Genomic DNA, 72,089 nt, shown 5'->3' with positions numbered 1-72,089 from the left:
CTGCACCGCTGATTCTGACTCTGACCAAGATGGCGAACTTCCTCCTTCTTCTTCATGGAAGAAGGGAAAGTCCACCCAAGATGGCGCACTTCCTCCTTCTTCCTCTCAAAAGAGGAAGAAGTCCCACTCCCCACCCCTTCCTGCTTCTTCACGGAAGGAACCTCCGCCTCTATACCCTCCCCTTCCTGCCTCGGCGCCATCTTGCCACTACCTGCCCAACCCGGAAATGGAAATGTTGCATCCGCCATCTTCCGATGATGACCTGGATTTTGAACATGAGTGGCCGCCATCTTATGCACCACCACAACCCTTCCTTCACCAAGGGTACCCTTCCCCGTGCACTGATGAATTTCTCTTAAAGCCTCCCACCGCTCCGCTCGCTGATATGTACCTGCTAAACCCCAACCGTTCTCCGGCGAACCCCCAAGTGTGGGTTCCCTTCTCCCCTAAGGATGTTCAAGCCCTCCGTAATGCCATCCAAGAGGATGGGCTCGCTAGTCCCCACGCCCAGGACCTGCTAGAGCGCATGTCCGTTGCCCGCTGCCTTCCATACGATTGGATCTCCCTTGCGAGGGGTGCTCTCCTGTCAGGGCAATTCATCGACTGGCGCACGCACTTTGCCACCAAGAATGAAAGACAAATCGCCCAGAATGCCCGCGATGGGACCCCATACCCTCCCAATGCATTCCTCGGGCTGGGGTGCTTCAGCGCACCTCAACGCTTTTTGGGCCTTCCTCAAGGCTTCTTTCTCCAGTTGAAGGAATGTGCCCTCCGAGCCTTCTGCAACTGCACCACCTCCGCTCCCGAGCCACTCACTAGGCTCTTTCAAAAACCTGAGGAACCATTCGCCGACTTCATGGCACGCGTTCAGGCTGCCGCTGAGCGCAAAGTCGTCGGCGCACAAGCTCAAACTTCCTTCATCAAGGACATCGTCCAAGAGGGTGCAAACCCAACTTGCAAAGCAATCATCAGACCGTTGAGAGACAAGCCCCTCCATGATTGGGTCCTGGCCTGCTCCGGTGTCAATGTCCAGGCCTCTGCCATGGCCCAGGCCATCCTCGCTGCTGTCTCAGCCTCCAATGAATGCTTCTGCTGTGGCGAACTCGGTCATTACGCTCGAGAATGTCCCAACAAACTGCGGCCACCGCCAAACTTGCCCGAGACAAGCCGTCTGCCACGGGCTCCCTCCACCCTGTGCCCGCGATGTGGAAAAGGGTACCATTGGGCCCGTGACTGCCGCATCCCTAACACCAGCCACAAGCCTTTAAATGGCTGTGGGGGCAGGCCTCAGCCCCTCAACAAAGAGGCCACGGCGACTCAGCCTCCCCGCCCATGAGAGTACTCTGGTCTGTTCCCATCGCGCCCTCCACCAAACCTCTTCTCTCCATCCAAGTGTCTGGCCGCTGGCTCACAGGGTTGCTTGATACAGGAGCAGAAATTTCCTGCATCCCATTCGATCAGGCTGGCCACCTCCCCCTCACCGATGGGCCCTTGGTTGTTGGGGCCACTGGCCAAGCGCCCTCCCAGCAAGTTGCCCAAGATGTCGTCTGGAGAGATGCTGAGGGCCGTCAAGGAACCTTCCACCCCCTCGTTCTAAAAGAAATCTCGCAAGTTCTCTGGGGCCGTGATATCCTGCACCAGTCGGGGGCCGTTCTCACTGCGTCACCACCACAGCTGCCCCCCCAATAGCTTCGGCCATTGTTCGCGTTCAACCTCCAGCGCCCGTTCCTCTGCATTGGGGTACAGAGGAACCCATTTGGGTGGAACAATGGCCTTTTCCAATCCCTAAACTGGACATTCTCAAGGGACTCGTGAGCGAGCAGCTTCGTGCGGGCCACATTGAGCCCTCCACCAGCCCTTACAACTCTCCAATATTCTTCATTCAGAAGAAGAACGGCAAGCCTCATCTACTCCAAGACTTGAGGGAAATCAACAAACAATCTATTATTGTTGCAGTAATAGACATCAAAGACTGTTTTTTTTTCCATTCCACTCCACCCAGCAGATCGGCCGAAATTCGCCTTCACGGTTCCCCAAACCAATCTTCGGGAACCAGCACAGCGATACCAATGGCGCGTTTTGCCCCAAGGCATGCAGAATAGTCCCGCCATTTGTCAAATGTACGTGCGGGAAGCCATCCAGCCGCTCGTGAGGTATGCCAACATCATTCACTACATGGACAATTTGCTTATCGCCCATCCCTCCGAGCCAGGTTTGCGCACAGTACTGGAGCGACTCTTAGGCCATCTTCAGGATTTGGGTCTCAAAGTCAATGCACAGAAGCTAACAGTCCATCCACCATACCAGTTCCTGGGGTTCTCCATCACTTCCACTGTTACACCTCAAACGCCAAAACTTAAAGTGCCCGATTCGCTCACGCTCCATGAACTGCAACAGCTTTGCGGGCAAATCAACTGGGTGCGCTCGGCGCTTTCCCTTACCACACAGCAGCTTCAGCCATTGTTTCAGCTCTTGCGCACTAATGCGCCGCCCTCGCCAGGACTTCGCAGAAGAATCACCCTCACTCCTGAGGCCAAGGAAGCCCTTCATCAGATCAACTCCACCCTCGAGCACTGTCAGCTCCAATGGTATGACCCCGAAAAACCGCTATTGGGACTAATCTTGCCCACCTGGGGCACGCCTACTGGCCTTCTTTGGCAGGACGGGCCACTCCTCTCGGTCCACATGGCCAAGAGCAAGCTCAGAAAAATTGGCCCTCAAGCTACCCTATTCATTCAGCTCGCCACAGCCCTGGTCACCCATGCCTCACATCATTATGGGTACCCGCCTGACACCATCGTGTGGCCACTAACTGCTGAACAGACCACTATTTTGCTGCGTAGTTCCATCGACATGCAGGCGCTCATGGAACTCTTTCGCGGGAGCTTCGACAACCACTTTCCACAGCACCGGCTGCTGCAAGGCCTCCCCCTGCTAGATATCGCAGCGCCTAACCATTTCCCCTTTCCGTCCCGCAAACCCCTCCCGGGTGCGGCCATCGTCTTCACAGACGCTTCAAAAACTAAGTTCGCCACAGTTGTCTACGCGCCTAATGAGCACCAGCCACGCACTCATGTGCGCCTCCATCAGTCCTCTGTCCAAGTAGCAGAACTGTGAGCTGTCCTTATGGCCCTCCAGCTGAATCCTGATTGCCCCTTGAACATCTTCACTGACAGCCTCTATTGTCTTCAAGTCTGTCAAGTCATCGCCTTTTTGGTGTTTTTTCCACCCAACTTCCCTCCCAATAAGGACATCAATGCCGCTCTTCTGCAGCTCCAGGAGCAGCTTGAAGAGCGCCGGCAGCCTTGGTTCATCACCCACATCCACAGTCACTCCGGCCTCCCAGGGCCTTTGGCTCATGGCAACCATCTGGCTGATCAAGCCATCCACCTACTACCAACAGACCCTGCGGGTGCCGCTGCTGCAGTCGGCGATCTTATCAATCAGGCCAAGTTGCTGCATGCCAGGTTTCATTTTTCAGCCAGAAGCATCCACAAGCTCTTTCCGGACCTGCCAATTCATACTTGCAAGCACCTTGTCCGGTTATGCCGGACCTGTGCCCCGCTGCTGCCTCTTGGACCACTTCAGCCCCAAGGAGTTAATCCTCGTGGGCTTCGGCCCAACTCTAGGTGGCAATTGGACATGACTCATGTTCCTCAATTTGGTCATTGGAGATACCTTCATGTAGCAATCGATACATTCTCTCATCTCTGTTATGCTACTGCGCTCACGGGAGAAACCGCCAAGCATGCCGTCCAAGCCCTTCGAGAGTCCATCCTCTTCATGGGTGTCCCCTGGGACATCAAAACAGATAACGGGCCTGCCTACTGAGGTGCTTCCTTCGCAGAGTTACTCAAGCTGTACAACATCACTCACCACTTTGGCATCCCATACAACCCCCAGGGCCAAGGCATGGTAGAGCGCACTCATCATTTTCTCAAGTTTCTTATCACTAAGGAGACCAGCAACCATCCACGCCGCACCCCCTGCGACATCGTCACCGAGATGGCCCCTCGTCCCCCACCGCCTGTCCCGAGCACCGGCGATCCAGCCCCGTTAACCCGTCGCCAGCGCCACCGTCTTCGGCTACTCAACCATCGCATGCAGCAGCTCAACATCTCCAACCCTGAGGATCCCCTCCACTCACAGATCCTGCACCTTCTCCACTGCGCGAAAGAGGCTGCGGCGCAAAGGCCGCTGCCGCCCCCCAGCACCCCTCCCCTCGTTCACATCCTCATCATCATCCTTCTACTTCTCCTCATAATAGCCCTTGGCAGCTTCCTCTGTGTGCGACACGCTCTCAGGACACATCGTGACCGCTAGGCCCTCCTTGCCACGGTCACGCTGGCCCTTATTAAAAAAGAAGGGGGAGATGAGGAGAGACGTCAGGCCGAGGTGTGGCTCACGGCAGTGGCAGGGCTCGGCACATGCCAGGCGCCAGCGTGAGCCAGCCCGGGCAGCAGGCACGGGTGTACGGCCCTCTGCCGAGAGGGGAAACCGGGTGCTTTCCCGCCCTCCCCTCGCTCCCCCACCACGATCCGGCCGCTGCCTGCGCCTCTCTCTCAACCCCCCCCTCCAGGGGCCTCCACGAGAGGCCGCCGCCATAGAGGAACCCCCGCGCCTCTTCCCCCCCTCCCACAACATGCAAGTGCAGACATAATCACCGCTTGCCACACCCCTCCTGGCAGGGCGCAGGCGCGCCTGGCAGTCACAGCCTGCCAGCCCCCCAGCCCGCCCCTTGCCGGCCCCCCCTCTGCCCCATCTCCGCCCACTGGCCTGGATAGCGACATCTCCCAGCCATATTAGGGCATAAGGTCCATTCCCACCAATCCACACTCACCCCAGGCCAGCCCCGCCTCTGCTCCCCCAGACTTAATATTTGCAAGCACTTCCTCAATAAACAGACCTGCGCATAGTCCTCATCTCCGTGGCGTTCTTCATCGCGTCGCGCGTCCCCACCAAACCTGAGCAGCGAGAAGGGGCCTTGAGGCTTCGTGCCCGCTCCTCCTCCTTCGCCCGCGCGGCGGCCCCATCCGGAGAGCCCGCCCGACCAGCCTCGCCGGCCCTCCCGGAGGCCCGAAACCACCCGCACAGTACTCCCACATATCCATTATACAACCTTTTCCCTTCCACAGCGATAATCTTTTAACTTATTCATATCATATTTACTGAAACTGATGTACAGATATTGAGACAATAGCTTTCAAACAAGTTAACATTTGTGTTTACATGGTGGTTTATAGTTTAGGCTATATAGTTTTCTAAATTTTTTGGTTATCCTATGTTTTACATTATGGTTTACATTATTAGTCTGTCATCCTCTATATGTTTTTGGTGTAATATTACATGTTTTATATCCATCCTTGAGTATTCTTGTGAAACACCTTTTTTTGCCCTCACATTTACTTTGGTTCCATCTATTCAATATCTATTTCCCCCTTCCCATTGGGACCCACAGGGACAGTCAATCTTCATTTCTTGAGGAGCCATGTTCAGAGATACTTGCAACAGTGTTGAGGGCTTGACTTGCTCAACTGCCCGAATGCCCTGGGAGCCACCATTTCTCTTGAGAGATACAGTTCCCTCTATTTGATGGCATTAGTCCTGCCCAGGTTGTGGGTCTACCTTCACTCTCATTATATGGTCTCTTCCCAATGTATAATCCACTCTGGCAAAATGAGCATTCAGATATTCCCTAGGAGTCTGTCCTGCATCTGATTATCCCCTTTGAGTATCTTAAACAGGTAACTTTCCTAATTATATTCTGAAAAGGTTTCTCAGCATTATACTCTCAACCAACACCCGACAATTTCCTATGTTCATGTGTTGCCTCACCCTCCCCCCAATTTCTTGGGCAATATTACCCATCCGCCCATCACTAGCCCCCCTCAAACCTCCAAAGCCCCACCCAAAGGTAACCCTATGCCCCCATTTTATCCCTTCCTTGTACACATACTTACCTCCAGCTTATCACAGATTTCACCAATGTAGATGTCAGCTTGCATCCTTCCTCTACCCCCCAATTTCCTGTAAGCCTATCTTCCAGTCTCTAGCTCTCTGAGACAGCTTGCTTATTTCATATCATTGAGGTCATGTAGTATTTGTCCTTCAATGCCTGGGTTGCTTCACTCAACATAAGGTTCTCAAGATTCATCCATGTTATTAAGTGTGTTTGTAGTGTATTTGTTCTTAAAGCCGAGTAGTATTCCATTGTATGTATATACCACATTTTATTGATCCACTCATCTGTTGATGGGCATTTGGGTCAATTCAAACTTTTGGTGATAGTGAACAACGCTGCTATGAACATTGGTGTGCATATATCTGTTTGCATCTCTGCCTTCAGTTCTGCTGGGTATATACCCAGCAATGGAATTGCTGGGTCATATGGCAAATCTATGGTTAGTTTTTTGAGAAACCGCAAAACTGTCCTCCAGAGTGGTTGGATCCTTCTGCATTCTCACCAGCAGTGGATGAGTGTTCCCATTTCTTCACATCCTCTCCAGCATTTGTATTCTTCTGTTTTTTCATAGCTGCCAATCTTACAGGAGTAAGATGGTATCTCATTGTAGTTTTGATTTGCATTTCCCTGATAGCTAAAGATTTGGAGCATTTTTTTCATGTGCTTTTTAGCCATTTGTATTTCTTCTTTGGAGAAGTGTCTGTTTAAATCTTTTTCCCATTATTTTAAATGGGTTGTTTATCTTTTTATTTTCAAGATATAGGAGTTCTTTATATATGCAAGTTATGAGTCTCTTGTCTGATATATGGTTGCCAAATATTTTCTCCCATTGTGTAGGTTCCCTTTTTACTTTCTTGACAAACTCCTTTGATGTGCAGAAGGCTTTAATTTTGAGGAAGTCCCATTTATCTATTTGTTCTTTTGCTGCTCATGCTTTTGGTGTGATGTTCATGAAGCCATTTCCTATTACAAGGTCTTGTAGATGTTTTCCTACACTGCTTTACAAGGTCTTTATGGTCTTGGTTCTTATATTTAGGTCTTTGATCTATCTTGAGTTGATCTTTGTATAATGTGTGAGATGGTAATCCTCTTTCATTCTTCTACATATGTATATTCAGTTCTCCAGGCACCATTTATTGAATAGGCCGTTCTCTCCCAGTTGAGAGGGTTTGGTGGCTTTATCGAATATTATATGACTATATATATGAGGTTTTATATCAGAACTTTCAATTTGATTCCATTGGTCTGTGTGTCTGTCCTTATGCCAATACCATGCTGTTTTCTCTACTGTAGCTTTGTAGTACGTTTTGAAGTCAGGTAGTGTGATTCCTCCAATTTCGTTTTTCTTTTTCAATATGTCTTTGGCTTTTTGGGGTCTCTTTTCTTTCCAAATAAATTTCATAGTTAGTTTTTCTAGTTCCTTAAAGAAGGCTGTGTTGATTTTTATTGGGATTGCATTGAATGTGTAGATCAGTTTTGGTAGGATAGACATCTTAATAATATTCAGTCTTCCTATCCATGAACATGGAATATTCTTCTGTTTATTTAGGTCTTCTTTGATTTCCTTGAACAGTCTTGTATAGTTCTCAGTGTATAAGTTTTTTACATCTTTAGTTAAATTTATTCCTAAGTATTTGGTTTTTTTATTTACTATTGTGAATGGTATTTGTTTCTTGATTTCCTCCTGATCTTGCTCATTATTGGTGCACAGAAATGCTACTGATTTTTACACATTGAGCTTATAACCTGCAACTTCACTAAACTCATTTATGAGTTCTAGAAGCTTTGTTGTAGATCTCTCAGGATTTTCTAGGTATAGGATCATGTCATCTGCAAATAATGAAATTTTTACTTCTTCCTTTCCAATTTGAATGCCTTTTATATCTGGTTCTTGCCTCAGTGCTCGAGCAAGTACTTCTAAGACAATGTTAAATAGAAGGGGAGAGAGTGGGCATCCTGTCTTGTTCCTGATCTTAGAGGGAAGGATTTTAGGATTTCACCATTGTAAATGAAATTGGCTGTTGGTTTTTCATATATACTGTTTATCATGTTCAAAAAATTTCTTTGTATTCCAATCTTTTGGAGTGTTTTTATCAAAAAAGTGTGCTGTATTTTGTCAAATGCTTTTTCTGCATCTAGAGGTATAATCATGTGACTTTTTCCCTTCAATCTGTTTATATGGTGTGTTACATTGATTGATTTTCTTATGTTGAAACATCCTTGCATACCTGGAATGAATCCCACTTGGTCGTGATGTATAATTCATTTAATGTGTTTTTGAATATGATTAGCAAGTATTTTGTTAAGTATTTTTGCGTCTAGGTTCATTAGAGACATTGGTCTGTAATTTTCCTTTCTTGTGGTGTCTTGTTCGGCTTTGGTAATAGGGTAATTTTGGCATCATAGAATGAGTTAGGCAATGTTCCTTCTATTTCGATTTTTTGGAAGAGTTTCAACAGGATTGGTGTTAGTTCTTTCCAGAATGTTTTGTAGAATTCACCTGTGAAGCCATCTGGCCCTGGGCTCTTCTTAGTTGGGAGGTGTATAATGACTGATTCTATCTCTTTAATTGTGATTGGTTTGTTGAGATCTTCAATTTCTTCTTTCATCAATATAGGCTGCGTATGTGTTTCTAGGAATATGTCCATTTCCTCTGAATTATCATTTTTGTTGGAATATAGTTTTTCAAAGTATCCTCTTATGATAGTCTTTATTTCTGTGGGGTCAGTGGCGATATTTCCTTTTTCATTTCTCATTTTGTGTATTTGCATCTTCTCTCTTTTTTCTGTGTTAGTCTCACTAAAGGTTTGTCAATTTTATTGATCTTCTCAAAAAACCAGCTCTTGGTCTTGTTTATCTTTTCAAGTGCTTTCTTATTTTCTATTTCATTTAGCTCTGCTCTTATATTTGTAATTTCCTTCCTTCTTCTTCCTATGGGATTACTTTGTTGTTTTTTTCTAATTCCTCCAAATGTGCAGTTAGTTCTTCAATTTTTGCTCTTTCCTCTTTTTTGATGTATGAATTTATGGCTATAAATTTCCCTCTCTGTATTGCTTTTGCTGCATCCCATAAATTTTGGTATGTTGTGTTATCATTATCATTTGTTTCAATGTAGTCATTGATCCCTCTGTCATTGTTGATCCTGTCATGTGACAGAAAGGAGACACTCAAACAGCTGAGGCCCTGTGGAGAGATGAGCTTTTTCCCTGCTAGCTCACAGCTGAACTTGGGGAGAGAGCAGAATGGCTGAGGCTGATACAGGAGGCCCTAAAAAAGCCCAGTGCCAGCTTGCAGCTGAAATTGGGAAGAAAGCTGAGCAGCTGAGCTGGAGAGAGAAAACCTGGAGGGGAAGGATGAAACCTTGCAGAGATGGTGGCCATCTTGCTCAACACATGGCAATACACCAGGACCACCAGTAATTGACTTTGGGGAGAAAGTACCTCTGATGGTGCCTTGGTTTGGACTTTTTATGGCCTTGGAACAGTAAGCTTTTACCCCAAATAAATCTCCTTTATAAAAGCCAACAGATTTCTGGTACTTTGCATTAGTAGTCCTTTGACAAACTAATACAGCAGGTCTTGTCTGTCCAGAGGTTCATTAGCTATGTCATGGATGTTTAATGAGTGAATTAACAAGTATCAAGACAAGGCTATTGCAGATGGCTCTAAATTCTGCACATTCTCGAAAGACCAAACTTCCTAGGGGTCATATGAATCCCATTGCCCATAAATAAGCTGACAATGACATCTCCTGTTCTGGAAAGGGCTTAGCACATTTTATTTTTCATCTTCCAATAGATACTACATCCCTTTCTCCCGATTCATATTACCTTCTTCTTCTTGGGTGCTCCCTCCATATTTCTCAGTAATAAAGGGGCTTCTAATAAGTCAGAGATTCCTCTTCAGAGTTCATTATCCTTTCAGCAACAATTTACTGTTATATCAGGAATTTGTAGATAGTGATTGTGTTTTAGGAATGTTGACATTTTTCTAACCTCAGTGTAAACTGACTAATGAAGTCCACACCTTGGTTTTCTACATTGCTTGTCAGAATTCAGACCCTCGAGCCACTCCCACCAGACCTGTGGGCATGTGGGTGCAGGTGTGAGCTGTGTGAAAAAAACACAGAGACTTGAAAGGATAAATTCATTTATTGTATTCACGTGTGAATTTCCTCTTGTCCTCAGGAGACATTATATGCTCATGTTCCCAGAGGACATTAAACGTATTTCTGGAAAACACTTTCTTTTATTTTGTAGGTGGTAGCAATTTCCACAGTTGACATCATTTTAATCAGGTTAAGTGCCCAGGTTTTCAAACATGTGAATGTAAGAAGTCTGTTGCTGTCTTGTCTACAAATGGCAATAAGAATGAAGGTGGTGATAATCACCCCTCTTCCTTCACCATAAAGCAAGGAAGCTGGGTCTCAGTGCCTTCTTTTCCTCTTAGAAGAGGAAAAGTAACTCTTTGTGGGAACAGCCTGTCTGGAGCCCCACACTTGACCTCCCATTTGTCTCACCAGAAGGAGCAAGACCCTGAAGTGGGCAGGTCCCAGCATCACCTGTTGTGCCCAGGTAAGTTAAAATTATTTCTTTATGTAAACGGCACTTTGAAAATCAAGTTCAGACAATATCCCATGTCACTTCCCATCCCAAAATCCTGTTAAAATTTCATCACATTCCTCAAAATGTTGATTTCCTTCTGCAATGTGCAATGACTTGAAGCACATCATCACATTTACAGACTTGCAAACACAGCAACATCGTGTAATTGATGTGGAATGACCAATACCAAGGCACTCTAGGGCTAAGTTATTTCCAAGTCCTGAATGAGATTAGGTTACTTTCTGAGGGAGGCTCGCAGCTGATTCTGCCAAATACCAGCAATGCCCACCCTCGGGCAGAGGGAGGGGCTAGAGCCCTGGGGCAGGGTCCCAACACATGGATTCAAAGGGCATGACTGGGGAGAAACCTTCAGCAGATTTGAGGCTGTAAAACGTGCTCCTCCAGTCTTTTTACTCAAAAGATGATGGTGTCTTCCTTTTGTTTTGGTTCCTTTCATTTTGCTCTTTCCAACAACGACTTTGATCCTTAAACATCAATGGAACTTGAGAATGCATCTGGCAGCCCCAGTCCAAGGAGCAACAGCTCGTCCTCCCCAACCTAACCTGTGACCTGACCTGATGGCTGGAGGGACGGTCAGGGGAGAAGGGCGGCCCTTGGCTCACTGCAGGGAATGCCAGCAGCCCAGCCCTGGAGCGGCTGCACCTGCGCTTCACACTGGATCAGAGGGGCTTTCCAGGGCCACGCCCCCAGGTGCCTGGCGCTCCTGTCCAACAGGGGGCAGGGAGCCCCGGGGCTGGAGCTCCTGCCCCTGCACGTCCTCTCTGGTGGAGAGGGCCTTGGTCAGTGAGATGTGGGCTGAGTCCCTGGGGCTCCTCGGGGTAGGCCAGGGGGCTGTGGTAGGTCCTGAAGGAGGAGGAGCTGAGGGCCTGGGTGCTAGCTCCCCTCCCTCACCCGGTCTAGGATGGCCTGGAAGGGAGGATGTGGGGACACAGGCCAGGGAGGCCCCATCCCCACCAGCCAGGCTCCAGCTGGTGGGCAGAAGGGGCAGCACCCCTGAACCTGGCTTTGGAGGCGACAGCCAGGGAGGAGCTGGGCAGGACCAGGGAGCTGCAGAAGCCCTGAAGGCCCAGCTGGTGCCCAGCAAGACTGGGCAGTGGACTCGGGAAGCGCTCACATCCACGGGCAGGTGGGCGGGCACTTACTGGACAGGCAGGAGGTCTGGGCAGTGTGGAGCCCAGGGCCTCTGTGACTTGAGCATGTCACGTCTCCTCAAGGGAAAGCCCACCTGCTCAAACCAGCAGTGGTGATGGCTGACATCTGTCAGAGCATCTGTCACTGGAAACGAGCACTTCAAATGTCAAAACAAGTTTCAAATACTTATCAACTGACTGTCAGAGCAAGATCCCTGTAAGAATGAGGCCAGCTCTGCTCAGTTCATGAACACACAGTGATGTGTGCACAAATGTGGTGTGTGCACATACACGTGTGCATGAGTGATGTGTGCCTGTGGATCTGAGTGGGGGCATGTCCACACATGTGTGTTTGCATATGTGTGTGTGTACATGACTACATGTGTGTGGATGCAAGTGCGGGTGTGCACACGTGCATGGGTCCATGTGGTGCGAGGGTGGGGTTGCTCATGTGTTTCGTGAAGTAGGAATCCTCACTGACCACCTGCCCTCAGGTGCGAGGCGTAGGTCTGTTTTCACCAGGTCCTCGGACCCTGACCAGAAGGGACCAGGACCCTGAGCTTGTTACAGGGGGGTGCAGAGGGAGCGTCCACTCACAGGGTCAGCAGGAGCACCACCACCCAAACCAGCACTGCGCAAAGTCGTGCTCCTTACCGGGGTGCTGGACCCCAAGTGCACTTCAGACATTTCCAGTATGAGCACCATCTTCCAGGTGAGCACCGTCTTTTTCCAGGTGAGCATTGTCTTCATTTTCCAGGTTAGGGCCGTCTTCCAGGTGAGCGTCGTCTTGCAGGTGAGCATCGTCTTCCAGGTGAGTGTGGTCTTCCAGGTGAGGGCCATCTTCCAGGTGAGCACCATCTACGTTTTCCAGGTTAGGGCCGTCTTCCAGGTGAGCCCCATCTTCCAGGTATGCGTGGTCTTCCAGGTGAGGGCCGTCTTCCAGGTGAGGGCCATCTTCCAGGTGAGGACCGTCTTTCAGGTGAGGGCCATCTTCCATGTGAGGGCCATCTTTGTCTTCCAGGTGAGCCCCGTCTTCCAGGTGAATGATGTCTTCCAGGTTAATGCCATCTTCCAGGTGAGTGCCATCTTCCAGGTGAGCTGTGCCTGAACCATTGCGCACTGGCATGCATAACATTTCTAATAATTATTTGTGTTTCATTTCATCTCTCATTTCACCTTGGCATACCACTTTGGGCTTGCATGATTTTTGTGGGCTGTGATTTCAGGTTTAGGATCAAATCTGTTCCCTAAGGAGGCAGTGGGTCCAGGGTCCCGGTCTTAGGAGTCCCTGTCTGCATGGGCCCCACTCTGGGGTAGGGGCACAGGTGCCCCTGGCTGTCCTTACGAGGCTGCAGGGAAATGATCCACCGGCTCCCATCCTCATGAAGATCGAATCCCCGTCTGGGAAAAACACGTGGTGGGACCGACAGCAGGTCCCTTTGGCACCCAGGCCACAGGCTCCGAATTTTTGTTACTTTAATTCTTAATACTAGTGACTTAGGATCAAGATATCATTCCTTAAATGTTATATTTTGTGCTTAATTTAGAACATACTAAAATTTGTCCAGAAAGTCACAGGAAAATCTGTATTTATGCAAACCAAGCAACAGTTTAAGTGCAGCATTTCCAGACTGCCCTGGAGCCCCTCTGCCTTGGGTTCTGGGTGCCCTGAGAGGAGCCTTCTTCTGGGACTTGTGCCTCCTAAGAACAAAGATTGCTCCATCCCACCCTGCCAGGGCTCTTTCATGGGGTAAGTCACTCCTGGAGGCATTAACTTGTCCGTGGTCACAAGATACGATAAATCCACATAGACACTGACAAGGAGTTCCAAGTTTTCCATCTTACAGCTCAGGCTGAAGGCTCGTCGGGATGTGCCCTGCCCCGGACCTGCTTTTATTGGAAACGGGGAGCTCTGGGCATGAGGGCAGGACACGGCGTCCATCCAGCCGGGCTGGACAGTCAGGACTCAGGGCCTCAGGGCCCGGAGACCAGCCCCCAGCGTGAGATTGCGGGCGCGAGTGCATGTGCACCAGCGGAATATCTGGGTGGTGTGCAAGCAACGTGCCGGCGTGCACACGTAGGTGGCCATGTGAGGGTGTGTCCTGAGAGGGGGCACGCTGGTGAATGGATGGGGCACGTGGGGGTGTAGGTGTGTGTGGCGACTGAAGCCTGTGTGCTTGAGTGTGAAAGGCTGTGGTCCTGAGCATCTCCCCGGCCACCAGCGAGGCTCCCACGAGGGCATCTGAAACTGTAGCAGGAAGGCAGAAGCTTCCAGAATGCCCACAAGCACCGTGCTGGGGGCTGGGCTGGGGACAACCCCCAGAAGGCAGTGGGTGCCACAGAGAGCCGAGATGCACCCAGGTCCACTCAGTAAAGCAACAGCAGGCACGGCCGACCTGTGCTGGAGCCGAGCGTCCAGAAGGCGCCATGCAGGGAGGGCACTGAGCCCGTCGGCCCCAGCCGAGCAGCTGCGGCAGATGAAGCTACACGGAGCGCAGCTTCCACGCAGGAGGCTCCTGGCTAGCGCCCCATTTGGGCCCCACAAGGACGCACGCCCTGAGCCTCTAGGAGCCCCTGGCTTCCTGGCCCAGCACCCCATGGGGTGTAGGCGTGAGGCTCCCCCAGGTTTCCTTGAGTCTGTTCCTGGTCGCTGCGAGGATGCAGGGCTCAGAGTTCAGAGCAGCCCCAGGGAGCACTGCCACCCGCTGCCCGCCCACTGCCCACCCGCTGCCCGCTTGCTGCCTATCTGCTGCCTGCCTTCTGCCCACCTGCTGCCCCTGCCCCACTTCCCCCACCCTTACTGCCCCTCCACTTCCCTCACCTTGCTGCCCCTGCCCCAATGCCCACCTGCTGCCTACCCACTGACCACCCTGCTGACCCTGCCCCATTGCCCCCTCCACTGCCCCCTCTTCCACTGACGCCACCCACACTGCCCCCTCTGCTGCCCCCTCCACTGTCCCCTCCTCTGACCCTGCCTTGCTGCCCCATCCCTGCTGCCTGCCCACTGCCCCCTCTTCTGCCCCCGCCCCACTGCCCCCTCCTCTGCCCCACCCCCACCATCCCTCCACTCTTCTCCCTGAGCGCTCAGTCTTCTTTTCCTGCCAAGCTGTGCTCTTTGCCTTGTCCTTGGCTACGGCACATCTGTTCGTGACTCCTTTTTGAATGACGCCTGCCCAGGACCCCGCTCTCCACACCCCCCCTACCCTGGAACCTGGAGTCATCACAGGTTCTTAGCGTGACTGTTAGAATGTGGAAACGCACCTTGCATTCCTCCCATGACTTCAGGCAGTGAGCAATGGAGGAGGCACAAGGAATGCGACTGCCTGGTAGTAAAATCGTATGTCCTCCCATGGCCCACTGGGTGGACTGTGGGAGAGTGTGGGCTATGATGTGGACCATTGACCATAAGGTGCAGTGGTGCTCAGAGATGTATTCACCAAGTGCAATGAAGGTCTCATGATGATGGAGGAGCTTGTTGTTATCGGGGGAGGAGTGGGGTGAGGGGGGTGGGGGGTATGTGGGGACCTCATGTTTTTTGAATGTAATATTAAAAAATAAAGACAAAAAATAATAAACAAAAAAACTAAAAAAAATCGACTTTGTGTTAATTTGTTGCTCAATCTGGTCAATGCAGAATTTGCATAATGAGGTCCTTGTGCATTTGCTCTCTTGAAGCCCTGAGGGGTGCACAGTGCGCTGAGTCCCTCAGCCAGCCGAGAAGACAAGGGCTTGTCAAGAAATGCCATGGTCAGAGATGTATTCACCAAATGCAATGAATGTCTCATGATGATGGAGGAGATTGTTATGGGGGGAGGAGTGGGGCAAGGGGCGGGGGATATATGGGGACTCATATTTTTTTAATGTAATATTAAAAAATGAAAGAGAAAAAGAAAAGAAAAGAAATGCCACGGAGCATTAGATTCCAAGGTCCTGTGGGTGGGGCACACACTTTTAACACCAAACCTTAAATGCTGCATTCACAGCTGAGCAACTTATTAACACACAGTTGGCACTACGGCCGATTTAGGAGACGGCTCAGTGGAGGGTAGGTTGAGGTGGAGAGGTTCACTGCAAATAAAGAATTAACTTGGTGCATTAGTGTCTCCCAACAGATAGGATAACTTTCATCCGCATCAAGTTCATTCTTCAGAACGCTTTGATGGTTCCAGTCGAGATGCTAAACCCACCCAGGGACAGGTAAAGCCTGCCAGTGCCCTGGCATTCAAATGCCATGTGAAGGCCTGCAGGCTCTTTGGGCTGCACCTGCTGGCTCTTTGGGCCTATGCTCCTTTGGGCTGCACCTGCTGGGTCTTTGGGGTGCACCTGCTGGCTCTCTGGGCATATGCTCCTTTGGGCTGCACCTGCCAGCTCTCTGGGCATATGCTCCTTTGGGCTGCACCTGCTGGGTCTGTGGGCTGCACCTGCCGGCTCTCTGGGCATATGCTCCTTTGGGGTGCACCTGCCGGCTCTCTGGGCATATGCTCCTTTGGGCTGCACATGCCGACTCTCTGGGTTTGTGCTCCTTTGGGCTGCATCTGCACAAGTTATAAGCATTCCTTACTCTGACTTTCCAGAGCCATAATAAATGTTGGACTATTTTGAAATACCAGACTTAAATTTCACAGTGGAGATATGGCTTACTTTTCTTGCTTCTGTTTGAAGCAAACCTTTATTCATTTAGCAAGTACATATTGAGGAGCTGTTTTACTGCTCACATCAGTCGAGGCTCTGAAGAGGTGCACAGAAGAGGAGGGAGTCACTGCCTTGAGGCGGGGCAGGGCTTGTTGTTGGAAACTACATTTGAATTATTAAATTTTCACTTAGGAAAACTGCTCAGACTTTTCTATAGTAAACAAAGCAGGGCTCTACTTCAGGAGAGCAGAGAGCACAGTAATTCACATTTAAGTCACCTCACCTACACTCTGCTAATATACTTAAATGGTGCAAACTGTGTGTGCTCCTTTTTACATAACCTATAGCTTGGCAGTATTCCTTATACACAAAGCATGCAAAAATATATTTCATGATTTAGAGAATTTTAAAGCCAAGTTGCACAGTATGCAGTTTCCCTTACTGCTGCTCTTAAAAGAACAAATCTCTAGTTAGATGTTACCAGAAGCCCCACATTTTCCCTTTTCAGTGAGTGAGCCCCAGCCTTAGAGCATGTTGTAGGCTCTGGGACGTGTATGTGCATGTAAGCGTGTGAGTGTGTGGTGAGCACAGGTGAGTGTCACTGCTGTGCGGCTGTGCTGTGCATGTGCACATGAGTTGCATGGATGTGTAGAGTGTGCGTGTGTGTGTGGTGCGTATGCACAGGATGCACACGTGGTGTGGGTGTGTGTCTGGTGTGTGGGTGAGCCTGGAACACGGGGTTCTTATCCACCATGGCACGTGCCCAGCTGGGTGAGGCGCCACCCCGGCATTCTGTCCATGGGCTTGGTGGGCTGTGCTTGGGCGGGAAAGGGGCTCCCGCATGCTCAGCGACAGCTGGACATGCTACGGCTGAAGCTGGGCAGGGTTTTCACACCACCCAGCTCAAGCTTCATCACCCCTCCTGAGGGTGAAAGGGCAAACAGCAGATGTGCATTTAAACCCACCCTCCAGTTTCTTCAGCAGAGCTTTTGGACGAAGGCACATGGGAAGCCATTTCAGCAGAGGCCTCTTTCCCAGGCTTTCCACTGCTAAGTCGAGAACGGCCTGGGGAACAGCCTCCCGAATCACTGTTAAATCGCAACCACCCCACAGGCCAGAGATCAGGTGCTGCCTGATTAGGGTGTCCCCGCATAGGGGAGGCCCACGCGCAAGGAGTGCGCCCCATAAGGAGAGCTGCCCAGCACGAAAGAAAGTGCAGCCTGGCCAGGAGTGGTGCCACACACACGGAGAGCTGATACAACAAGATGACACAGCAAAAAGAAACACAGATTCCTGTGCCACTGACAACAACAGAAGCAGACAAAGATGACACAACAAATGGACAGAGAACAGACAACGGGGGTGGGGGAGGGGGAGAGAGAAATAAATAAATAAAAGAAATCTTAAAAAAAAAAAGAAACAAACCCGGTGTCATGCTGGGACAGAGGATTCAGCATCAGCCTGGCAACAGCCCTCGTCGTTGTTCTGAGCCTTCACTAAGTGATTAAGTCACATGTGGGATTTCTTCCCTCTAATGCCTAAAAATAAATTTGACAAAATTGCTAACAGAACATTTTGGAAATTCTTATGGATGAAATTTATATAATAAGCCACCAGAGAGAACTATAATTTTTATAGCATATAGTCAACAAATTCCATGGATTTATTTATGATTAATAGTGTTTTCTTTTTAAAAACAAGTTTCTTGTGAAATTTTCAGCAGCATGCAGTGATGAGCCGTTATATTTCTCTGGGTGGTTTTTGAAACTTAATCCTTACTTTGAAGCCTAAGTAAGCTCCACCTGACAGGAATAGTCATGGCATAAATAAGACAATTTAAAAATTAATGTTGTAAAATGTAGTGTATCATCTTGAAACTAGATCCTAGTTATGAAGTTTGGACGCCGTCTGGGCCTGCTGGAGCCTCTCCCTACAGAGCTGTGCGATCACTGGCCATGGCCCCATAGCTTTACCTGCTTTGGATTTTGAATTCTTCACTGGCCTTTTCTGTGCCTTGGTTTCTGAGCCTGATGCCTCAAGTTGCTGTGAGAGTCATGTGAAGCAAAACCTTTGAAAGATGTACAAGTAGATACAATGAGATAATTTTTGCAAAAAAAAAAGATTATAAAAATATACATGCTAGTTTAAATATAACCTCTTATATTTGCTTACATCTAATAAAATATTGTTAAAGGTTAGATAAATTGTTTCTCTTCTCAACAAAATTAGCTGTGAATGTATCCCTTTACTTTCATAAGAAGGTTAAGAAGCTGTTGTTCTAGGGAGCTGCATCTGCTGAGATGGATGGAAGGACAGACAGCCTGAGGTGGGTCTGGAGGACACTCCTTCTGCACTGCAACCCACCCAGGAGCACAGCATAGGGTGTCCATGAGCAGCCACCCAGCAGCCCTAACCCTGCAGGGAGCCCTGCAGCCCCGATGCCACACGAGGCTCCACTGCAGCCCCGGTTCCAATGCAGACAGCAGCCCAGGACCCCCACATGAGGGGAAGCTCCCACATTAATGTGTCCCCCAAAATTCACAGGGAGTCAAAGTCAGAGGAAACAAGGCTGACCAAGCCATGGGAGAAAACCTCCCATGTCCACGGTATTGCCAGCAAGATAAGTGAGGACACTGCTCTGCTCAAACAAAAATTTACTTGAAATGGATCAGGGACCTCAAGGTCAAATACAAAACTCAAACTTTTAGAAGAAAACACTTTGGAAGATGTATTAGTCAGCCAAAGCGGTGCTGATGCAAAATACCAGAAATGGGTTGGTTTTTATAAAGGGTATTTATTTGGGGTAGGAGTTTACAGATACCAGGCCATAAAGCATAAGTTGCTTCCATCACCAAAGTATTTGGAGTAAGATGGCTGCTGACATCTGTGAGGGCTCAGGCTTCCTGGGTTCTGATCTTCCAGAGTCTTGCTTCTCTCTGGGTTTAGGGTTCCTCTCTTCCTGGGGCTTGCTTCTCTTTCCTCTGTGTGCTTACTTCCTGGGGCTCCAGCTTAAGGCTTCCACATCAAACTCCAGCATCAAAACTCCAACATCAAAAACCCTCAACTCTGTCCTTTGCCATGCCTGTTATCTGTGAGTCCCCATACACCAAGGAGTGGGGACTCAATGCCCTAATCATAACTCAGTCATGCCCAGGTACAGATCAGATTACAAATATAATCCAGTATCTATTTTTGGAACTCATCAATTATATCAAACTGCTATAGAAGGTATTAAATTTTAGGAGAAAATCTTCTCAGCCTTGGATTCAGCAAAGCATTCTTAGACATAACTTGACCTATAAAAAATGTTGAAATATTGAATTTCATCAACCTTTTTTTTGAAGAACACACGTTGCTCTGTAAAAATACATTTGCATGAAATGGGAAGAGAAATTGTAGAGCAGGAGAAAATACTTGCTAGTCACATACGTGATGAAGGACTTGTATCCAGACTATATAAGGAGTCCGTAGAACTTAACAATAAGGAAACACACACCTCTGAGAAAGGAGGGCTCAACAGTGGAACAGCCCCACATTCGAGGAGATGGGGGTGCCTGGAGCCCAGGGATGCTCCGTCTTGGCAGCAACAGAGACAGACTCTGTGATGCGTGGATCCCCCTTCCTGCCCCACATTGTGCTACAAGTCCTAGCCAGTGCAACTGGAACAGAGAAAGGCAACTCGAGTGCTGGGCCTGTTCACAGATAACATGATGTCCATGTAGAAAATCCCAAACCAAAAATAAAATCCTTCTGGAACCCTGTCACAAGATACAAGCCTGAGGTATAAATATTAGTTGTTTTCTTATATACCAGCAATGAAGCGTTGGAATTTGAAATTAAAAACACAACACCATTTACATTAGCCACCCTAAAATATGAATTTTTTAGGTAGAAATATATCAAAATAGGTACAAGATCTTATAAGGAAAACTGCAAAACTGGTGGAAGAAAGAAAAAGTCTAAATAAACAAGAGACATTTCAAGTTTGTGGATAGGAATACAACACTATTAAGATGCCAGTCCTTCTCATATTGATCTGTAGATGCAACGCAGTTCCAATCAAAACCCCAGCTAGAGGTCTGTGGATACTGACAAACTGGTTCTAAGGTTTATATGGAAAAGTCAAAGGATGCAGAGGAGCCAACACAGCACTGAGGGGCAATGTCAGAGGACTGCCACCACCAAAGCTCAAGTTTAACTCTAAGTTCAGTGATAAAGACAGTGTGGTATTGATGAGAGAATAGACAAACAGATCAATGGGAAAAAATACAGAAAGAGACCACAAAAATACAGTTGACTGATATTTGACAAGGAGCAAAGGCATTTCAGTGGAGGAAGTATAGCCTTTCTAAGAAATGGTGCCAGAAGAACTTGACATACACATGCAAAACATACAATCTACACCCAGAATAACACCTCTCACAAAAAGTAACTCAAAATGGAGCATAGACTTAAATGTAAAGTCCAAAACTATAAAACTTCTAAGAGATAAATAAGAAAAAAATGTGACAGTGGATTTGGTGATGATTTTTTAGATGCAACATCAAAAGCACAATCCATGAAAGCTGGATTTTATTAAAATCAAAACTTCTGCTCCATGAAAGATATTGCTAAGAGGATGAAAGACAAGTCAACAGGCTAGAAGAAAGTATCTTCAAAACATATACTGTATTGATAAAGGACTTCTACCCTAAATATACAAAGAACCCTTAAAACTCAACAATAAGAAAATAACCCAATTTTAAAATGCAGGGACAGTTGCTGGACATTGTATATCCTGCCATGGCCCACTGGGTGGACTGGGGAAAAGTGTAAACCATTATCCTTGTAGTGCAGCAATGCTCCAAAATGTATTCAACAACTGCAATGAATGTCCCATGATGATGAAAGAGATTGTTGATATGGGAGGAGTGGGGTGAGGGGGGTGCAGGGTATATGGGCACCTCAAATTTTTTTAATGTAACATTTTAAAAAAATAAAGAGAAAAAAAGAAAAAAAGAGGTGTATAGATGACCAATAGGCATATGGAAACATGCCTATTAAATGGACACCTATTAAAATGGCCCAAATCCAGCACACTGTCACCAAATGCTGACAAGAACATGGGAAAAACTGGAACTCTCACTCATTGCTGGTGGGAATACAAAACAGTGCAGCCACTTTGTAAGAAAGTTTGGCCATTTCTTTCAAAGCTATTCACAGGTTCCCCATTCAATCCAGCAATCATGCTCCTAGGTATTTTACCCAAAGGAGCTGAAAACTTATTCGACACAAAAACCTGCACATGGATGTTTATAGCAGCTTTCCTGTAAGTCACCAAAAACTGGAAGCAACCAAGAAGTTCTTAAAGAAGTGAATGAATAAATGAACTGTGGTCCAGCCACACGATGGCACGTTGTTCTGAGATAAAATGGAATGAGCTATGGGGCCATGAAGAGACATGGAGGAACCCTCAGTGCATGTGGCAAGTGGAAGCAGCCAGGCTGCAGAGGCCACATGCTGTGTGAGTCAGCACTATGACACTCTGGAAAAGGCAAAACTACAGCAACAGTAAGGTCAATGGGGGCCAGGGACTTGAGGAGAAGGGGGAGGGCTGCACAGGTGGCACCCAAGACATTTCTAGGGCAGGAAAACTATTCTGTATGAGACTGTAACAATAGCTTCATGACATTATGGGTGTGTCAAAATCCCTAGAATGGCACAACACAAAGAGTGAACTCCAAGGTAAACTATGGACTTCAGCTGATACAATGTACCAGTGTTGCTTCATGCCTGTCACACATGCAATGCAATAATGCAAAATATTAACAGTGGGGCCTGTGCAGGATGGGAAGGGGATCAGGGACATATGGGAACCCTCTGTGCTTCATTTTTCTGTAAACCTATGATGGCTCTAAACATAAAGTCTGGTTCCTCTTTGCCTCTCACTAAAAATAATGCCACATTAAGCTTAGCTGGAGCCCCAAAAGAGTAAGAATGAGGTCAAAGACATGTGCATCTTGTATTAAATATGCTTCCATTTCTCCAAAACAGTGACTTTCAGGGTGAGCTACAACACCGAGCAACAGCAAGCAGCACCAAGACCACCTTTCTAAATCTGAGACATTATGGCTGGTGAATTTTAACCTCTCATTGCTGCACTGATTTGTATTTATCTGGCTGCAAATAGGACAGCGTATCTTCCTCTGTACTTTCATGTGGTTACTTCATGAACTTTGCCAATCACATGCCCCATGGAAGGGCCCACAAATGCATTCCTCAGCATTTCCATCACCCCGGACACCCCAGCCAGCACACCCAGGGGCAGACACTGTCCTCATCTGTTGCCTTTTCTTAAGACGTCACATCAGTGGAGCCATGGACCCTGTACTGTACATGCATGTGTGTACGTGCATGCAAATGCACATCCAGCTTCTTCTGCTCCATCTACTGGTTTCTGAGTCCACCATGGTGTTACCTTTATTTATCGCTCAGAAATATTCCTTGGCATGGATAAACAGTGTTCCACTGTATCATTCTCAGAAAACTCCAAAGGAAGAATCAAAAGAGAAAAACCACAACCCTCAACCTACAATCATGGCACCTCAGAGACAACTTCCTGACAACAAAGGTGAAGAAAAAATCTAGCAAAATTCAAAGAGAATCACATGTTTCCATCTAAGAATAAACAAGGCCAACAATGGCTGACTTCTCTAGAAACATCAGAGGTCAAAAGACAATGAAATGACATCTGTAAGTTGCTGAAATAAGAAAAAAATTCAATCTATAATTCCATATTGTAATAATATATTTCAAATATAAACATAAAAGAAAGGAATTTTCAGGCAGACAACAGCTGAGAGAATCCCTTATTAGAAGGCCAAAGGGCCCCGCTCAAGCTCTGGGTGAAGATGCAGGTGGAACCCAGAGTGGTAGGAAGGGAGGACGCTGAAATGGTCAGTGCCCAGGAACCATGTAAGAGATCCTTAAAAGTGATGCTTTCTCTCCAAATCTTTAGAAGATGATGAACTACTTAAAACAAAGAACCAAACAACACGCTGCAGGATTTACAGCACAAGAGCAGAGGTGTGGGTGAGTGCGATAGGCAGGATGCGAGGCTGGCTGCGGTGGATGTGATCATCTGAAGATGCAGCCAGTACTCTCTGCAAGAGGAAAAACAGGACACAAAGAATGCCTGATTCTCCCCAAATGAGGCAGAAATGGGGTGCCCAGGGACAAAGAGCAAACGAGGCAAAGACCACGTACCTGGAGAGAAACTTAACTCCAACCACATCTGTGTTTCATTAAATGATTTGCACTAAACACAATTCAAAGGTCAAGATTGCCAGACTGAATATAAAAGCAAGACTCCATTACACACTGTTTATAACAAGCACTTTTAAAATTCAAAACCACAGGCACACTACAGTAAAAGAGCTGAAAAGATGCATCATTCAATCATTGGCACAAGAACGCTGGTGCGTCTGTATTAACAACAGAACAAGAGTAAGGTCACCGCACGATATAACCATCAATTCATCACAAGACAGTGAACCGCGTCAAGGATTAGTGGTCTGGACTCCTTTCTCCTGTGAATTATTCCATTTTCACTTGAGTTGTCTATTTATGTTAACATTTGTTGTGCTATGAACTTTCTTTGCTTATTTCTCATGTGTTTGGGCAGTCTTTTCTCATTCTGTTTTTTAATGTATTTTTTCCAAAGATAGACTTCTCTAAAACAGTATTTCCAAAAGAAATAGGAAATAATGTTTGTTAGAGATGAATGGACTCAAGTATTTAGCAGTCACACTCTGCTTCCAGATGCTCGGGTAAAGCTCCTTTCCTTCCCGTGTCTTTTAGCTCCCCCTGCTCAGGTCTTACAGCTGTGTCCTGCTCTTGCTAGAGCTGGGTATACATGCGATGCAGCCCCAAGCTCATCTGTGCTGTCACCTGAGGCAGACGTGGCCTCTGCTCACCTGTAGCCTCATCTCCCAAGCAGATGTGGTGCGAATTCCTACCGGTGGTTCCAGAGCTGATGACCTCCCGTTAGCCCTGGGGTTCCGGATGGTCCTGTAAGCCCCCTAGATAGGCAGGAGCACTGTCCAGGAGCCGCCGTGCCTGGGCTCCCCGGCAGTGGCCCATTTCTGAGTCTGCCAGGTCTACACTGGCAGACCTAAGGGGCGATCGAGCTGGCTTCTCTTTCCTGGGCAACCCCAGGAGAAGGAAGGGGGCAATGGCAATGGGGATGGCGAGCCTTCCACCTCTGCTGGGTGTCGGGGGCTCCACCAGGCGCCGGGAGGTGCCACACAAGGTGCGTGGTCAGCGTGGTCTCAGGCCTCACTGCGCTCAGCACCCCACGCCCTCCTGGTCTCCCTGGGGCAGCGGCTCCAGCCCGGCCTCCACCCAGCACGTCCTCGGTGGGTCCTCACCAACCCCAGCCCACACCTTCCCTTGCACCTGCGTGGCCTGCACAGCTGCTGTGCCTGATGGCAAGCCTGTGTGCTGCGGGCCCGGGGACCCCCGCAGCTGTGCCCGATGGCACGTTAGGGCTTGCCCCAGGATCCTAAACACACACCAGCATTACCTGCCGTCATTCTCACTCCCAAAACCCCCACATCATTTAACCGGAGCCTGCATTTCTTATTTATAATACGATGTGGACCTCAAGACCTCGGGTTTCCGAATGGTGCAAAACCTTGCCTCCCTAATTCCACATTTTATGGGGTGCCTCAGATAAGCCATCAGCAGGTGGCAGGAACTGCAAAGGCCAGACCGCCTGGTGGTGGTTGGAGGACCCAGCTAATGGCCCAGCCAGAGGAGATGCTCATCCCCATTACCTGGGAAGGTGTCCTGCTAATCAAAGCGAAACACCCTCTCCTCTCCTAACCGTCCTGCAAGTGCCTCTGCCCACCAGGCAGGGTTTATCCTTCTCACTCCAACTGCAGAGTGGCGATGGAAGATCTAGCACCAGATGCTGCAGCGTGGTGCATGGACAGCCAGCGTGCGGGCTGTGGGGTGTCCCGGCCAAGCAACCCCCAGACACGGCAAAGAGGAACACAGGCCATGGGCGCTGGGCAGGCAGGTGGGGAGGACAGCCGGACACTGGCTGGAGAAGAGGAAACACAGTGCAGCCACGGGTGAAGCACAGGGTGGCAGGGAGCCGAGGGCACAGGGGGGCCTGGGGTGGGTGCGGTGGGCAGGGCCATGGCCTGGGGACTCACTGGGTCACAGCACCAGAGGACCCTAGGGCTCAAACAAGGATGCTGAACCCTGGGGAGGAAGCAGCGACTGCCAGAGGCAGAGCTGGGGCAGCGTCGCCCACCCATGGTGCTGGCTGAGCATGTCCCTGCTCGTGCACAGGCTCATGAGTGCCTGAGCTCATGAACACGGGGTGTGCTAGGAGTACGCAGCTCCCTGCCTCCTGCTCTTTCCTTCTGGATCTAACTGACTAATTTACTCCTAATCACCCCATCGTTTCCCTTCATGGAACAAGCTCTATCGGGCCCATTTGGCAGCTTGAAAATGGACTGCACGGGATTAAACTGCCCGCGTTTGCAGGCCACGTGTGGGAGGGTCAGCACTGGAACCCAGGGGCGGCCACAAGCTCAGGATCCTCCCACCCTTCCCGAAACAAAGTTTTCATTCAGACGAAACTTCATTAGCCAAAAACAACACTCTCAAAAAGACAAAGACATGGCAGAGCCCACAAAATCATTAGGAAGGAACGCCCCCAGGGAAGTCTGGCTGGGGGCCATGATCTGGGCATGAGGCGCCCTTGCTTGGAAATCGGCCTGCGTCCTCAACCAAGCCTCTGACTTGAACACGCATTTTTGGAATACATCAGTTTTCTTTAAGGAAAAAAAAAAAAGGACATTCCTTTTTTGGCATTTTCCCACAATGCGGTTTTCTTTTGCTTGTATTCATAGATACAACCTTCTGTTCTTCAAAAAAAAATGATGGATCCTTTAATTGGGTCTATCTTTTAACTGAGGAATTTAAAAGGGTGTAAAACATTCAATTTAACATCTATTAATAAATAATTTAGTTTTGTAATTACTTGGAAATAGCACCTTCATTCATTTTACAAGATAATGGCTCTAACCAAAATCCATGCAAATGTATCTTTCCAGAATATGCTTTTAGGATAGGGACAATATATTAGTCAGCCAAAGGGGTGCTGATGCAAAGCACCATAAACTGTTTGGTGTTTATAAAGGGTATTTATTTGGGGTAGGAGTTTACAGATACCAGGCCATAAAGCATAAGTTACTTTCCTCACGAAGTCTATTTGGAGCAAGATGGCTGCCGATGTCTGCAAGGGTTCAGACTTCCTGGGTTCTTCCCTTCCAAGCTCTTGCTTCTTCCTGGGCTCAGGATTCCTCTCTTCCTGGGGCTGGCTTCTCTTTCCTCTGTGTGCTTAATTCCTGGGGGCTCTAACTTAAAACTTCAGCATCAAACTCCAACATCAAACACTCCCAACTCTATCCTTTGCTACCTCTTTACCTGTGAGTCCCCACCCACCAAGTGGTGGAGACTCAACACCCTACTGGCATGGCCCAAAGCCCTCATCATAACTTAAATCACTCCCAGGTACGGAGCAGATTCCAAAAATAATCCAACATCTATTTTTGGAATTCACAATCATGTCAAACTACTACAGAAAATAACTGGGAAAGGTGTGGAGATGGTCAAAAAGTAAAAAGGAGAGATTCTGCCCTCAGGTTTGACACCTAGGGTGGGGCTGGAAACAACAGACTCAGATGCATCAGTTAAGATGATTCTTGTCCTCTAATGATATGCAATAGACCATGGTCTGCAGGACATAAACTCCACTTCCTCAACTTCAAACCCAGAAGATGCTGAAAAGAATGCAGGGTGCTTAGAAACCGACTCAGAGTTCAACAAACTGTGGGCAGCTGAAACCTCTCCCAAAGAGGACCTGGCACCCAGTTTGGGCTGTGTGTTTAGCACCAATTAACTTTGATCACTTCATATTTTCAGAGAATCTTCCTGCTGCCTTTTTAGGAACAAAGAGAATTTATGTGAATTTACACACTGCCTTTAAAGAAAACCCTGAAGGTGTGTTCAGAGAAGTACCCTGTAATAAGAGTAACTTCAAAGATGAGCAAAGTGGTGCAGGGATCAGTCACACAGCCTCCAGGGAGGGTTTGCTTTTGTCTTCTCGGGGTCTTGCCAGACAGGCTTCAGAGCTCTGCCCGCTCTGCTCAGCCCTCACAAGGGACGTCCAAGAAGCAGAGAGCCCGCCCCCCGACAGTGGGGTGGGGGGGCAGGGTCACCAAGTCTAAGAGCTAGTGGAAGGGAGGGGCAGGTGCAGGGTCCTCCCAGATGGGCCCCTGGCAGGTCCCTGCAGAGCCCGTCCTGCCGGGGGCACAGACGGTGGCCCTGGGCTGCTCAGCTCGAGCTCCAGGAGCCGGGTAGCATTCTCAGTCCATCTCCATTTACGGCTCATGAATCCGTTTCTCTGTCTGCAAACATAGAACAAGCTCATTTCAAGGCAGCTGTCCGCTGCCTCAGCCAGCCGGCCCTGGTCCCCTCCTCCATTCTCATTTTTAAAATCTATGTTTCAGCTGTTTTCCAGTCACTATGATGAACCAGTTTGCCCATAGGTAGTCAAAAGAACATCCTCTCATTCCTGAAAAGTTACATATCATTCAGTCAGCAGGTTGCCCTTGTTTTACCAGAAGGCTGGGATCCTAATTGGGAGAAGGTAGGGCACTGACTGAGGAAAGGGTTCAGAGTGTGGGAATAAAAATTGACAGTAACTGAATTCACCTAATTACCTATGACAGGCTTTGGCTAGAAAGCGCCCCCCACGTGCTGGTGACATCCTGTTCAAGTGTCTGCTGCTCTGACTCAGCCTTGCCCAAGCGCCTGTGCCTTGCTGGACCCTCCCTGCTGGGCTCCCGCTGCCCTGCAGCCCCCGCTCACCCATCAGGCTTCCGCTCCCCTGTCACTGTTTGGGGACCTCGCCTGCCTGGGGTGGCCCAGCCCTTCCCCTTCCCCTCATCTCCGTGACAGCTCACACCTGGCACCACCCTTGGAAACGCCGACCCACCGTGTCCCCTCAGCTCTCCATCCCAGGCTCTCAGCAGAACTGACCCTCGGCCCAGCAGAGCCACCACCTCGCATCTCCTCCTAGGTCTCCTGCCTTCCCGCCCCCCTCACCTGAATCCTTTCCTGCAAACGTGCCCAGGTTCTTCCCTTGTTTTCCAGCGTGGAGGTGTGCACACGCAGGGTTGTACATGGGACTGTGTACACGTGTGCGTGCATGTGTACATCTGAGTGTGTGTACACACGTGTGCGCACATGTGTGCATGTGCACGTGTGTGAATGTGTATACGTGTGCATGTGTACACGTGCGTGTGCATGTGTGCGTGGGCGTGTGTGTGTGCACACGCGGGGAACGGCATCCGAAGCGGCAAGCGGGCGTGACGTCGGGCTGGAAAGGATCCCGAGGTCCCGGGGCCTCGGGACGGCGTGGCTGGGGCTGTGGAGGCTGGAGGGGTCCCTCCTGGGCTGTGGACACCACTCCCTCCAGGATCATTCCTAAACCGCCTCTTCCTGGTCACTAGGTAAAGCAGAAGTTATGGGTGTCTTCATTCATAGGTGACCCTGAAGCCTGCACCCAGGGGCCGGGGGCCAGCCTCCCAGGCCAAAGCTCACACACTCTCGGGTGCAGCAGATGTCAGGGTAGGCGAGGGCTGGCGCGGCCAGCAGCTACCCCTCCCTCAGGCAGGTGCTCGTCACCCTTGCCTTGCAGACAACAACCCCAGCCTGGCGTGTGCGGGCGTTCTGCCTCGTGCCGGGTCTGTGGACACGGGAGGCAGTGCTCCTTCTGCTCACCTCTGCCTGCCACTCTGGAGTCACTTAGCTGGCTGGCCACCTCGGCACCCCACACGTGAACCCCGTCCCAAGGCAGAAACCAAACTAAAGCTGACCACTGCAGCTCAGAGCCGCAGCGTAACCGATGAGTCCAGGGCTGCTGGTCTCCTCCGATTTGCCCTCTAGTGGCCTTACACCCTTACTCCTCTATCGAATCACCTCCCCTGAGATGCTGGCTGGCTCAGTTTCCATTTCCCACCCCACCCCGACAGCATCACCACCCCTGCGTCCACCTCACTCTGTCTGTTGAAGGATTTTGTTATAGCTACCCCCCCCACCCTGCTGCTTCCCCATTTCATGGTTGAGAAAATTGTGAGATTGCTATTTATCCTGTCAATCAAGGCTGGAAACTGCAGGTGTCTCTGTCAAAAGCCTTTAATTCTTCAGAAAGGGAAATAACGCACGCAGGGCCGGGTGGACTCCCAGCCGCTCCAGCTGCTGCTCGTCCTGGGCGTTTGGGGAGAGGAGTCATTCCCAGCCCTGCTAGAGCAGTTACCCTCATCACAGCTTTTCCTCATGAAATGCTTCTAATTTTATAGACTTAATCATCACAAGCAAGCACATCAGAAATGGAGAATCACTGATTTAATCATGAAAAACCCCCTTCATTTACTGTGGCGTCTATTCTGCATTTTCCTTCTTCTATGATAAACTTCCTTTATAGGCCCTGGTGGCAGGAGGCACCTATCAAGAATTCTCTTCAGCTAGGTCCAGCCACTCCCGAGTTCAACGTAGATGACCAAAGAACACATGCTTTTTCATATTTGGCTGACACATTTCCCAGTGGTTTTGGCCTACTCAAAGAAATTAATGTGGAGATATACAAAATTAACAGAAGACTTGTTTGGGGGAGACTAGCATCTCCTACATATTTTTTCAGTGATTATGATGTTAGATCAGATTTTCTGTATAAGATTTTTTTAATTGAAATACTCTACGCAAGTATCTTCCTAAATGCAAAATAACCATAAAACATTGGTAATCCAATAAATGAGGCAAACACTTAAAATCCTAGCATCTTTACACTGGGACATGTTCAACCTTTTAATTCGATAAATCTGATCACAGAAGTTCAGTGATTTCTCGGGTTCATAAAGGCTTTAGGTCCAGGCAGGAATCAGGAGCGGCATTTCCAGAACGTCTGCTGGGAGGCCCTCCACATGTGCCTGTGGCCGTGTAGGCATCTTCATTCGAGTACCAGCTACTGCAGTCATTCCAAAATGATTTTGAGCTCACCTTTTCCTTTGTTGAGTTGAGGAGCATGTAGAATGAATTTGACCTTGCCGGAGAGCGCTGGCTGCTGCCCTCAGCTCAGGGAGGGCAGCTCCAAGCCCTGCCATGGCTTGGACGGCCAGGGGGCCTTAGGGTGGGCCTCAGCCCGGCAGAGCTGCTTCCCAGGGCGGCCATGGCCTCAGTCTTGGAGCTGGGAAAGCCCTGGACGGCTCAGGGCCCCATGCAGTCAGGAGTCACACGCGTTGGGGAAGGTGACTGTCCTGCCTCCGGGAGGGCAGCAGACACCCCACGCCTGGACTCCCCTGGATGGCTCAGGGTCCCTGGGATTGGGTGTCACACATGCTGGGGAAGGGCAGTGGATGCCCCACACCTGGGCTCCCCTGGACACCCCCGGGCTCCCCTGGACTCCCCTGGACACCCCTGTGCAGGCTCAGGGCCCCTGGGGTCAGGCCACACACACGCTGGGGAGGGCAGTGGAGGCCCCGTGCCTGTACACCCCTCAACTCAGCCATGTAGCTTGTCCTTCGGACTTTAACATGCCGTGGGCAGAGCAGCATGCAGTGGGCCCTGTGGGTCCTCCTCGAAAATTGTCAAATGGGGTGACTTGGGAAACCCCCAAACTTGCAGTTGGTGCCAGGATTGAGGACTGCTCCCGCATCCCTGCAGGGGAAACGCCCTCTGAGATCACTGTGGAAGCACAAAGCCCACCACGAAAGAGCCCACGCAGCACCCACACACGCCATGTGCAGAAAGCAAGCCAGCGAAGGGGAAGTCCTGGGAGGTCAGAGCTGTGAGTGCCAGCCCACCCCAGTGCACGGGCTTCTCCAGATGTGCAGTCACATTCCAGGGAGGCTGCAGCCACTTCTGTGCAGGGCTTAAGGTGACCTTCACCTGGGACGGCCCAGGTGCGGGGGAGGGCCTTCAGGGAGGGGCTTCCCGGAGGGGAGGCAGGGGCAGGGGCCCCGTGCAGGAAGCCGACTTTCCCCCGGCTCTGCACAGGTGGCCCGGGAAGTGCCCAAATGGCTCATGGAGTGAAAACACGGGCGCCCCTGCATGGTGCTGGGTGGTCCCTTCCTGGGCCCCTGAAATTCTAACCTGTGACTCCTGTCACCTTACAGATGAGATGAGGGTCGTGAACGATGTGGCGAGAACCCCTGCAGTGGCCAGGTGGGAGGGGCTGGCACCAACTCCAGGAGGCCCCTGACCTTCACTGGGCCCTGCACTGGGCATGGACGGGGCTGCAAGTGCAGGAAAGCCAGGACTTCTGGAGGATGCAGGTGGGTGTGGCCCCTGCCCAGGCCTGCAGGTGACAGCAGGACCCACCAGCAAAGCCAAGTCCCTGCCCTAAATCCTCCCGGATCCCTAGCTCCACAGGAAGGCCGGAGTCTGAGGCCACTGGGCGAGAGCCCCTGCCCCCAGCCCCAGCCGGTCACCTCAGTGACAGCGGCTCCTGCAGGCTCCACGGAGCTCTGGACACCTGCCAGGGCTTAATCATTTCATGACTTACGGGGTCCAGCAGGCACTCGGGCTTCCTTGCCTTTTCCTCTGGGGGACAGGGGACCTGGGCAGGCAACTATGGGTCCAATCTTTCAGAGAACGGAAAGGCAGCCGAGCAGCTCATCCAAGCAACTGAGTGAGGAATGCGAAGGAGTAAGGGCCAGGGCCGCAAAGGCAGGCAGGAGGAAAGAGCTGAGTGCTCGAGTGACTGGAGGACATGGGATCCTGTTACTCTGAAAGTGGTGGGACAGTCGCACAGCTGTATGGAATATTAAAACCGTTCAGTTTCCGCCCATGGGAGGACTGAGGAGATGCTCTTTCCACTCAGGGAGAGACACCCTTGGCACCAGGAGGGGCCCAGAGATGTGCAGGTGGGTGATCCCAGCTTCCTGGGCACATGCGTCCTGGGGGGTGGCAGAGGGGGCCGGGGGCAGAAGGTCTGGGGCACAGAGGGGAGAGAAGGAGCAAGTCCCCTTCACCCACAGGGCCTGGCCCAGCACTGGCCCTTTGCAGCCTGCTGCTCCTCCAGGTGGAGGGGATGGGCACGGCTCAGACGAGCCCCCAGGCCAGGAGGCCATCAAGGTGCCCAGGGCCCAGGGCAGCCAGCCCTCAGCCCTGGGGCCTTTGCTGGGCAAAGGAGAATGGTTCAAGCAAGGGGTGAGTGCTGCAGCACGGCAGGGTGCCCTGATGGCAGGGCCCGGGAACCCACAGCAAGGCACCCACGGCAGGGCATTCACAGCAGGGCACCCTGACGGCAGGCCTTGGGCACCCATGGCAGGGCCGGCCTCGGGCACCACAAAGGCTCCTGATCCACATTCTCGCAACCCCCTCTCCCCCCGGCGCCAGCACGTGCTCATCGGTGTTGAGCAGTTCAACTGCCCGGCCCCCTGTGAGAGCCACGGGATTGCAGATGTGAAGAGTGGGCTGGGGGAGTCTAAAGGTCCCCCTCCCCATCATGAGCTGGGGGCCATGCATGGGGCCTCTGGCACTGCTGGGTCAGAGCCCAGCGGCCCCTCCAGACAGGTACAGGCAGGACGGTTTGGCCCAAGCTATGGGTGGACCACAGGGGCTATGCCCGAGGAAATCCCACCTGGCCCCTGGTAGAGAAGAGGCCCCGGGTGGTGGTCACAGAACTGGTGGCTGGTGGCCAGGACCCCTGGGTGGTGAGCGAGGAAGGACCAGTGTGGCAGCACTGAGAAGAGAAGACACGGACGCAGCAGCCCTGGCAAGCACTAGGACGAGCTCAGTGCAGAAGGCCAGTGAGCAGGACGGCCTCTAGACTCGTGTCAAAGGACACGCCATTGCCAGCGGAGAGGCCTCCCTGACACATGGGACCTCATGAGCAGAACGGAGTGAGGGAGGGAAATGCTGGAATAAACCAAGTGAGAGGGTTTTCACTGGCCAGAGGCGGGACCCCCGGGGGACCCTCTCCCTGGGATCGTCAAGAGAGGGGCTGCTCCAGGTTTGAAGCAGAGGAGGGTAAACACAGGGGGTTAGAGAGGCCCCAGGGAGAAGCCTTCCAGGCTGGGAAAGACCTGGGGAGTCGGTGCCCCGAGCCCCCACGCAGATGAGGTGGTTGCAGGGGATAGAATGATGGAGAGAAGCAGCACATCACATCCCGGGCTCAGAAAGAGCAAGGGCCAAGTCCCACCAGAAACCACAGGGGCAGGAAGGCCGGGAGGATGTATTCAAAGTGCTGGAAGCAACGTTGCCCACCAAGACTTCTCTCTTTGGCAAAGCTTTCAAAAAGAGGGAGAGAGTACAGCATGCCCAGATGAAGAAGCTGGGGGTGAAGCCACCATCAGACCTGCCCCAGGGTGCCAATGTGCACTCTGAGGGTGAAAGGAAGGGACACTGGACAACTGCCCGAAGCCCCAGGAGGAAACGGAGATGCCGGTAAAGACAGGCTGTGGGGGAAGATAAATGCCGGCTCGGTTGTATTATTTGTGTGACTTCACTCTTTACTTCCTACAGGACCTAAAATGTAGGTGCCTAACATGCGATGATAAATTAAGGATTTGGGACTCGTAATGTGTAAGTACGTAATTTACAACCAGCACCGCATACAGGTGGCGGGCTGGAGGATTATAAGAGCACAGGTTACATTTGCTATCCAAGTTAAGTTGGTGTCAAAGCAGATGAGGCTGTTACAGATTAAGGATGTTGAATTTAAGCTCCATGTTAACCACAAAGAAAATATCATAGAACCTGCAAATTCACAGAGAAAGAAAGCAGAGTACAGGTAAACAGTGCAGGCTGCAGAGACTTTGGGGAGTGAATGCAAAATGAGCGCAGGGCTTCTGGTTGGGGGGAAGGGAAAGTTCTAGGAATGGGTGGTGGGAGGGGCCTGAAACATTGAAATGTGATGAACCCCCCTGACAGGCATGCTTGGGAGTGGTAGGGATGGGAAAGCTTAAGCTCTGTAGGTTTCTATGATTTAAAAAAGAAAGAAACTGAGATAATGAAAATTAAATGCAATACAGGATCTAAGACTGGAGGACAAAAGTTTCAAAAAGACATAATTGGAACATAAAAAATTTAATATAGATGATAAGCTTTATATCACAGATAATTTCTTGACTTGGTAATTGTACTTAAGTGAATATCCTTGTCCTTACAAAATGTTCATGGAAGTATCATGTGTTCAAGGAGCATGATGTGGGCAACTTGCTCTCAAATATTCAGAAAATAGATGATTAATAGAGAAGGATGTGGCAAAAGTGGCAAAACACTAAAAGTGGTGGATCCGGGGTGGGGTGGCAGTATACTGGATTCTCGGTATGAGGTTGCATTATTTTTCAACTGTCCTGTAAGTTTGAAATTATTTCAAAATTAAAAGTTAAAAAATTACAACAGATTTAGAGGTAAACAACAGAAGCAAAGTGAGGAAGAATGAAAATAGAAAACCAGACAACAGTGAACAGCTATCCCATATTAACTAAATGCAACCCAAGTATCCAAGAATGTGGTAAAATATGACATTGCCCAGATTTCACACACTTGACATTTAGGAATATATCCTCTCAGTTACAATTTGATTTGCCTAATTGCATACACTTCATGGGCACTTGTGTAGACTTTTATGATGCTGGAGTAATGAGACATTTCTCAGCATAAATCGGCTGTTCTTTTCATGGAGCTTCTCCTCCAGCTACCTGAGGGGGCCACGTCTGCACCACCGCGCACCTCCTGAGAAAACCCATGGCCCTCAGTGTGGGGCTATCAGTCCCCTTTCCTGACTCCACATGGGCGGCCCCCTTTGAGCTTAGTACCCCAAAGAAGGAGGCACTGTGGCCCCCTCATTTTCAGCTGCTTTCTCTAACAGAGTCCCCTAAGGCCTTTTGCCTCCTTTTATCAAAAATATCAAAATACTCAGCTGGTCTCCTGAGGCAGAAAGCAATTTTATGCAAACCTGCTTACTCATCATGACTTTCAAGACCAACAGTCATCAATAAAGGAAACTGATTCTAAAAGGCACACACATCTCACATTAAACAAACCTACTATGCCCAAATCTGATTTTAAGGAAAACTTTGCTGTAAAGAAGTTTCTGTAGGCAGAAATTTAAGGTCCATCTATGCTGGATGGCAAAACAACAAGCTTCTTGGTGATGGCACAATTAGGGATGGCACATTTAGGCCCAAAGCTCCCACATTTTCTCTGGGCCCACACATTCCAAAGTGCATTTGAGCATGAGGCTGTAACAATTAGAGATGACATCTGCAAGAGAAGAGCTGATGAACATGCAAATTTGGAGAATCCAAAATTAATACCTGGAACAAAAATAAAGATTGTTTCAATGAGCATGCTGATCAGATGCATTCATTCAAGGTCTCCCGATTGGGTAAAATCTTTCCTATCCCAAGCAGGGTTTGCACACACAGCTGAGGGGCAGGGGCGCCCTGTGCCAGGTGGAGAAACCACGGAGTTGAGAGTCTTTGTGACTGGAGGTGGGCAGTGGGGAAGTGGCTGGAGGGGGCCAAACTTACAGTCCAGCCCGGCCCAAAGTGGGGGTTCTCCCAAGACCATCCAAATGGAAATTCCCACCTGCTCTTGAGTGGCTCCTCCAGAGAATGAGTGGTCATTTCTCCCCAGTGTGCCCCAGCAGCAGCTCCACTGAGTCTCGGGGTTCCGTTCAGTCCAGTTCACCTGCTCAGGGAACACAACCTGTCTGAGAAGTCACCAAGGCAGCCAGCCTCCTTCTCCGAGACGCTGTCCTCATCACCCAGCTACATCCTCCTTTCAAAGACAGCATTTTCTTGTTTTCATCACTGCATTTCTACACCCAGGCCAGCTCCCCAGTGGGTCTGGGGTCAGCCATGCTGATGCAGGAAGAGCCTGAGGGCGTGTCCTTTTTGGGCTGTGCTGGCACGCTTGCACAGACTTGGAAGCTGATGCTCAACATGGTCATCAGCAAAACCAGCTGTATTTATGCTGCAAGAGAAGGAATATGATCAGAAACTAAGTAGCAGATACACAAATTCATCACTTCCTTGTTTTACTATGCTTTATTTCTATATAGAGTAGAAATATTATATAATGATATGCTACTTTGTATCGCTTCCCAACTCTGCATTCAGAGACTTAAAGTGGAATCTTGAACTATGCCATTTACAACCCAGAAATCCACAAGCTTTGCCAACCAGGGCTTGATGTAGGTTTTCTGATTGCCCAGATTTAAGATAGTGATGGAGATGAATAATGCAAATGGAATGTTAAAGTCTGTCACTTCTGTAACCATTACACAGTGAATAGCACAAATATTCAGGAAATTCTCCCAGTATTTGAAAACTATTACCTGATTCAGCCAAGGGGTCTCTCAGTTCATTGACAAATGAGTGAGTTTCTGGCTTCTGTCTGTTGCTTTGCCTGACTCTTACTTGTCAACATACACAAGAATGCCAGCCAATGGCCATGTAGGCGCTTCAGGTTGAATAAGAAGATGAGTTCAGCAACAGCACTGTGTGAGCAGGCACTGGCTGTGCAGAATTACAGGAGAGAGCAGTGCACGTGTATCACCATGCCTAAGTGTGCCATGCAGTCTATCAGTTAAGTGTGCAGTACACCTACACATGTACATGCTCACATGTGTTCCTAAAGAGCTGATTACCACGCACAGCGCAGCACAGCATCGGCCCTTGAGATGGGGCCATATGAGCAGCAATGTGTCTTTGGAGAGTGGGGTCCAGCAAGGAGAAAGGAAAGCACAGCCAGGTGTGGAAGAGAGCATTGCATCACCCCCATCCCTTATTCCCCCTCACATCCTATAGGACTTTCCAGGGGTATCCCTGGAGGTACCCTCACATTTGGAGGAAGTTCTCCTTCACAAAACTGAGCACCCAACTCCTTGTGGCCTCCCTGCTCCCAGGGGTTTTACTACATGCTGGTGGTTAATCAAGCTGCTGTTTTGCACAGGTGAGTCACAGATGCTACGACTTTCGCAGCACAGCAGGAGGAAAACGTGTACCTGGGGGCCCACATCAGTTCACGGCCCATTGTCCTGGGAGCTTCCCCTTCTCCTCACTGTTGCTTTATCTGCAGGGCAGTGACACCCACAGCGACTGGTGTCTGCTCTAGCCAGGACCCCCTAAAACTACCTGGGAACTCGGGTAAAGCCTGTGCACTCTTCCATCAGTGGCCTCCCGTGTCCTGAGCAGTCTTGTCTAAATCCACCATGAGGCATTTTTTGGAGTGGTTTATGCCTCCAACACTGCAGGGCACAGAGGAAGGGGCCAGCTTTGAGGTGGGCATCACCTCCCGAGCACCCTGCTCCCAAGGAGCTCCCCATAGTCTTCATTTTCTCCACAGCATTCACGCCGGCCACCTCAGCCCCACCCATTCCCTCTTGACCCTTATGCTCCTTCCATGCTTGGGTGGGCTACTGCAGGGCAGTGATCCAGAGACACTTGCTCCCATGTGAGATCACCGGGTGCAGCTTCCCCAAGGGCAGAGGAGGGGGTGCTGGTCCTCGCCCACTGTATCAGTCAGGAAAGGGGTGCTGATGTAAAATACCAGAAATGAGTTGGCTTTCATAATGGGTGTTTACTGGGGGTAGGAGCTTACAGACACTAGGCCATAAGCATAAGTTACTTCCCTCACCAAAGTCTATTTGGAGCAAGATGGATGCCGGTGTCTGCGAGCGTTCAGGCTTCTGGGGTTCCTACATTCCTGGGGCTTGCTTTTCTCTGGTTCAATGTTCTTCTCTTCCTGGGGCTGGCTTCTCTTTCCTCCATGAGCTTATGTCCTGGGGCTCTAGCTTAAGGCTTCAACATATAACTCCAGCATCAAAACTCCAACATTAAGAACCTTCAACTCTGTCCTTTGTCATGTCTTTTATCACCACCAAGGGGTGGGGACCCAACACCCTGCTGGCAGAAGAGGTTTACCTAATTATTTAATCAAGTAAACCTGTGAATCCAATATAATCTAATATGCCCAGAGGAAAAAATAAGTTTACAAACATAATCCAGTCTTTCTTTTTGGAATTCATCAAAGATACAACACCGCTACACCTACCAAACCACTTTCCTTTCAGCACTATCAGATGGGAGAATTCTGCTCCTGCTTTCCCACCTCCTCTTTTCAGCTCCACCAGCCTCACCAGGTTTGGACACTGCGGTCACCCCTCCGGCTGAAGTGTGGTTTGCTGGCCTGGCGGGGGAGTGGCTGCAGTAGGCTAGGGTGGCTGGTTGGACTCACCGCCACCCCTGAGAGGAGCTCAGCATGGGCGCAGAGTGCCCTCGGGTCTCCCCTTCTTGGCAGCCATGCTTCCGCGGCCGGCCCTCCTCCCAGATAGTGCCACACGATGCCTTTTTTCTCCCTGCGCAGGCGCAGGGCGGAAAAATCCAGTCTGCCCTTTTCCCTCCCCCCCGACAGCAGCAACAGCCAGGCATGGGTGGAAAAATCCAGTCTGCCCTTTTCCCTCCCCCCCGACAGCAGCAACAGCCAGGCATGGGTGGAAAAATCCAGTCTGCCCTTTTCCCTCCCCCCGACAGCAGCAACAGGCAGGCGTGGGTGGGAAACTCAAGTCTGCCCTCTACCCCAGCAAGAGCAGCCACCAATCACTAAACCCTGCCACTTCCCCCAGCAACAGCAACAGCCAATCCCTAATCACCACCCCTCCCCCATCCAGTACCGCCCACTGACCTTTCTCCAGCAACCAATCAGAACAGGGCGTGGCTTCGACCAATCAGCCTTCCCCAGCCCCTATAAAACTGTTGCCTCTCCCTCAATAAAGTGGACCTGTGTGTTTAACTCATCTCTGTGGTAGTTCTTCTGCTGTGCGCCCTCCAGTCCTGAGAGCCCCCGACAAGGGCCTGGCCTCCCTTGTCCCCAGTTCGTCGCCTGCTTCTCCGGGTGACCCCTTCGTCGCCGGCTTTGCCGGGTGACCCCGTCAGCCGAACCGCGAAACCCCTGTGAGACCGATCCCTCGTCTGCTGCCGGACCGACCCCTCGTCCCAAGTGGGACTGACCCCTCGTCCCGAGCGGGACCGACCCCTCATCCAGAGCTGGACCGACCCCTCGTCCGCAGCCAGACCCCACCTCTACTGACCGAGCAAGCCGCCACAGCTGGCGCCCAACGTGGGGCAAGGCAACCCCACCACAGCACAACGTGGGGCAAAGCAACCCCACCACAGCACAACGTGGGGCAAGGCAACTCCACCACAGCCTCACTTCATAACCTGGCGGCCCCCCCCTCCTCTCTTCTCACCTTGGGACTTCTCTCATGCAACATTGCTGCTACCTGAGCCTTGGCTACCTCATATGATCCACGGTGGTCTGGGAGAATCGCTGGATGGCTTTCTCCTTCCATGTCGGGGGCTTATACCAACCCGCTATGATTAAGAGGAGCCTTGGATTTCTCGGGAGCATGCGCTTGCACGTCTGAAGTAACCCTACCATAGCCCTACGCTCTCCTCTCTTCTCACCCCTATCTTTTTGCTCTGCATTGCTGCTCCTGAACGTTGGTGACCTCATACCATCCACGGTGGTCTGGGAGAATCGCTGGATGGCTTTCTCCTTCCATGTCAGGGGCTTATACCGACCCGCTATGATTAAGAGGCACCAATAAAACTCTCAGGAGCGTGTGCCTGAGCACCTCCACCCCTGCCTGCACCTCTGCCTCCTCCCCTCCGCGATTGCTCCCCTTTGCCTTGCTCCACTGCTTGTCGTTCCGCCCTCCCCTTGTCGGGGCCTTCTCTTGGCCTGCGACCACCGTCAGAGTCCCATCGGCTCTGACCCCTTGTCTCACCATGCACCTTGGCTCCCATCGCCGCGCTCTCAAGGTAAGGGCCCCTTTTCTTATCGGCTCCAAAAGGCCATTAGCAATGGGTAACATCCTATCTGCTAAGCAAGCCCCACAAGTTCGGGCCCTTGCCGGTCTCCTAGACACTCACTGGTGTAAGATCTCTTTCAAACAGTTTCAAGTATATTGGGACCTTCTTCTCCCCTTTAATCTGTGGCTTACCACGTGTCAGCTTTGGGACCCGGACAGCTATACTCGCCTTATAGATAGGGTCACTTTTGCTGTGGAGCAGGAAGGTAAAAGATTCCCTCCTGGCTTATTACAGGCAACATGAAGTCCAGAAGAAATCTTGAAGGGTATAATCTATGATATGCTATATAAAAAAGGATTTAAAAGCAGCTATACCAAGAAAGTAAGAATTATGAGTCAACTGTAAATAAATTATATACTTCTGTTAATGTGTTGTAATTGTTCTGTGTTTGTCTGTCTGTTCGTTCAATGTCAACATATATTGTGATACCTCCGGATGGTAAATATAAATTACTAGAAATCTTTAAAAGAGCTCTATTCAAATGGCCAAAAATTAAATAAGCGCTTATATTAATACTTAAGTTTATTATATTAATACATAAGTTTAAATGTTAATAAGATATCTACAATTAAAAAAATTGTAAGTCTTAATTAACAAAATTAACTGTACGTCTTCATAAAAAGTTGTTCTTGCCTAGATTAAAATGAATAACTTATTTTTCTTTGCAGGATAATATAAAGAATGTAAAACTTATATGAATATTAAAAAGGTTAAAAGTTTGTAAAAATGCTAACGGAAATGTAATAAGTTTTGCAAAAAGACGTATTTTGTCCTAAAGTAAGATGGCTAATTTTTCATAAACTCTTGAAACTTAATTTGCATGCGGCAAGTGTAAAAGGTATTGTGATAACTTTACGTAAGGGAATGTGTTCTGTAAAGATAAAATTTATCTTCAATAGTTTACATTAAGGTATTAAATGGCTAATTCCAAAAGGTCATTCTTAAATATATATATAAAACTGAATTGATGATAATAATAATAAAAGGTAATTTTATAACAGGAAAGATTAACAGCAACCAAGATCCCCTGCCAACTTGCTTTTAGGAAACGGTTTCTAATATTGCATGCTACTAAGTATTTAAAGGAAAGTTATTCTTAAGGAAACAGAAGATGATTTTGTCTTTGCAGCCATTGTCTATTTAGCAACACCCCACGCTATCGGCCTAGCCACTGTTGCGCCGGACGATTGGAACCTTAAACAAAGACTCCTCCTCACTGTCATCTTCCTGTCTATCGTTACTATATTTACTGCCCTCATTCTCCTTCGTTTATAAAGCAGTCTCCTACAAACCACAAAGCTTCTGTCTTAAACATACCATTCTCAACCCTATCCTCTAAATGATCTTCTCACTTCCCCCACAGCCTTTAATACTTTATTTCTTCCTCATAACCTTTGCTTTCTTGATAATATTTTCCGTCATCTGTCTAGCCGCTACCACCCCAGAAGATTGGAACCTCGGCCAACGAATTCTACTCTCCATTGCCTTTCTGTTTATTATCCTCTTTTATGCTTTACTCCTTATCTTCCTCCCATAATGACTTCACCAAGCCTCCTCTTGTCCAAAACCGTCACCCTTCTTTTCCTCACACTCCCCATTGCACTCACCAACCCCAGCCATCAGCCTTTTAATTGGACAGTAAGCCTCTGGCAGGAAAAAGTAATCCTCTCCTACAATGTCTTCACTGCCAAGGAGAGATCAACTACCTGCAACGCGCTGTCATCCTGGACTTTTAACAACAGATGGATCTTATAGCTGCCGAGATCAACAAGAATTGAACATTGGCCACCCTTGCTTGCAACGGCAAGATACAACCCCCTAAATTGTACATTTATATCCCCGTCATACTCACCTCCCTCTTCAGCCCCGCTTCCCTCATTGCTTACTGCCCTTGGGCCTTGGCTACTTGTTGCTGCTGCCATCCTGGCCCTTATTTGAAAAGAAGGGGGAAATGCGGTCACCCCTCGGGCTGAAGTGTGGTTTGCTGGCCTGGCGGGGGAGCGGCCGCAGTAGGCTAGGGTGGCTGGTCAGACTCACCACCACCCCTGAGGGGAGCTCGGCATGGGCGCAGAGTGCCCTCGGGTCTCCCCTTCTTGGCAGCCATGCTTCCGCGGCCGGCCCTCCTCCCAGATAGCGCCACACGATGCCTTTTTTCTCCCTGTGCAGGTGCAGGGCGGAAAAATCCAGTCTGCCCTTTTCCCTCCCCCCCCCGACAGCAGCAACAGCCAGGTGTGGGCGGAAAAATCCAGTCTGCCCTTTTCCCTCCCCCTGACAGCAGCAACAGGCAGGTGTGGGCGGGAAACTCAAGTCTGCCCTCTACCCCAGCAACAGCAGCCACCAATCACTAAACCCTGCCACTTCCCCCAGCAACAGCAACAGCCAATCCCTAATCACCACCCCTCCCCCATCCAGTACCGCCCACTGACCTTTCTCCGGCAACCAATCAGAACAGGGCGTGGCTTCGACCAATCAGCCTTCCCCAGCCCCTATAAAACTGTTGCCTCTCCCTCAATAAAGTGGACCTGTGTGTTTACCTCGTCTCCGCGGTAGTTCTTCTGCCGTGCGCCCTCCAGTCCTGAGAGCCCCCGACAAGGGGCCTGGCCTCCCTTGTCCCCATTTCGTCGCCTGCTTCTCCGGGTGACCCCTTCATCGCCGGCTTTGCCGGGCGACCCCGTCAGCCGAACCACGCAACCCCTGTGAGACCGATCTGCTGCCGGACTGACCCCTCGTCCCAAGTGGGACCGACCCCTCATCCCGAGCGGGACCGACCCCTCGTCCAGAGCTGGACCGACCCGTCGTGCGCAGCCAGACCCCACCTCTACCAACCGAGCAAGCCGCCGCAGGACACCACCGGGCTGGGGCATGTGGCTCTTCGGCTCCTCAAGGACAGGCAGCCCTACATGCAGCTTTGTTCCCTGTCCCCAAGCTTTCAGCGTCGTCAGTCCGAAAACTTTTGTCTGATTACATGGTTTAAGAAAAGTTGCCACCTCTGGGATTTCTGAAAAAGGATTCTACTAGGCAAAGCTAACATGATTCTAAATCCTTTGAAAATCATCTGTTTCACAACCCCCCCCCACCCAGAATTATGATAAATTGAGGTATTGAGGTCAATAGTTAATGATTTAAAAACAATTTAAATTGTCAATACAGAATAGTCTTGCAAATCAAAGTTGCGTGTATCTAATTATGAATTGGTCTGAGGTTCTTTGATATAGATAGACTGAAAAAATTCTTTCAGTAAACAGACTACAATGCTCCTTTATAATATATTTTTGTTCATTTCTGCATGATTTATCAACTGCCAAATCCTTGCACATTTCAACTTGAGTAAATAAGCAGAAAGGTTAAAGTTCTTAATACATGAAAAAAAAAGTTTAAATTATTTAAAAGAACCCAAAGCTTAAGGTGGTGACATCAGCAAAATGGTGAGTAAGACATTCCTGGTAAATGACTCCCCCCCCCCCTTAGAAATAGTGGAAATCTGGCAGACTCTGTCAGAATCAACTTTCCAGAACTCTGGAAATTGGTCAACAATAAATAACTTTTTAGTAAACAACAAATCAGGAAAAGTAAATCCTATAATTGGCTGGAAAGCTGCAGAACACCTTTACTTGTGAGCCCCTCCCCAGCTGTTGGCTTGGCCCAGCATCTGAGGCTTGATGGTTTGGCAGCCTACACAACTTGAAGTGCTGGTCCCTGATGCCTGGTGATTAACTCACCCAAACGCACACATTAATGTCTTTGCACATCAGCTCCAATCTGCTTCTTGAAAGACTGACTTAAAGCACATGTTTGTTTTTCCTAACAAGGAATTTGCCCAGGATGTAGAAACAGTGCAGAAAGGAAGATTAGGGCAGTGGAGCAGAGTTTAGCTGACTGTAATCCCTGGGGTGAAAGACTGTAATTGAGACAAAAAGCACAGCCCAGGGTGCTAGGAGGAGAATTTGAGAAGAGAAACTACTTTTGTAGAGACAGAATAGTTACACATATTGAAGACTTCTTGAAAGCTCCTACACATGCTAGGGCAGGAGACCTGCTCAGAGAACCTGAGAACAACCTAACTTTTCACCGCAAGCTGATCTATAGATTCAGTATAAACTAGACTGGCTATAGAAGGGGAACTTCAGTGCACAGCCAATATAATCTAAAATCTGATGGAAGAGAGGGAATACAACTTCCAGAGTTAAAAAGCCAAAGTAATCAAATACCCAGACTTTGATGAAAGAGCACATGCATACAAAGAAACAAGAAGAGATGGTCCATTGAGAGGAATGAGGTAAAATGACAGACAAAGCACAGACATTGGGATGAGTAATCAGAGATATTAAGTTCCCTCTCATAAATAAGTTCAATGAGCTAAAGGAAATCATGGACATAGAACTAAAGAAAATTGGGAAGGTGATGTTTGACCAAAAGGAGCAATTAGAAAATTTTCAAAGGGATCAAACAGAAATTCTAGAGTTGAAAAGCACAATAACAGAAATATAAAATATACTAGATGGGTTCAACAACATATTTAAACAGGAAGAAGGAAGATTCAGTGATCTGGAAGGTAGCTAGGTGAAATTATTCAGTCTGAAGTGGAGAAAGAAAGAAGAATTTTTAAAGTGAGTAGAGCTGAAAGGATATAAGGAAAACATGAATTGTACCAACATATTTGTTATAGGAATCCCATTAGAAAAGGAAAGAGGAAGAAGAAACATTTGAAGAAATAATGACCAAAAGCATCTCAAACTTGATGAAAGACATGAATATAGACATCAAAGAAGCCCAACAAACTTCAAATAGGGTAAACTCAAAAAGATCCACACTGAGACCCATTATAACAGAACTGTTTAATGGCAAAAATAAAGAGAAAATCCAAAAAATTTAGCAAGGCAGATGTGACTAATCACATAAAAGGGGATGGATCCTCAATAACATTAAGTGCCTATATTTCATGAGAAATTAAGGAAATGAGCAAGCAGGATTTAAGTGCTGAAAGAATAAAAGCAACACAGCCCCTAATTGTGTATCCAACAAAATCATCCATTAAAAATGAGGAATGTATTAAGACATTTCCAGATGAGCAAAAGCTGAGGAATTTCAACACCACAAAGCCTCCCCTCCTAAAGGGAGTTCTTTGGGTTGAAAAAAAAGGACACTAGACAGTGGTTCGAAGCCTTATGAAGAAATGAAGTTTTTCAGTAATGGTAACAATATAGGTAATTATAAATGGCAGTATTACTATAGTCTTGCTATGTAACTCTAATTTTTTATTTCTTACAGAATCTAAACTACAAATGCATAAAAATAGTCCTATTTCTACATTATTGGAAACACAAAATATAAAGAGAATTTGTGAACAGAAGTAAATAAAGAGGAGAAATAGGTTTGTAGGAACAGAGATTGCACGTGCTATTGAAGTTAAGTCAATATCAATGGAAGCTACATTGTTACAGACATAGGATGTTAATTATAAAACTCATAGTAACCACAAAGGAAATATAAATATACAGTAAAGGAAATGAGAAGGGGATCGAATAGTTTCACTGCAAAAGATCAACTATACACAAAAGAAGAAGCAATGGAGGAAATGAGGGACAAAAAAGGTATAAGATGTACAAGAAAAAATGGCTGTAGTACATCCTGTATTATCAGTCATTACTTTGAATATAAGTGGATTAATAGATCCACTCAAAAAAACTAAGATTAGCAGAATGGGTAAAAGAGCAAGATAGGACTATATGTTGTTTACAAGAGACTCACCTTAAATTCAAAGACAAAAATAGGTTGAAAGTAAAAGGGTGAAAAAAAATTCCATGCACATAGTAACCAAAAGAGAGTCAGGGTGGCTATACTAACATCAGAAAATAAGTTTTGTGAAAGGTTGAATTATGTGCCCCAGAAAAAAAGCATGTTCTTAATCTTAATCTAATTCATGTGGGAGAATACTTTGTAAAAAGTATCATTTGAAGATGTTATTTTTAGTTAAAGTAAGGTCCAACTGAATCAGAACCAGTCTTAATCCTATTATTGGAGGCCTATTAAAAAGAAAAAGATACATGGAGGAGCTGGAAGTTGGGACAGTAGAACCCAGAAGAGAAAGGAGAGAAAATCACCATGTGATGGGAAAGCCAAGGAACCTGAGGATTACCAAACAGGCAGAACAATACCAACCCCAGGAGGAAGCAGCCTCCTAGCCTCTGAACCTATGGGCCAATAAATTCCTGTTTATGCCAACCCACTGTATGGCATTTGCCATAGCAGCCAGGAAAGTAAGATGGGCTCTAATCTAAAATCTGTTACATAAAAGACAAAAAAGGACACTATGTATTAATAAGAAGATCAATCCAACAAGAAGATATAACAAATATAAACATATGTACTCTTAATATCAGAACCCCAATATTTAAAGTAAACATTGATGAAACTAAAGGGAGAGATAGTACTACAATAACAGTTGGAGACTTCAATATACCACTTTCATAAGTGGGTAGAATATCTAGACTGAAGATCAGTAAGGAAACCAAGGACTTAAATAATACCATGAGCCAACTAGACCTAGACATATATAACACACGAACCAACATCAGCAGAATGCACAGTCTTCTCAAGTGCTTAGAAAGTAGTTTATAGCTATAAATGCCTATATGTAAGAAAAAAGAGACCATCCATAAAATACACATCATGAGGAACTGGAAAAAGAGTAAGGTAAATGTAAAGTTAACAGAAGGCAGGAAATATAACTATCAGAGCAGAGGGAGAAAATAGAAACACAATCAAGAAAATCAATGACACAAAAAGTTGTTTCTTTGAAAAGATAAAAAAATGACAAAACTTTAGTTGCTGACACAGTGAATGAAAAGAGAGATGATGCAGCAAATCACCAAATTCAGAAATGAAAGAGAGGACATTCTAATAATCTTGCAGGAATTAAGAAGATTATAAGAGAATACTATGAGCAATTGTATGCCAATAAATCAGATAACCTAGAGGAAATGGATATATTTCTAGAAATTTACAACTTAACTAACTGAAAAAGAAATAGAATTTCTCAACACACCTAAAAAATTTAAGTGTAGGGAACTTTTCCTAATTCACTCCATAAAGTCAGCATAACTCTGATATAAAAGCCAGATAGATATCACAAGGAAAAAATTAGACTAATTTCCTTCTGAATATAGATATAGTAATCCTCAAAAAAGTACTAGTCAATCAAATCCAACAGTATATTAGAAGGGTATGCGATGACCAAGCAGGATTTACTTCAGGAAAGCAAGTGTGGTTCAACATATGGAAATCAATTGATATGATACACAACACAAATAGAATGAAGGGGGAAAAATCACTTGATCATCTCAATTGATGTAGAAAAGGTATTTTGAGGGGAGTGGGTATGGCTCAACAGGTTAAGCTCCAGCCTTCCACCTGGGAGATCCCAGGTTCGGTTCCTGGTGTCTCCTGAAAAAAAAACAAAAGCGAACAACAAGCAAAACAGATGATAAACCAGCTCAGGGAAGCTTATGTGGCTCAGTAGTTGAGTGCTGGCTTCCCACATGTGAGGTCCCAGGTTCAATCCCCCACCCCCAGTAACTAAAAAAGAAAAAAAAAAGGCATTTGACAAAATCCAATACCCTTTCATGATAAAACAAGGAAAGAAACAAACAAACAAAAAAACCTGAGAAAAATAGCAATGGAAGGGAACTTCCTCAACATGACAAAAGGCTTGGGAGGCAGTGCGCAAAGGTGGTGGAGGCTGCAATTGCACAGATTCTTCAGCATGTGCACACACACACCCACACACATGATTAGATTTCAGGAGAATACGTATCTAATAGATTCTCACTGGCCACTAAGTTACAAAATTTCTAAACTCATATGCACCCATAAAAATCCATAAAATAAAGCAAAAATGATAGAACATTAAGGGGAAATTGACAAATCCACTATTACAATGAGAAACTTCAACACACATCTGGTCAAGTAACTAAAATATAAGTAAAAATTGAGATTTGGACAATACAATAAACTTGATTTAATGGGCTTATAAATTATCTTCCACCCAGTCATGTAATCAAACAAGTATCAGTAAAAATCAAAGAAATACTACCATACAAATCATGTTCTTCAATGGCAGGGCAATCAGTTTGGAAATCAATGCCTAAAATAATTCCTTGGAGAAAACATACTGAAAGAAAATTTTAAATCACACATATAAATAATTATGTAACAAAGAATTCAAAAGAGTAAAGAGGGTGATATAAAAAAAGGAACAAATAAATAAATACAAAAACACAATAGAGAATAACAAAAGAGCCAAAATTTATTTGAAAAGTATGCTAACACAGAAAATATTCTGGTGAAATTCAAGATAAAGCAAACTGTGTTTATTAACCTTTCTATTTTCATTATAGTGCCCTCATAAGAATGATTTTTCAATTTTTTTCCTATAAGTATCCCATGGGGTTTTAATACCACAGATATGCTCTTTATCTCTTATGTGCTTTTTGTGCATCTGTGCTTTATCCATAGAAAGAATAAGATTCCTCTCCCTGCAAAAACCAATGTTTACCACCTGTAGCAGTTTGATATGATTATGAATTTGAAAAATAGATATTGATTTATGTTTGTAATCTGGTCTGTACCTGGGCATGATTAATTTATGATAAGGACTTTGATTCAATCACGTCATTAGGGTGTTGAGTCCACACCCCTTGGTGGGGACTCACAGATAAAAGGCATGGCAAAGGACAAAGTCGAAGGTTTTTGATGTTGGAGTTTGATGTTGAAGCCTTAAGCTAAGCTCTGGGAAGTAAGCTCACAGAGGAAACAGAAGCAAGTCCCTGGAAGAGAGGAACCCAGGAAGCCTGAACCCTTGCAGATGATGGCAGTCATCTTGCTCCAATACATGAAAAAAGACTTTGGTGAGGAAAGTAACTTATGCTTATGTCCTGGTATCTGTAAGCTACTACCCCAAATAAACACCCTTTATAAAAACCAACCAATTTCTGGTATTTTGCATCAGCACCGCTTTGGCTGACTAATACACCATCTTTGGCTGATATTATCCTTGTTGAGAATACATATATTAAGAGAAGGCAAATTTAAGCAGTAATAGTAATTAATAAGGTTTAACTATACATAGAGCAGAAATATTTTAAAAAGTCAAACATTCTGAACCACTTTATATCAATAAATGACCAAATGTGAGTAAATGAATAAATTCCAAAGCATAAAAACTGAGTTGACTCTAAAACAAATGGAAATACTAAATAAGCCTGGAGCTACTAAATAAACTGCATCCGTAGTTTACAGTATTCTCGCAGAGAAAACACTCGGCTCAGATGGTATACCAAATATTCAAGAAACACATTATATTGATCACATGCAAAATCTTTCCAAGGAGAAATTACACTCCCAGGTGCACTGAATGAGGCTACCATAATATCCATATACCATATACCATAATATCCATCCATAATAAGGATGGCACAAAAATAGGGGATTACAAGCCAGTGTCCCTCATGCATGATCCTAGATCATAAAAATTCTAAACTATTAGTAAAGCTCAGTCCTTCATAATTAAAAAAATTATCATCACAATCAAGGTGGGTTTATTTCCAAAAAATTTAAATTATGTTTACATTCAAAAATGGATTAATATAATTAACCATATTAATAGACTACTGGAGAAAAAATATGGCCACAAAATGTGAATAAATTATTTAGATAAAATTTGACGCTCATTCATCATTTGTAGCAAATGTAGAAGGTCTGGGAACCCCCTTACCCTGGTAAAGGATTTCTGTCAATAGCCTTCTTCATAGTTGTTGACAGTAACATGTGAGAAGCATGCCACCTAAAATCAAGCCTGCCTCTATCACAGCTTCTATTAAAAAATTCACTGAGGATGGAGAGCACGGTTGTTCATCTTTTCTTTCAACTTACATAGAAATGTGAGATTCACCAGTTAATTTTTAGAATTATGAGACTATGCAAGGTGGCCAGATATAATAAATAAAATAAATTATATCACAATAGCAATAAAGAGTAGGCAAACATCATTTAAAACTCCTATAACAAAAGTAGCAAAAAATATAAGATATTTGGGGAAGAGTCTGTGAAAGGCGCCGATGAAGACCTAAGGATGTGGAGACACCACAGGTGCCCGCAGACAAGGATCTTTCTGCAAGGACCCCCTTCCCCCCAGATGAACTTCTATAATTAATGCCATTATAATCCACATTTGAGACGCCTGGAGGGTGGGGAGCCTTGAAAAGCTGATTCCAAAAATGTATGAAATCACAGAAATATCAGGGCTAGCTACAGAAGTCCATGACGTGTCAGAATTGGCTGGGTTATGTCATCTACTAATGAGCCATCCCAAAGCCAATCAGCTTCAAATCACACATGCTCCTCCCCGCTCACCCCATGTACCCATCCCGGGTCCCCAGGGGCTCTCAGCATCAGCCTCCCTCAGGAACCAGGTGGTGGGGCCACCGGTCCATCACTGGCCCTGAAAGCTGCTGGCTACAAGTTACAGTGCCTGGTACATAGGAGCATGTCACTGGCTGGAGGGAGTCATGGACTCCAGGGGACATGGCTTGAAATCTCCCCTAAGAGGGGAGGGGCAGGGGGGCAGCAAGACCTCCTGACAACTTTCCACATGGATAACAGACCTCCTGGGGCTGAGCCTGTCAACCTAAACCAGGGCCTGGGGCCGGGAGCTCGGAGCTGGAAATTCCTGAGGTGGTGGCAGCTCACTGAGGACAGGACAAAGCTCCACCACGGGGGCTGCCACTCGCTACCTCCAGGGGAAAAGGTTAAACAGATGAGAGCACAGCTCACACTTATAAAGTCACCCCATGTGAATCCAAGGCTTCAGTGTGAGAGGCAAGTCTTCAAAACCTTTAAAAGGTAGGAGACTGTCCTTGTCACTTTTAATAGGGGAGAATTTCTTAAACAAGATACACTACAAAACAGCTGGCATCTTAAAATTTATAAAAATGGTCATATTCAGCTGTGTTAAAATAAAGAATTTCTGCTTCTTAAAAGTCACAACAAATAAAGAGAAAAAACAAGCCACAAAATGGAAGGTAGTTGCAATGATAGCTAAAGGACTTGTATCCATAATAAATGCTAATTCTAAGGAATCAGTATATAAAAGAAACACCCAAATCAAAGAATGGACACAGATATGAAAAGGCATGTCACAGAGAAGGAAACACAAAGCCCTCAAATCATGTGAACAGATGACCTCTCCCACCAGAAATTAGGGAAACTCTGGTTAAGACTCAATGAATGAGACATCCAATATGTAGGCCAAACTATTAAAGTATGACATTAAGAATGACATTGGATATGAACCAAGAGACCCCTCACAGGGAAATATGTCAGATTTCAACAATTGGCAAATACCATTTATTTAAGATACTCCATTATTTTAAATACCACTCAGGAGAGAAAAACCCCCAATGCTTAGAGATGATTGTGTGAAGATGGTATTGGACTTGGAAGGCAGGGCTCATGTTTCTCACAAAAACAATGGGGAAAGGGCCACCAGCTCTCTGGGGGACCTGCTTTGGAGGTCAGCAGACCAGGACAGTGCTGTGCAACTCCCAGCAGGTGAGGGACAAAGAGATGAAGAAGCCAAAACAACGAACATGAGTTACCAAACCCCTGCAGCAGCTGGGAAGGGCTCCCTTCCCCCACTCCAGTATATTAAGCTGGAGCAAAACCCTGGCTCACTGCAGTGACTGAGAGGAAACAGACATCTTCCTCCCAGTCAGCTGTTTCAAGAGAAAAGGGAAGGGGAGCGAGGGGGCTTTTCTTCAGGAATTCGCCCAGTAAAGCCCACATTGAATCTCAGCTGTGGCCAGACCAAAACACAGGAAAGCCAAGACAAACACCAACGAGTGCCATCTGCTGGCCAGTCTGAAAATTGTATGGACAAAAACTACTTTTGTTTCTCTCTGTGCCCTGAGAGAAAGTCTGTGCCCCATTAGTGAGTCCATGGCCCTATTTTGATAACTTAAGCTGGGCAATTTTAAAGACTTATAATAAGTTGAATGAAATATCAAAGAAGAGATGTGGAAAAAAAACCAATAGGCAAGAGGGAGAAATTGGTCATCACAGCAAATTCACCAACATATTCAGAAGCCTAGACATCAGAGAAGAATCACAAGTCATACTATGAAACAGGAAGAGATAGCCCAGCCAAAGGAACATACCAAGTGTCCTGAAGACATACAGGGTTTAAGATAATCAATGAAAATCATACAACTCTCCTAAATCAGTTCAAAGAATTGAGAGAAAATATGACTAAGAGATAAATGGTATTAAAAAGACCCTGGGAGAGCACAAAGAACAGTTTGAAAGCCTGCAAAGGAAAGTAACAGGCCTTCTGGGAATGAAAGACACGATGGATGAGTTAAAAGTGCATTAGGGTGAGCCTCTGCACCCATGAGCATTAGCACCCATGGTCAGATGGTCAGTCACATGATGATTGTGCATGTCTCTGGCATCCGTGGGTTCCAAGGCTGAAGAGAAAAAACTGCGAAGTCGCTGCAGCCATAGCAGGAGAGAGAAAGAATCAACAAGCAGTGGAAGGGAAAGTACTGTAAACTGACTTACTGCTGGGGAAGAAGATGTTGTATTTTTGTGGCAGGAATCTGTGGGATCTGTAATAGAAATGATGGCTGGTTGTGGTGAAATTGGCCACTCAGTAAACATGCTTCCAGTGAACAGGAAAGCCGAGTCCTGTTCTAATACCGCACTTTCTCTAGCTGTCCCTGAATGTGCCCTTTGTCTGCAAATGTGTTCACCCAGTCAGTCTGCCTTGTAAACATGTTTTCTATCTGTGCTGAAAATGAATTCCTGAGGATTTCCTTTACAAACCAACCTTGTTTTTACAAGAAGTCAAGGCTGCAAGTACAGAAATTGGTGAAAATGCATGGTATTATGAAGGGGGCACATGCTTTCTCCAAAGATAAAAAGAGCACTGAAATGCTGATTTCTGGGTTTCTCTATGTTGCTGATCTTGAAAATTTGGTTCAGTGTAGGAAAAATGAACATGGGCTTTGCAGGAAGATTGAATAGGATATCATAGATGCCAAAGGGTGTAGCTGGACTTGGGCTGGACTGTGACTTTCCCACTGCAAACTTAGCAAAAGAGAGATCTGCTCTTAGAAAGGACAGTATATTAGCACAGAGGGGAGCTTCATTTCAGCCTCAGTTGTCCAGAGAAGTGCTTGCATCAAAAGGTAGTGCTGCAGCATTCCTTAACTGACCAGCTACTGCTCCTAACTTCAGTAGATGGTCAGTTAACAAACCCTGCAGCACCATCATCTGATATAAGCATTTCTCTGGACAACTCTTTTCATCATTTGCAACTGAGAGGTTATAGCATCGCTGAAAGGAGCCATAGGGGAGAAGGAGAAGAAGATCAAGGATCAACATCTTCAAGGATCATCATCTCCAAACATCCCTACTGAAGAAACCGAATCAGATGCCATTAGTGATAGTGAGCATGCATCTGCACTTGATGCATAGCACCCCTTGAACCAACAGAAACTTTTGGTTTCTAATATAAAACAGATAGTAATTGGTCAATCAGATCATTCAGGAACTGATTGCCCAGTAGCAGGCAGTGCAACAGTGAGTGTCAGAGTCAGATCTAGAAGGTCTGATTGACAGTGCACAGTAAGTGAAGTTTAAATAAACATAGCTTTCAGCCCCATGCTCAAAGCTGAAGTGGTTATCTGCAAATTTCTGCCCATGTAATATTATACTCAACCTAATAGTATATTTTGGGAGTGGGGGTGGGAAGGGGTATGGACAAGATAGACCTATAAGTAAAATGTCTAACATGTTTCTGTTGAAAAATTTATTTAATGTAAGGAATTTGGGTGTTAATAGTTGAGAGCTGTTTGGTAGTAACCCAGTTTTCTTGAGGTCTGCTTATTTTATAAGAATAAAATATTTTTTCTTCAGTTCTTTGGACCAGTGTGTGTTATTATCTGTGCATTAACAGACCTCATCTGACTCTTGCATTCTGTGTTTTTTTTTGCTTGGATTGACATAATATAATTAATAAAATTTGGTATCTTTGAGATATTTGGTAAGAGTATGAGCAGGAAGCTTAATTTAATGAGAGAATAGATGTGAATTTGGGATTTTAAAATAGATGACTAACAACCATTTTATAGAAAAGTTACTGAAATGTAAATATAAAGTAAGCTGCTAATATCTTATGCTTTGGGATTTTGTCAGTAATACACTTCATGGCATTCTCATAGACTTTGCTGTCTAGTGCTTGTAGTTCTGAGGTTTCTCTTAATCTGCATTATTCTTTTGATTATGAAATTTATAATTTAATAAATTCCACAGTTTATTAAAAAATACATTAGAGGCACATAAGAGTGGATTTTACTTGCTTGAAGAAAGGATTAGTGATTTCAAGGACAGAGCATCTGAACTGGAAAAGACAGGAGAATACAAAGAGAATGGAAAAAATGGAACAGGATCTCATGGAATTGAAGGACAATGGGAAACACACAAACATACACAATATCTGCATCCCAGAAGAAGAAGAGAATGGAAAAGGGGCAGAAAGAGTAATTAAGGAAATAATCACCAAAACTTCTCAATCCTTAAGAAAGACATCAATATCCAAGAAGGACAGTGCACCTCAAACAGAGTAAATCCTAATAGACTTATGCTGAGATGCCTACTATTCAGAATGACAAATATGAGACATAGAGGTTTCTGAAAGCAGCAAGAGAAAACCTAAGCATCACATACATGGGAAACACGATAAGATTAATTGCTAACCTCTCATCAGAAACCATGGATGTGAGAAAAAAGAGGTATGATGTATCTAATGTACTAAAAGAGAAAAACTACCAGCCAAGAATTCTATATCTGGCAAAACTGTCCTTCAAAAATGAGGGTTAGTTCAAAGTCTTCACAGACAAACAAAAACTGATAGGATATGTTACCAAAGATGAGAATTACAAGAAATACTAAAGGGAGAACTGCAGCCTGAAAGGAAAAAAACAAGGGTGAGAGATTTGGAGAAGAGTATAGAAATGAAGATGATCAGGAAGGGTAAATTAAAGGATCAAAAGACAGACAATAGTAAGCTATGACAATAGAAAATGAAAGGAAAAATGCATGAAATATGTAATGTCTTTACGATAATAACATTCAGTGTTAATGGCTTGAACTCCCTAGTCACAAGACAGACTGACAGAATGCACAAAAAATATATAAGCCATGTATTTATTGTCTACAAGAGACTCACCTCAGATGTAAGGACATTATCAGGTTAAACTGGAAGGCTGGAAAAAGATATTCCATGCAAATAGCAAACAAAAGAGAGCTGTATAGTTGCTGGAGTTCTCACATGGTGCCCTCCTCACTGTGGAATGCTCTGGACTCTCTCCTAGAGGTTTTGGGCAAAGGGCATGGGGATAGCTGGCAGGAGGAATGAGAGTCTAGATAACTCAGGGCAGGTGCAGTTCCTGATGGATCCCTCCTTGGAAATAAAGTGACATCCATATGTTCAGATACTAGGCAGCAGGCACTCATCCCTAGTTAATTGCAGAGTAAATGTATGTATGAGATCATTGTCAGTAAATAAGGTACAATTGATGTTGAGCATATGCAAGGCTTTCTTTGAAACCTAGAGAAAGTTTCTCCATGAACAGAAGTGTAAGATTAACAGAGATCTACAAAATTATTTAACCAGTATGCATTTCCCTGGGCAAATTACTCTGAGGGCCCAAAGTAATCTTGATTTTCTTAACCCTAACTATTAGATTTCCTAGGAAATTTTGGCTCAGTGCTAAATGCTCAGGTATTAATAGGTCTTAGACTGTACCTGAGAGGCCAGTGCTTGCATCGCTTTAAAGGGATTTTCTAAGTGTGGCCCGAGAGCCAGGTGCTCTAACAGAGTCTCCTATGAGCACATCTTACCCTGGAGTATAGACAATTGCAAATCAGTGAGTGGAGCCAAGTTTAAAATGCTTTAAAGGCATAAATTCTTGTTTTGTTTGTTTGGTTTTTTTCTTTAAATAATTGGGTCCTTAAACGATTACCCATTAAGGATGACCAGAAGTATGTTACCATATGGTGATAATGCACCGCATCCCAGAACTGACCCTGGGTCAGTGTCTGGACTTGCAATAACAGGACTAGAGATTGTGACACAATCTCTGTTACGTGTCTGTCAAGACGACAGATGCAGTTGGCCTTTCCATCCATAGGTAGGGATGTTTGATTGTCTCTGTCTAGCTCTTTGTTAGCACTAAAGAACAAATGCACCATTCTGTAATGAGACTGAGTATTAACTGCAAATATGAAAAATCATTCTTTAACTTTCTAACACATTATTTTGGATTGGTCATGCAGCATAGTTCCTTTCTATAAGATTACTTACAGGTTTTTCAAGTTAGTGACTGAAAATTCTACATTCTTAAGAAAACATATTTAACAAACTAAATGTTATTTGCATTAAGCTGCTTCCATGCAAATTCTAAAACATCTAATTTATATATGCAGAAGTGCTTTGTGAACCATAAAATAAAGATGGCATGTTACCTATAAAAAAAAAAAAGAAAAAAAAAAGGGAGCTGGAGTTATGACACTGATATTGGACAAAATAGATTTTAAAGGCAAAACTGTTATAAGGGTAAGAAGGTGATTATATATTGATAAAAGGAACAATTCACCAAGAAGAAATAACTGTAGTAAATATTTATGAACCTAACCTGAGTACCCCAAGATACACGAGGCACACACTGGCAAAACTGAAGGGAGAAATAGATGTTTCTACCATCATAGTTGGAGATTTAATACACCACTCTCAGTACTGGATAGAATATCTGGACAGATGATAAATAAAGAAACAGAGAACCTGAATAATATGATAAAGGAACAAGATAGAATAGACAGCCATAGAGAATTGTACCCCCAAACAGCAGAATACACATTCATTCAAGAGGTAATGGATCTTTCTCCAAGATACACCATATGTTGGTCATAATACAAGACAATAAATTTAAAAAGATTGAAATTATATGAAACACTTTCTCTGATGATAATAGAATGAAGCTGGAAACCAATAAATATATAAACATAAATATATAAACAACAACTCTTAAATAATCAGTGAGTCAAAGAAGGGACTAGAAAAAGAGCAGCGACCTAATCGCAAACTAAGCCAAAGGAAAGAAATAGTAAAGATCAGAGCAGAAATAAATGTAATTGAGGACAAAAAAAAAAAAAATAGAGAGAATCAATCAAACCAAACATTGGTCATTTAAGAAGATCGACAAAATCAACAAACACTTAGCTAGACTGACAAAGAATAAAAGAGAGAAGGCACAAATAAATAAATGAGATGGGAGCATTACTACAGACCCTGCAGAAATAACTGAGATCATGGGAGAATACTATGAACAGCTGTAGGCAAAAAAAACTAGAAAATGTAGATGAGATGGACAAATTCCTAGAAACACATGAACCACCTACATTGACCCTAGAAGAAATAGAAGACCTCAACAAACTAATCACAAATGAAGAGATTGAAACAGACATCAAAAGCTTCCCAAAGATGAAAAGCCCAGGACCAAATGGCTCCACAGGTGAATTCTAGCAATCATTCAAAGATGATATAATATCAATCTTGCTCAAGTTCTTCCAAAATATTGAACAGAAGAGAATACTGCCAAACTCATTCTATGAAGCCAACATCATCCTAGTACCAAAACCAGGTAAAAATTCTACAAAACAAGAAAATTATAGACCAATATCTTTAATGAATATGGTTACAAAAATCCTCAACCAAGTATTGCAAATCTAATAAAAAACACATTAAAAGAATTATACACGGTGGTCAAGTGGGTTTTACATCAGGTATGCAAGGGTGGTTCAACACAAGAAAATCAAATAGTATAATAAACCACTTTGATAAATTGAAGAAGAAAAATCACACGATCTCGATTGATGCAAAAAAAGCATTTGAGTAAATACAGCACGTTTTCTTCATAAAAAATACTCCAAAAGATAGGAATAGAAGGAAACTTTTTCAATATGGTAAAATGCATTTACAAAAAACCTACAGTTAGCATTGTACTCAGTGGTGGAAGACTGAAAATTTTTCCACTGATATCAGGAACAAGACAAGGATGCCTAGTGTCACCATTGTTATTCAATATTGTGCTAGAAGTTCTATCTAGACCAATTAGGCTAGATAATGAAAAAGAAAGGCACTGAAATAGGAAAGGAAGAAATGAAACTTGCACTATTCACTGATGATATGATCCTCTATTTAGAATCTCCTGAAAAAAATCTACAACAAAGCTACTAGAATAGACAAATTCAGCAATGTGGCAGGATACAAGATTAACACACAAAAATCAGCAGCATTTCTTTTTTTTTTTTAAGATTTATTTTATTTATTATTTCTCTCTACTTCCCCACCCCAGTTGTCTATTCTCTGTGTCCGTTTGCTGCATGTTCTTTTGTCCACTTCTGTTGTTGTCAGCAGCATGGGAACCTGTGTCTCTTTTTGTTACGTCATCTTCCTGAGTCAGCTCTCCATGTGTGTGGTCCCATTCCTGGGCAGGCTGAAATTTCTTTCACACTGGATGGCTCTCCTTACAGGGTGCACTCCTTGCACGTGGGGCTCCCCTATGTGGGGGACAACTCTGCATGGCGCGGCACTTCTTGAGGGCATCAGCACTGCACATGGGCCAGCTCCACATGTGTCAAGGATGCCCAGAGTTTGAACCATGGACCTCCCACGTGGTAGACGGATGCCCTATCCACTGGGCCAAGTCTGCTTCCCATATAGCATTTCTAAACACTACTGATGTGCAATCTGAGTAGGAAATCAGAAAAAATCCCATTTATAATAGCAACTGAAACAATTTAATATTAGGAATAAACTTAACCAAGGTGTGTTAGTCAGCCAAAGAGGTGTTAAGGCAAAATACCCATAATCTGATGACTTTTATAAGAGGTATTTATTTAGGGTAAAAGTTTACAGTTACAGGGCCCTGAAGTGTCCAACTCAAAGTACCATAAGAGGTACTTTCTCACCCAAGTCGGTTGCCACATGTTGAAGCAAGGTGGCAGGCAGTCTCCACCTAGTTTCTCCTTAACTTTTCCTCTTATCACTCTGTGGGCCCAGCTTCTTCTAATCTCAGATGTTGACTGGCATAGGACTCATCTCTCAGGGCTTCTCAGCTGCTTTGGTCTTTTCACAAGGTCAGCTATAAACTATCAGGCAAATGGCTCATCTCTCCCCAGTGCTCAAGGATCACAACTGACAAAGCTCTCTGTTCTTCTGTGAGTCTTCTTGAGTGAGCATTGGTTTACACAGCCTACCAAGAGGGCTGGAACTCAAACTTGAGTCAAGCACTACTGACATGGTTGAATCAAAGCCCTAATCTTAACATAATTTAATGAAAGACATCCCAACTCAATCTAATACAATTGAAGGGTATCACATCCAGAGGAACAGATCAGTTTACAAATATAATCCATATCTTGTTTTGGAATTCATAAATAATATCAAACTGCTGCTCAAGGACATCAAGGACCTGCATTCAGGAAACTACAAAGCATCCTAAAAGAAACCAAAGAAGACTTAAATAAATGGAAAGACATTCTCATGTTCATGGCCTAGAAGACTAAATATCATTAAGATGTCAACTCTACCCAAACTGATTTACAGATACAGTGTAATTCCAATAAAAATCCCAACAGCCTTTTTTTGAGAAATGGATAAACCAATTACCAAATTTATTTGAATGGGTGAGAGGCCCTGAATAACCAAAAATGCATTAAAAAAAGAACAAAGTTGGAGGATTCTCACTTCCTGACTTTAAAGCATATTACTTAGTGACAATGGTAAAAATATCATGGTGCTGGCATAAATGTGGACAGACTGACCATAGCAACTAAATCAAGAACTCAGAAATAGACCTTTATACATCTATGGTCAAGTGATTTTTGAAAAGACTGCTTTCCCAACTGGGCTAGAATGGTCTAAACAAATGGTGCTGGACAAACTGGATATCTATATCTAAAAGAAAGAAAGAGGACCCTTATCTCACACCTTATACAAAAATTAACTCAAAATGAATCAAGGCACAACATATCAAAACTTATGGGATGCAGCAAAAGCTGTACTGAGAGGGAAATTCATAGCCATAAATTCATACATCAAAAAAGCAGAAAGAGCTAAATTTGAAGAAATAACTCACAATTGGAGGAATTAGTAAAAAACAAACAAACAACAAATTAACCACAAATAAAGAGGAAAGAAATAACAAATATCAGAGCAGAACTAAATGAAATAGAAAATAAGAAAGCACTAAAAAAATAAACAAAACGAAGAACTGGTTCTTTGAGAAGATCAATAAAATTGACAAACCCTTAGCTAGACTAACAGAGGAAAAAAGAGAGAAGATGCAAATACACAAAATATGAAATGAGAAAGGGGATATCACCACTGACCTCACTGAAATAAAGACTATCATAAAAGGGTGTTTTGAAAAACTATATTCCAACAAGACAGACAATTTAGAGCAAATGGATAAATTCCTAGAAACACATAAGCAGCCTACATTGATGAAAGAAGAAATCATGACCTCAACAAACCAATCACAAGTAAAGAGAATCCGTCATTAAAAACTTCCCAACTAAGAAGAGCCCTGGGCCAGATGGCTACACAGGTGAATTCAACCACACATTCCGGAAAGGACTAACACCAATCTTGCTTAAACTCTTCCAAAAAATTGAAATAGAAGGAACATTGCCTATCTCATTTTATGATGCCAACATTACCCTAATACCAAAGCTGAACAAAGACACCACAAGAAAAGAAAATTACAGACCAAAGTCTCTAATGAATCTAGATACAAAAATCCTCAATAAAATACTTGCTAATTGTATTCAAAAACACATTAAATGAATTATATACCATAAAAAACAGGTTTCATTCCTGGTATGCAAGTATAACTCAAAAGAAAATCAATTAATGTAGTACACCACATAAACAGATTGAAGGAAAAAAATCACATGATCATTATCTATAGATGCAGTAAAAGCATTTGACAAAACACAGCATGGTTTCTTGATAAAAACACTGCAAAAGATAGGAATAGAAGGACATTTTCTGAACATAATAAAGAGTATATATAAAAAACCCACAGCCAATATCATTTACAATGGCAAAACCCTAAAATCTTTCCCTCTAAGATCAGGAATAAGACAAGGATGCCCACTATCACCCCTTCTATTTAACATTGTGTTAGAAGTACTTGCTCAAACACTGAGACTAGGACCAGACATAAAATGGACCCAGATTGGAAAGGAAGAAGTCAAAATTTCATTATTTGCAGATGACATGATCCTATACATAGAAAGCATTGAGAAGACTATAACAAAGCTTCTAGAACTTATAAATGCCTTCAGAAAAGTCGCAGGGTATAAGATCAATACACAAAAATCAGGAGCATTTCTGTACACTGATAATGAGCAATCTGAGGAGGAAATCAAGAAACAAATACCATTTACAATAGTAAATAAAAAAATCAAATACCTAGGAATAAATTTATCTAAAGATGTAAAAGACTTATACACAGAAAACTACATAACACTGTTCAAGGAAATCAAAGAAGACCTAAATAAATGGAAGACTATTCCCTGTTCATGGATAGGAAGACTAAATATTATTAAGATATCTATGATACCAAAACTGATCTACACATTCAATGCAATCCTAATAAAAACCAACACAGCATTTTTTAATGAACTAGAAAAACTAACAATGAAATTTATTTGGAAAGGAAAGAGACCGTGAATAGTCAAAGACATACTGTAAAAGGAAAATGAGATTGGAGGAATCACATTACCTGACTTCAAAACATGCCACAAAGCTACAGTAGTGAAAACACCATGGTATTGGCACAAAGATAGACATACTAACCAATAGAACTGAGCTGAGAGTTCTGACATAGATCCTCATATATACAGTCATCTGATATTCAACAAGGCCACCAAGCCCACACAGCTGGTAGAGAATGGCCTCTTCAACAAATGGTGCCTGGAGAATTGGGTATCCATATGCAAAAGAAGGGAAGAGGATTACCATCTCACACCTTATACAAAAATCAATCCAAGATGGATCAAAGACCTAAATGTAAGAGCCAAGACTATTAATATCTTGGAAAACAATGTTGGGAAGCATCTACAGTACCTTGTAATAGGAAATGGCTTCATGAACTTCACACCCAAAGCATGAGCAGCAAAAGAACAAACAGATAAATGGGACTTCCTCAAAATTAAAGCTTTTGCACCTCAAAGAAATTTGTCAAGAAAGTGAAAAGAGCCTACATAATGGTAGAAAATATTTGGTAACCACATATTTGATAGGAGCTTTATATCCTGCATGTATAAAGAACTCCTATATTTCGAAAATAAAAAGACAAACCATTTAAAAAATGGGAAAAAGATTTGAACAGATGCTTCTCCAAAGAAGAAACACAAATGCTTAAAAAGCACATGAAAAAATGCTCAAAATCACTAGTTATTAGGAAAATGCAAATCAAAACTACAATGTGATACCATCTTTCTCCCATAAGACTGGCAGCTATCAAAAAAACAAAAGACTACAAGTGCTGGAGAGAATGTGGAGGAATGGGAACACTCAACCACTGCTGGTGGAAATGGAGAAGGATCCAGCCATTTTGGAGGAGTTTGGCAGTTTCTCAAAAACTTAGCTATAAATTTGCCCTATGACCCAGCAATTCCACTGGTAGGCATATACACAGAAGAAGTGAAAATAAGGACACAAAAGGATATATGCACACCAATGTTCAAAGCAGCATTATTCACTATTGCTAAAAGTAATCAACCAAAATGCCCATCAACAGATGAATGGATAAATAAAATGTGGAATATACAAGCAATGAGATATTAGTCATAAGGAGGAATACAGTACAAGAACATGTGATAACATGGATGAATCTTGAGGACCTTATGTTGAGTGAAGCAAGCTGGAAATTGAAGGACAAATACTACATGAACTCTCTGATATGAAACAAGCAGACCAAGCTGTTTCAGAGAGCTAGAGACTGGAAGATAGGCTTAAAGGAATTTGCGGGGGAGGGGATGTTTGCAAGCTGATGCCTACATGGGTGAAGTCTATGAGAAGCTGGAGGCAAGTATTTATAGAGGGAAGGGATAAGATAGGGGTATAGGGATACATTTGGGTGGGGCTTTGTGGGCTTGAGGCAGACTAGGGTTGGGAGGATGGGTCAGATGGCCCAAGGAATTGGGGAGAGGATTGGAGGGAGCAGTTTAATATGGGAGATTATCAGGTAAATGTTTGAAGCTATAATGTTGAGAAAACTCTTCAGAAAATATAATAAGAATTACATGTTTAAGGTCCTTAAGGGGGATCTTCTGGTACAGGGGCAAGCTTCTAGGGAGCGTGTGGGTCTCATTTTGTCATAGTGTGTTATATCATTGGGTGGAGACCCATACAATGAGTGTAAAAGTGTACCCACATCCTGGGGAGACCTGATGTTCCCAAGTAGAGGGAATTGTGTTTCTTGAGAGAATTGGTGGCTCCCAATTAGTTAGGGCAGTCTACTATGCCAAGCCCTCAGCATTGTTGCAGTATCTGTAAATCTGGTCCCTCAAGTAGTGAAGATTAATTGTGACTGTGGGCCCTGAGGGGAGGGGGAGAGAGGTATAGAATAGAAGGAAGCAGGGCAACTGGGGGGCAATGGAAGTGCTCCACAAGATTATGCAATGATGGGTATAGGACATTTAACTTACAGCAAAAGTGTATAAAAGTCTATAAACTAAAATGTAAACCATAATGTAAACCAAAATGGAACCAAGTTTGAAAGCTATATTTCAATATCTGTACATCAGCTGCAGCAAATATAACATGAACATGTAAAAAGATCGTTGCTGGGGGAAGGGGAAAAGCGTTTGATGTTGGGTATATGGGAGTTCCCTATATTGTGTATGTGAGTTACTGTGATCTAAAACATTTTCTAAAAATTAGAAAAATAAAGAAAGGATATAGACACTGAGGAAGAAATGAAAGAAAGTGCCTTGCCACTGTACATACAGAGCAACACCTATTACAATGATAAAAGGCAAAATGTTTGAAACAAAGTTTTATAATATTTTACATTTTAATACACCAATTCATTTTTACTTAATATTTCTAAATTATTGTGTATTCTATTTCTAAGCTTTAAACCCATCACTGTATTTCAATTTCCTATTAATTGAATTTGGCAATATATTAGGTTTCATTGCTGAAGAAAATTTGGACCACAGAGAGGTTCAACTATCGCAGTGGAAGAACACTGGTGTGGGATGTTATTGATGGGGGGCACATGAGTGAGGGGGAGTTCTCCAGGGCTTGTATATAGGGGACATAAAAATGTTCTGATACATGTTGGATATTTTTATAGTAGTTACAGTTACAAACATCAACAGAAGGAGTGCTGAGTTCCTACCCAGGGGAGCTCTGTCACATTCCCCAATGGAACAGCAGCAATCCCTCAAGTGCAACGGCAAAGACCAACAAGGAAGGATGGTCCAATAATGAGCCCTTTATACTGATGACTATGCTTATGAACCTGTGTGCCTGAAATATGAACTGGCTTAGAGCTGCAGGGTACCTAAGAGTTACCTCATGAAAGCCTCGATGCTGCGTAAATGTGGCCACTCTCTAAGCCAAACACAGCATGTAAATGTATTACCTTCCCCCCAGCATGGGACATGACTCCTGGGGATGAGCCTCCCTGGCCCCAAGCGATTACAGACAATCACTAACTGCTGATGCAACTAGAAAGAGACCTTGAATAAAAGGGTCAACTCAGACCAGCAGAATATCTCAGCCTATATGTATGATCCAGTGTTCAAAATGACTTTTTGACCTTGAATAAAAGGAGGAATTGGAAAACACAAATGAGTTTATATGGCTAAAAGTCTTCAAAAACGAGTTGGGAGGTCATCAGAAGGGTCACACTTATGCACACCTCAGCAGGACCCCAGAGAGAGCCAAAGTAGATGCAACCCTAGGTGCTGGTTCTGAAGGCTATGGAGATCCACAGGGTATATGGTCATGGCAGGTTGATTTGGAGTTCTGTCCCATGTCAGAGGGCCCTTCTTTGGACTTTGTGCTCCTGAGTGTGATAGAGCTGGACTCAGATGTGACCTTCCTACATATGCCTCTTCTTTCACTTTCACTGAACCTGTGGTTGGTGCTAGGGATGGTGCATGCTTAGGGGTCTGGACTGCCCATGTGCCAGCTGGACCTTGAGCCTCAGTAGAGCTGGGACTCCTACTTTTTGGTTCTTTGGACTTAGCCAGGCCAGCTAACAGAGATGTGAAGATGGTAAACACACCAGGGAATCAAAAGTGCCAACAACTGCAAGCAGAGGAATTGCATTCATCATCCATGGAACATAAGCCCCCTTTTGATCTAGAGGTGTAATGGACATCACCATCCCAGGGTCCACAGGATGGAGGAATAAAATATGGATTAGAGTGGGCTTACTGACATTTTACATTTTATAAAACTATTGTGACTAGTAATAGAAGAACTTGGAGCATTGAGGTGGAGAATGTGACCACAGTAGTTGCTGAGGGCAGTGAGAGGGAAGAAGGGATGTGATGTGGGGGCATTTTGGGGACTTTGAGTTGTCCTAAATGATACTGCAGGATCAGATGCTGGACTTTATATATCCTGCCATAACCTACTGAATGTAGGGGGGGAGAGTGTGAACTACACGTAAACTATTATGTATGTGGTGCAGCAGTGCTCCCAAATGTGTTCACCAAGTGCGATGAGTATGCCACAATGATGGAGGAGGTTGTTGGGGTGGGAGGAGTGGGGTGTGGGAGTTGGGGGTATACGGGAACCTCTTATATTTTTTAATGTAACTTTATTTTGTGTGATGTATATATCTTCAAAAATATATAATTTACAAAAATGATGGGGTGGGGGTAGGGAGTGGGGTATATGGGAACCTCATGTTTTTTAAAATATTTTTAATGTAGTGTTCTTTGTAATCTATTAACTTTAATTTAAAAAGTGTAAAAATAAAACAAAATGGATCAAGAACCTAAACATAAAAGAGACAACTATAAAGCTGCTAGAAGAAAATGTTGAGAAACATCTTTAAGATCTTCTGGTAGGTAATACTTTCTCAATCTTATACCTAAAGCACGAACAATGAAAGAGAAAATTGATAAATGGGACCTCCTCAAAATTAAACACTTTGTCCTTATAGGACTTTGTCAAAAGGGTGAAAAGGCAGCTGAATCAATGGGAGTAAATATTTGGCAATCACATATCTGATAAGGGTTTAATATCCATGATATATAGAGATCATACAACTCAACAATAAAAAGTCAAACTGCCTGATTAAAAAATGGGCAAAAGAATTCAAAAGACAATTGTCCAAAGAAGAAATACAAATGGTGAAGAAACACATGAAAAATGTTCAACATCACTAGCAATTAGGGAAATGCAAATCAAAACTATGAGATATTATTTCACACCTATTAGACTGGCCACTAGTAAAAGTTGGAAAACTGTAAGTGTTGGAGGTAGGAACACTTATTCACTGTTGGTTAGAATGTAGAATGGTACAGCCACTGTGGAGGACAGTCGGGCAGTTTCTAAGGATGTCGAATATAGACTTACCATGTGACCTGGAAATACCATTACTAGGTATATACCCAGAAGAATTGAGAGCAGTGTAACGAACAGACTTCTGCACACCCATGTTTATAGCATCATTATTCACGATTGTTAAAAGCTGGAAACAACCCAGATATCCATCAACTGATGAATGGGTAAACCAATTGTGGTGTATTCTCCCAATGGAATAGTATGCAACCATAAAAAGAAATGTGGAAACATGACAACATGGATGAACCTGGAGGACGTTATGTTGAGTGAAGCAAGCCAGATACAAAAGAACAAATACTGTATGATTGTGCTATTATGAACTGAATATATAATGTAAAATTATGGAGGGACGCCTTCTCCCAGGGGCTCCAGGCACCCTCTGCCTGCCCCTTCTCCCCCAGTAGCTGGGATCCTAAGCCCTCCCTTCAACAACACGTGCTTGCACCCGGAGCCCCTGCACGCTGGCTTTGCGCTTCCTCCCTCAGCAAACACTTCAGCCCTGGACGAACCCCACGTCCCCCTGGGAAGCTGCGTGGAGGAGAAAGTCCCCAAAGGACCAGCCGGCCCCGCGGGGCGGCCCCACCACCGACTCCAGGAGGCCCAGCGCCGCTGGCATCCGACCCCACGGTGTGGGGACTGACTGGTCCCGGGGCCCGAGGCTCCTGGTCTGATAAGGACTGAGCGCGGGACTCCCCTCCTCCGCGCACAGGGCACTTCCCCGCCGCCCACAGCCAGAGCAGCCGTGATCGCAGTGCTGAGCGCGCGGATGTGAAAGAAGAGCCCGTGCCCCGTCACTGCATCCCCAGACCAGAGCCAGTTCCAGGCCAGTGGACTCAGAGGGACCCCGGCCCCCCTCCCTGACGGCTTGGACCGCGGTGTGGCCCTGCGGCCCTGTCAGCGCCTGGCTCTGGCCCGGGGGCGCTGAGTAGGCGGGTCCCCCCAGCTCTGCCTCCAAGGCAGGGGAGTCTCGGCTGGACCCCCGGGTCGGGGGCTGCGCCAGCCCGGGCGGGGCTTTCTCTCCAGGAGAAAGGGCCCCTCAGGACAGACGGGGGCTCCCTGGGCCCCACCCGCTCCCCCAGCCGGCTTTCCCTCCCCACCCCTCCAGAGGCAGCCCCAAGGGAGAGTCCAGAGAACCTCGGAGCCCGTGGCTGGCCCCGCCTCCCCCACTGCCTGCTGCAGGCCCTCGGCGCTGGCCCCTCCTGCAGGGCCTCGGTTTCTCCCTGGAGCTGGTCAGGGGAGGACTGCCTCCTGCTGGGTGAGGAGAGGGAGGCGTCCTCAGCCTGCGAGCACCCTCTGGGTGCCACTTGCGGCCGCCGCAGGATTGACAGTAACTGAGGACCAGAGAGATGCCTGAGCCCAGCCTCTGCCTCCAGGCTCTGCTCCCAGGCCGGGGTGGGGAGAGCGGGTGGGGGGCGAGGGAGTGCCGGGTCCTCATCCCAAACACCCAGACCCTTCTGGTAACATGCTGTTAAGCAAAAACGCAGCGATTTTGAGGGTCCTAGAGGTCCCCTGTGAGGGTCTGGGGGAAAGGGGCGCCTCGTTTAGGCCCCTCCCACCCCGCACAGATCCTGTGACTCCCCCTTGCAGTTGTGAACAGCCCCGCAGTGCTGCAGGTCACAAAGGGGCCACGTCAGCCTCATGGCTGTCATAATAACCGGCCCCCGGGCGGCGGAAGGGGGCGAGCAGGCAGTTGCGGCTGGTGCCCAGAGCCAGCTGCTGTCTTGCTTGGCGCGCTGCGCGGGTGCGTGGCGAGGTCCTGCGTGTCTAGGCTAGAGGTGCGGGCTGGCGGCCGCTGAGCACGCACAGAGGCGGAGGTAGTGCCTGGAAGAGACTTTGGTGGACTTGCTGGGCCTGACTCCAGGCTTCCAGAGCGACCAGACGGATGGGGAGCCACGCTCCCCGGGAGCCTGCGCCAGCGCCCTTATGGCTGCTGCTGCTCCTGCAGCTGCAGGTGTTGAGCGTGGGGGGCAGACCCCATCACGTTCGGAGCGGGAGGGGCGCGTGGCTCCAGAATTCAGTGGATTTGGGAACCTGCCAGCCCTCCTTGGATCTCTATTTCGTCCTGGACAAGTAAGTTGCTGGGGGCGCCTGATGCACTGGGGGGGGGGGGGAGAGGGGGGGCGGGGGGGTGTTATTGGAGCAGGTCCAGACTCCACAGGGGGTTTCTGCCCGGGTCCAGGGCCTGGGGAGCCCCTGTCTTGTGGGCGCTGCGGGAGGCCCAGGGGTGAGTCGCAAGAGAGGTGGCTCTGAGAACGCCTCGTTTCCCGAGGCAGAAGGATGCTCCAGGCTTTTGTGTCCAGATACTTTTCCTTTGGAGGTTTCTACTGAGAAATAGGCTAAGCTGCAAGGCAACCAAGACGTTCATCTGGGGTCCTGAATGGCAATTTGGGAAGCAGAGAGTCAGGGAGCACCCCAAGTAGTGTTGTGTTGTGGCATTTCCAAGCAAGAGATTTCAAAGAAAAAGACGAGCACAAAAGTTGACTGTGGTTGGAGGATGGTTGGGGTTATGTTAGGAGGTAGCTGAGTCCTTTCATTGCGCTTTGCTTTTTGGTGTCGGGATGCCCCTGAGGTTTTGAGGAGCCTGTGCCTGAGGCTTTGCAGACTCTGGTGGTTTGTGACACCTGAGACCTGCCTAAGAGTCACCTCCCGCATGGCCTCCTGATTCCATTTGAAATCTCTTGGCTGTCAAACTCTGTTTTCTTTTAGTTCTTTATAAGGAAGGGAACATAAGCCACCACAATGTTTCTGAAGCTTCTGTCCCTTCTTTTAAGTGGCCTCCAAGTGGGCTGATCTTTAGTCTAGAAGACTTCTGTCTCTACAGGGTCCCAAAGAAGCAGGTTCGTGGCTTTCTTTGGGTATTTTAAGTGTCGCTGGTGCTTGGAAAATCCTTTGCTTTGCTTCTTCTGGTGGCTTTGCTTCCTTCTTCACAGTCACTTTCAGGAGCAGCTGGCGGGTCTGCTTGTGGCCTTGGCCCCTGGGCAGTGGCTCAGGTGCCTCCTGGCCCCTGTGAGGTGGTCCTTCCAAAGAAGGAAAGGGAGGTGCAGGGTCAGCCTTGGAGAGATTTTCTTGCTTCTACCTTCAGCTCCTCCTGTTGGGTTGACAGTGAACTTTGCATTCATTGAAGAGTAATGGAAGTGCAACCAATGGTAATTCTGCTGGAGCACTTTACGGTTTCACCGTGGTTGTCTTCTTTCATCCTCCAAACAGCCCTGGAATGGACAGGAGCAAAGGGGGGTGTCCATCCAATTCTGGGTGGGAGGGGTGAGGCCCTAGGGGTGAGTGAGGGACCCAGGGTCAAGTGATGGAGGCAGATCTTGGAAGAGAATCCCTTCTTCTGCCTAGTGGGGGGACTTCTGACACACCCTGGACAGGTCTTGCCTGGTTGACGCCCCCTTGGAGAGTGGATCAGGGTTGGAGGACGGCTGGATCTGGAGGGGATGACAGCCTCTCTAGTTTAGTCTTTCCAGAAAGGGTAGTGAGTCCAGAGGGCCCCCCGCTGCTGGGCAGCCATCCTACTGCTCTCCCAGGCTCTGCTGTTTGGCCCAGTGGGGGCACAGCCCAGCCAGGGTTGGAAGAGGAGCTCTGGCACCAGGGGTGTGTGAAATCACATTAACTGAGCACTTACTACATGCTAAGCAACATACTGGACACTTTAGTCCCTGATAACTGAGGGAGTGTGTTCAATTCCCCTCTTTTAGGATGATGCAACTGAGGCTTGGAGGGGCTAATTGGGTTGGTCAAGGCCACATAAACCTAGTATGCATTTATATTTCCTTACTGGCTAATGATGTAGACACTCTTTTCATATGCTTATTTTTCATTTGTGCATCTTCTTTGGTATGTTCAAGCTTTTGCCTTTTGTTTGACTGAGTTTTTTATGCTTCTGTTGTTGCATTGTAAAAATTTCTGTATATTTTAGACATTAAACCCTTATTAGTCTATGATTTGCCACTATTCTCCCATCTTGTAAAATATTTTCAGTTTTTTTAATACTGCCTTAATGAATTAATTTTAATTGTCATGAAATGGAACTTACATACTGTTTCTTTTGTTGTTCATACTTTGGCATCATATCTATGACTCCATAGCCAAACAGTATATCATAAAGATTATTTTCTTCAAAGAGCTTTGCATTTTTAGACATTATAATTAGAACCTTCATCCAATTTGAGTCAATTTTTATATATGATATGAGGTAGGAGTCTACCCTCATTCCTTTGCAAGGGGATATCCAGGTTTTAATGATGTCATTTGTTAGAATCTAATCTTTCACATATGTGTGTTACTTACATTTTTGTACAAAATCAATTGTCCATATATGTTTGGGCTTATTTCTGTACTTTCAATTTTATTCCAGTGGTCCAACTATGCATTATCATTAGGCCAGTTCCACACTGTTTTGATTACTGTAACTTTGTAGTGTATTTTGAAATTGGAAAACAGTGTTCTTTCAACCTAATTCTTCTCTTTCAAAATTGTTTTGTTATCTGAGGCTCCTTGCGGTTCTATGTGAATTTGAGGATCAGCTTTTCCATTTCTGCAAAAATGGCTGCTGTAATTTGACAGTGATTGTGTTGGATCCATAGATCATATTGGGCAGAATTGACATTTTGGCAATATTAACTCTTTCAATCCATGGACATGGGCTTTCTCATGCCACACATTTATGCCTTCTTTAATATCTTTCAATGGTCTTTTGTAATTTTCACTGTAAAAGTTTTTTACATTCTTGCTTAAATCTATTCCTAGATATATTATTCATTTATATGCTATCATAACTGGAATTGTTTTCCTATTTTTGTGTTTAGATTGTGCATTGTTAGTATATAGAAACATAATTGATTTTTAATGTGCTAAACATGTACCCAGTTGCTTTGCTGAATTTGTTAATTCTAGTAGTTTTCTTATGGATTTCCTTGGCTTTTCTAATTAAAAGACAACATCATTTGCAAAATAGATAGTTCTATTTCTTGATTCCAATTTGGATACAGTTTATTTCTTTTCCTTCTTAATTCTTCTGGCTAGAACTTCTAGTACAATATTGAATATTGAATAGCATGATTAAAAT

At 45.9% G+C, this 72,089-nt stretch overlaps 1 protein-coding gene and 1 pseudogene across 1 annotated transcript in view; both read left to right on the top strand.

Moving 5' to 3' along the window:
* The first annotated feature begins 52,972 nt into the window (after positions 1-52,972).
* LOC131279047 (E3 ubiquitin-protein ligase RNF146-like) lies at positions 52,973-53,994 on the top strand (annotated as a pseudogene).
* A 14,909-nt stretch (positions 53,995-68,903) lies between these two features.
* LOC131278969 (anthrax toxin receptor 2-like) overlaps positions 68,904-72,089 on the top strand; it is a 22,074-nt gene continuing 18,888 nt past the window's right edge. The window contains exon 1 of the mRNA XM_058299601.1: positions 68,904-69,091. Coding sequence (XP_058155584.1) covers positions 68,904-69,091 — 188 coding nt within the window. The remainder of the gene's footprint in view (positions 69,092-72,089) is intronic.

Source organism: Dasypus novemcinctus, chromosome 6 (genome assembly GCF_030445035.2).
Source record: "Dasypus novemcinctus isolate mDasNov1 chromosome 6, mDasNov1.1.hap2, whole genome shotgun sequence".
Taxonomy (NCBI): Eukaryota; Metazoa; Chordata; class Mammalia; order Cingulata; family Dasypodidae; genus Dasypus; species Dasypus novemcinctus.
This window is presented reverse-complemented; position numbering and strand designations above follow the sequence as displayed.